Source organism: Gossypium arboreum, chromosome 6 (assembly GCF_025698485.1).
Source record: "Gossypium arboreum isolate Shixiya-1 chromosome 6, ASM2569848v2, whole genome shotgun sequence".
NCBI classification, from domain to species: Eukaryota; Viridiplantae; Streptophyta; class Magnoliopsida; order Malvales; family Malvaceae; genus Gossypium; species Gossypium arboreum.
In genome coordinates, this window is record NC_069075.1 from 135,747,773 (window position 1) to 135,819,861 (window position 72,089).

General features: G+C 31.9%; 4 protein-coding genes, 1 long non-coding RNA gene and 1 other non-coding gene across 13 annotated transcripts; 3 read left to right on the forward strand and 3 right to left on the reverse strand.

Annotated features, from left to right (window-relative positions):
- Positions 1–3,890: 3,890 nt before the first annotated feature.
- LOC128293725 (uncharacterized) lies at positions 3,891–6,025 on the reverse strand. The gene is made up of 2 exons (XR_008283908.1): positions 5,905–6,025; positions 3,891–4,058 (listed from the first exon to the last, which is right to left on the reverse strand). It is a non-coding gene; the product is annotated as an uncharacterized LOC128293725 (long non-coding RNA).
- An 11,255-nt stretch (positions 6,026–17,280) lies between these two features.
- Positions 17,281–30,716, forward strand: LOC108484933 (protein transport protein Sec24-like At4g32640). Its single transcript, XM_017788813.2, has 25 exons — positions 17,281–17,617; positions 17,760–18,695; positions 19,571–19,813; positions 20,037–20,111; positions 20,252–20,350; positions 20,460–20,571; positions 20,997–21,124; positions 21,744–21,863; positions 22,682–22,762; positions 23,721–23,798; positions 23,933–24,025; positions 24,605–24,659; positions 24,797–24,873; positions 25,645–25,716; positions 25,891–25,974; positions 26,650–26,769; positions 26,879–26,947; positions 27,771–27,848; positions 27,966–28,104; positions 28,389–28,553; positions 28,788–28,933; positions 29,005–29,184; positions 29,823–29,911; positions 30,037–30,068; positions 30,222–30,716. Exons 2-25 carry the CDS (start codon positions 17,829–17,831, stop codon positions 30,326–30,328), a joined length of 3,309 nt encoding a protein of 1,102 aa, XP_017644302.2. The 5' UTR covers positions 17,281–17,617; positions 17,760–17,828; the 3' UTR covers positions 30,329–30,716.
- Positions 30,717–31,512: 796 nt separating this feature from the next.
- Positions 31,513–32,172, forward strand: LOC108484934 (uncharacterized). Its single transcript, XM_017788814.1, has one exon. It carries the CDS (start codon positions 31,513–31,515, stop codon positions 32,170–32,172), a length of 660 nt encoding a protein of 219 aa, XP_017644303.1.
- Positions 32,173–39,288: 7,116 nt separating this feature from the next.
- LOC108484734 (uncharacterized) lies at positions 39,289–41,043 on the forward strand. 2 transcript variants are annotated; one of them, XM_053029976.1, is made up of 2 exons: positions 39,289–39,804; positions 40,773–41,043. In XM_053029976.1, the coding sequence occupies exons 1-2, from the start codon at positions 39,500–39,502 to the stop codon at positions 40,825–40,827; spliced, it is 360 nt and encodes a 119-aa protein (XP_052885936.1). In that variant the 5' UTR covers positions 39,289–39,499; the 3' UTR covers positions 40,828–41,043. The 2 variants fall into 2 exon arrangements, with proteins under 2 accessions (XP_052885936.1, XP_017644125.1); XM_017788636.2 differs by lacking the exon at positions 40,773–41,043 and adding an exon at positions 40,346–40,687.
- A 942-nt stretch (positions 41,044–41,985) lies between these two features.
- Positions 41,986–42,057, reverse strand: TRNAQ-UUG (transfer RNA glutamine (anticodon UUG)). Its single transcript has one exon. It is a non-coding gene; the product is annotated as a tRNA-Gln (tRNA).
- A 3,422-nt stretch (positions 42,058–45,479) lies between these two features.
- On the reverse strand, positions 45,480–50,750 carry LOC108486717 (filament-like plant protein). Of its 7 annotated transcripts, none has more exons than XM_053030193.1 (5): positions 50,508–50,750; positions 49,281–49,440; positions 48,067–48,262; positions 46,514–47,946; positions 45,480–46,380 (listed from the first exon to the last, which is right to left on the reverse strand). In XM_053030193.1, exons 2-5 carry the CDS (start codon positions 49,389–49,391, stop codon positions 45,979–45,981), a joined length of 2,142 nt encoding a protein of 713 aa, XP_052886153.1. In that variant the 5' UTR covers positions 49,392–49,440; positions 50,508–50,750; the 3' UTR covers positions 45,480–45,978. The 7 variants fall into 7 exon arrangements, with proteins under 7 accessions (XP_052886153.1, XP_052886151.1, XP_052886152.1 ...); XM_053030191.1 differs by having other exon boundaries at positions 49,801–50,750; XM_053030192.1 differs by lacking the exon at positions 50,508–50,750 and adding an exon at positions 50,215–50,494.
- Positions 50,751–72,089: the final 21,339 nt, after the last annotated feature.

Sequence of the window (72,089 nt, forward strand, 5' to 3'; positions counted from 1 at the left end):
CAGTGTCAAAAAGTTAAAGAAGACAAGGAGATCCTCGAAACATTCAGAAATGTCGAGATCAATTTACCACTATTGGATGCCATCAGACAAATTTCGTGGTATGCCAAGTTCCTTAAAGAACTCTGCACCAACAAACGAAAACTAACAAGTAATGAAAAGGTAAGTGTTGGTGAGAATGTATCTGCAGTACTACAGCAAAAAATGCCGGCAAAATGTAAAGATAGGGGTATGTTCCCTATACCATGCAAAATAGGCCATTTGGGGATCAAGAAGGCCATGTGTGATTTAGGGGCCTCCATAAATGTTATGCCTTATTCTATTTATGAATCACTTAACGTAGGTTTTTTTGACAAAGACATGTGTTATCATTCAGTTGGTAGACAGGTTCATTGTGCATTTTGAAGGAGTCCTTGAGGACGTATTAGTCAAAGTCAATGGGCTTATCTTCCCTGCAGATTTCTATGTGATAAAAATGGAGGAGGATAATGCTCCTGGGTCTTCAAACATCTTGTTGGGACGACCTTTCCTTAGTACTGCAAATACTAAAATTGACGTACGAAGCGGAACCCTCACGATGGAGTTTAACGGGAAGGTCATGAAGTTTAACGTCTATGGCACTATTAGTTACCCAAGTAAAGTCTTGAACGTAAACCGCGTCGATATAATTGACTCATCAGTAGAAAAAAATTTTGAGTCATCTTATGGAGATAAATTTAAAATGATGTTTGATGATTTTGAATCTGTTAATAAATTATTGGCTCTCATGAATACTAAATTTCTACCTTCTATTGTGCAGGCACAAGATCTGAAATTAAAACCACTTCCCGAGCATCTCAAATGCATATTTTTGGAGCATGATGAGACCATTGCTGACTTAAAAGGTATCAACCCCTTGGAGGAAAATATGAAACCAAAGAAAGGGGCGCAAGGACGATTAAACCCAAATATGGTGGATGTGATAAAAAAGGAGAATTTCCAAACCCATACAAATGAAAGAATTCAGCTGGAACAGCCCCAATACTAGTTGAGACGTCAATCTAGCGATGTTAAACAAGCGCTTGTTGGGAGGCAACCCAATTTTTATTTTTATTTATTTTATCTTATTATTTTATTATTTATTATTTTCAGATATTAATAAAATTCTCTTCTTCTAGGTAAACCGAAACGAAGATAGGAAGAAAGGAGGAATGACAAATCTGCAGCCAAACAGCCCTTACTCGACACTTGTGGCCAGCAACTAGCGGATCTCATTGCCATCATACTCGAATGACAGTAATTACACGGGGAGTTCCTCTACACCTTTTTCTCCTATTTTATTTATTCCACACCAAGGACTATGTGTTTTAAGTAGGGGGAGGCATTCCTCATTATTTCTATCGTTTTAGATACTGAATCTTTATTGTTACTGCTGATTCGGTTGTTGCTGCCCATATAATTTTTTTTTAAGAATATTTTGCCTCTTTTAATGCCCAAGAATTTTACCACGACTTGCCCACTGTTTGACTCACATGCATAATTCTTATCTACTGAGTTAATTATGATTTTGCTTGATAGATTTCATCTCCATTGTTTTATTTGTTTTAGTTTAAATAATTATGATTAATGGAGTTAACTCTATTTTTCTTTTAGTAAATTTGATTAAGTCTAAATACAAAGAGGACACTTAATATAATTGTATGCTTAAAATATGTTCATGACTATTAAGGTGGTTACTGAAACTTATTTTTGACACTTGATTGTTGCTCCTAAGTCCTCCAAAATTAAAATTTCGTTTAATCATAATGTTTCTGTGGTTATGAGTGCAGCTTAAGACGTGACTAGCTGACTAACCGGGGTAGGGTGCTTGGGTTGTCATCCTATTTCGCGTGAAAAGGTTGTGTGACGTGTTAGGTAAAACTCCACTAACCGGAATTAATTTTTAAGAATGTGTTGGGCTGAGTAACTGGGGTGAGGTGTTTGGCTGTCATCTCTCTTCGCGTCAAAAGGTTCGATATGTTCTTAAGAAAAATAAAAATTAGTAATGTGTTAGGCTAAGTAGCCGGGGTGGGGTGCTTGCTGTCATCTCTCTTCGCGTCAAAAGGTTCAATATATTTCTAAGTAAAAATAAATAAATAAAATTAAAAAAAAGGAAAAAGAAAAAAGAAGAAGGAGGTATTAACAAAATTTGGGGACTAAAGGAGAAATAAATAAGGTGTCTTGATAGGTTTGGTAAATTACTTAATTTTTATGAAATAATCCAAGTCGATCTTAATTTTTGTGTGTGTTAATTAGAATACTTTTTTTAAATTTTACTTAAAGCAAGCTAAGGGTTCTCTTTATTTTTCATTTGTATTTTGACTAATTTTTATAAAATTTTGGAGTAGTATTTCTTTCATGGCAGGATTTAATTTTCACAATGAACATGAACCATACTTGAGGGCAAGCATGGGCTAAGTAGGGGGAATTTGATAATACTCTAAAACGACATATTTTATGTGCTAATTGCATATTTATTTTGAGTATGATCCTACTAATTTGGGTTATTTTATCATATTTTATCTTTTAGGGACTAAATTGGAGGCAAAAGGAAATTTAAAGGTAAAAAGTGAGAATTTGAAGATATAATGGGCCAACATGCAAAGAAAGAGAGAAGGGGTGCCAAAAATGCAAACATGGAAGACCCAAGGACTAAAATACAAAAGAAGAGATTTTATAACGCACGACTCTATTTTAATTTCAATTATATTAGGATAATTATTGAGGATAATTATTTAGATTTAATTTTAGGATTTATTTTTATTTATCTTTAATTATCTTTATTTATTTGTATTTATCTTTTAAAATTTAATTAGGAATAGACTAGGTTTTCTAGTACTATAAATAGGGGATGTAGTGGCACATATTGGACATCTCTCTTTTTTCTGTAAACACTCCCTCTCCCAAAAACTCTGTCATTTATTCTCTCCATATTTTCTTCAATAAAAATCTCATTTCTATTATATTTATTTCTTCCCCAAAAATCATGAGCCACTAAACCAATCTAGCCGAAGGTTGTCAAAATTCCCCAAAAAGGTTTATGAGGCTTAGAACCCGTGCTTAGCCTTCTCAACAAGGTATTCATCACTTCTTTAACTTGTGCAAGGAACGACTGCTTTGTACGTTTTGGAAAGATTGCACAGTCGGTTCGTTGGCTTTCTGCGTCAGAGGTTGGCGAATCCAAGAGACAAAACGGCGTGGTATTCGTCGTTGGGAAGTGATGATCTAGCAAAAGATAGTCCCACAAAAACGATTATTGGCTAGAGTCAGGCTCTGCTAAATTTTAAATCTAAATCCTTGGAACTGGTGGTCGTAGGCATCCTCTTCCACTATAACTGGCTTATCCTGCTCGAGAAGGGTTACTTAAAAGCCAAGGATTGAACTCAAGGTGGAACGAGACAACCGGTGGCTGGAATCTTGTAGCACCCCAAACCCGGCCCAGAAGTTATGGTCGGATCCGGCATGCCACATCAAACACGTTAAAAAAAAATTTCCATTCTAAGTCCAGAAAATCGTACTTGATGTTCAAAAGATTAATTCATTAAAGGTTAAAGTGAATGGAAGCTGTGCACCAGGTAGGAAACCGGAAAAGAGGTGGTGAGTCCATCGGACTGCTTAAGTACCAAGCTCCCTTCGGATCCAATCCTAGACATGCATACCGCCATTGCCACACTTTAACGTCATGGATATTTCTAGGAAACCGATTTGATTAAGTCATTTTTAGGAAAAGTGATTAATCTTGGAAAATACTTTCATTGCGGAAGCTTTGCTTGTTGTCGTGTTATTTTGAAATCAACTGTTGTTTTTGAAAACGCGCCCTAAAGCTATCTAATTTCAACAGTTAAAATAAGTATTACTTATCTTAGTAATACATATAAAAAAAACCATCAAAAATAAATAAGCGGCCTTATTACATTTAAAAACCCAAAACTTCAAACGTAAATAAAAGGATGTCCAGTTCACCAGAAGAAAATCAAACTTTCAGAATAGGTGGCCACTCCGAATTCCCTCACAGCTCCAAGCCCACTATGGTTGGGGATTACCTGCGTGGATGAAAATAAAAGGGGTGAGTTTGGGGAAACTCAGTGTGTAAATTAACCCAACCATAGCCTATATCAGCTTAAACCACATAAATAGAATAAGTTGGCCTTAGCCCAGAACAGAATTCAAAATAAAGCCCATAGGCCCATAATGTAAGCGAGCAGATATTACATGTTTATCGAAACCCAACTATATCCAACCGTATACACCCCGTACCAACCTTACACCGTGTGGGAGACAACTCGACCCACCCAACCGCTACACACCACGAATTTGCAGCATGGCTGCGAGAGCGAATAATGTGACAGATTCACCAGATCTGAGATAATTGTGGCGAGCCACTAGAACGAATATATGTGGCGAGCCACCGGATCGAATATTTGTGGCGAGCCACCGGATCGAATATTTGTGGCATAGCCACCGAATGCTTCCTCCATAATATAACCCATGTCCCCATGCAATGATATATAATCATGGCATACATCATACGTAATCGATCGTCATGCTTTTCGGTCAAAATTAACCCTAGGGGTATAACGGTAATTTTACACCTAGGGGTATAACATAGAATTTTCATACATAGGGGTATTATAGTAATTTAGCTACTTTTAGCGTTTTCATGCATATCCTAACTATTTACGTACTATCGAACACTTATCAGCATACTTACGAATTGGGCCGTTGGCCCATGAACCCGATCTTTGGCCCATTAAGCCTAAATTATCAAAATGTACTAAAATCGCGTCTGCGGTTTATTACTTTAGATTACCAAATATACAAACCCAACTATCTTACGAGCATTCGACACTCGCAAATTCCCAAAATACCGACTTTTACGCATTTCGACTTTTCGGCTTTTGCCAATCTAGTTTATGAGAGGTGTCGATTACACACTGCTTTGCGACGATATCTTGTGAGATCCACACATGAACCGCCTACAATTGGATTACTAACACGTTAATCTAACTATTCAAATACAAACTATGTATTAACCCCTTACAATATTCGCCAACCACACCTACAGATCATAGTAAGCTTATAAGAAATCAATAAGCAACTCATTAACAAATTTTGTCAATGTTTACCACATAATCATAATTTCACTGCAAGCTGTCTTCCGAGCAACAGTCACTAAATTATTTATAACTGGAGCTACGAAACTCCAAATCAAGTGCCGTTAATTTTCCCTGAAAATAGACTCATATATATTTTATCCATAAAATTTCCAGAATTTTTGGTATGGCCAATCAATACCAGATTTTTCTTAAAGTTTCCCATGTTTCACTGTTTGACTAATCTAACCACTCTTCATTACGAATCAAATTTCTCATTTTACAGAATTCAAAATATATTCTTGTTTATTTCATTAGAAACTAGACTCAATAAGCTTTAATTACATAATTTATTCACCTTCTAACTCATCTCCTACAATTTATGGTGATTTTCCAAAGTCACGTTACTGCTGCTGTCCCAAGTAGATTTATTACCAAATCACTCTTTCACACATAACTTGCATGCATGTTATTTAAACATGTATATCACCAATCAATCATCACATATCTATGATTTTACTTAAGTATAATCTCCATTTCATCATTTTAAAGCACAACATATTAGCTGATTTTTCCCTTTAACATCTAAGGCACATGCATGCTCATTTGTTTGGCTCAACTTCACCTATCTTCCATTTTTCATCAAAAGAACATGAAACAACAGCCATTTCCTTCATTTTAATTCATGACTAAATGCTTACAACACAACTAAAAACCAAAATATGCTTCAAGAGTTAAGTTAGAATCAAGAAGAACTCATGAACATCAAGATAGAAGCCAACTACCATGAACTTACCTTCAATTTTCTTCCCCAAGTGACCGAACACTCAAGAGCTTTCTCTTCTCCTTTCTCTTCTCTAACTTTCAGCTATGATGAACAAAGATGGACAAAACTTTGTTCTTTTCACCCCTTTTTCTTTTAATAAAACTTCATATTTCATCCATATAATTCTTTAATACAAAAGACATGAAATTTTTATCATGAAACATTTACCTAACCCATTATCATGGAACATTTACCTAACCCATTATCATGGAACATTTACCTAACCTATTATCAATTTGTATCAATTTGTACCATAAATTATGGATATCAAGTGCACATTTTGTCTACAACAACATGATGGTTGGCCACTTCATGTAAAATGGGAGGTTTGTCATGCAAATCCTCCTATTTTGCACTCCTATTTATTTGGCCACTTCAATTTAGCCTATAGCATTTTCAAACATTTTCACATAGGTCCTATTTCATAATTTCACTCCCTTTTTCTTATGGAACAAAAATTAACTAAAATTACCGGGTTCTATCTTAAGCTTGGGCCATCTAGAGGCCCACTAACATAATTAAACCTATGCCAACATTCACAGGATTCTCGAAAATTGGGGCGTTACAAACCTTGCCACATAAGAAACTTTCTTTTCCCCAAACTCTGTTTATTTTTATATTCTTCATTTTAATTTCTGCAATTTATATAATTTCGCAATTTCAACTCACTTTAAATTCTGTTTTTATTTTATTTTTCCAAATCTAAATTCTTAATTCTATTTTTTTTTATTTTTTAGGAACGCAAGTTTTCTTGGCCAAGAAATTGTCTAAGATTTCAAGAAACGAGCATTTGTACAATCCGGTCCTTAAGGATTCGACCCTACTTCCCCTTTACTATTATTTTTACTATTTTACAAGGATATTTTTCGTGCTCTCAACGACGCATCAGTAACCCAGATTTATTGCCTTAATTAGGATTTGAGTCTTTAATGGAGCTCTTGGTAATAAAATGACATTACAAATATTTCTCTCATTATATTTTTCATCTCGGCTCACGTTTGAAGATTGACTTAACTCTTTATTCCTACTTAAGATAAGCAATAGGATTGTTTTTGCCTAGAAAGAATGGCATCTTCATCTTGATAGCATTGAGATTGCTATCTTTTTTCTTTTTTGGAACATAGCCAACACATAGTCTTCATCTTTAAAAGTATGCACAACCTCCCTTCTTTTTAGCATTCGACTTCTTGAAATAGACTGTAATGCCTCTTACTTATCTTAATGATCAGTACAGATAAAAGGTACTACCGAAGCATTTTCTTTACTTGTATAATTTTTTTTTCCAAATCATCCATTTGGAAAACTTTGAAAGAATTCAAACATAGTTGGAAACCAATTCAGATGATTAAAAACATATGGACACATATCCAAGTCATAAATCTAGAGTTTGGGTTTGAAAGTGGAAAAAAAACGTAATATCAAAATTTTTCGAGGTGTTACAATTCTTTCCTTAGAAATTTTCGTCTTAAAATTTTCACTCAAAATTTCCAAAAACCTTTAAAAATAAAAGTAAACATAAAAATAAAGTTTTCTTAAAATATTTAACAGTTCGTTTAATAGTATCATAAAATATTTAAGAGTTCAAAACGTTCTGAGAAACTTCAAGAAAATACTAAATTCTATAATAATTGATAACCATGTTCATAATTAGAATTAGAAGACATCTCGAATCATTTTAAAGGTAAAAAAAAACAACATTAAAGTCTCGCATAGTTTAGAAAATTACGATTCAAGTTTCCTAGGTGGCATGTACATTAGATGCTCTATCTATATGAACTTGATTTAGACCTAGAACTGGCTAAAACTATATCTTTGATACCAAAATTGCACTACCCCAAACCCGACCAGAAGTCTGATCGAATCTGAGGCGACATAATGGTCCTAGAGTAACTTGTTTGATCAATCATTCATTCAATATACATTAAAATATAAAATTTAAACAAACAAATAATAAATCATTTAACAAAATTATATTTATAAAGAAATTAAAATCATTTAGCAAATCTCAATCAAGCAACCAAATCGACCAAATACCAAAATCTTAGGTACCTGCCAAAGCTATACCGAGTAATGTCTTTAGAAAAGTAAGGATTTGCAAAGACTCTTCACAATGATGTTGCTTGACCACAAACTTATCTATAACTTGCGCATTTACTTGAAAACCTGAATGCTGAGCTTTTTAGAGCTCATTGATATTATACTAAATTCTAAAATAACATATAATTAAGGTTAATGCACAATCGTATCTATACTTGAATATACAAGACAGAAAACATATTTTAAAACAATACTTCAAAAAACAAGTCATATTCATATTACTCTATAAAATATTCTCATATCAATTTCATTGCCCTTTATCATTATTTACAATTCTTCATTCATTTGTTTTATATAAACAATTTATTAATATAACAATTAGCAACAATCTCACCACAAACAAAACATTTAATCAATTTATTATCTTTAACTATAGTAACCAATCAAAAGGGAAATAATCTATTGACATATATATAATTGTAAATCCCATTGTTATACGATAAACAATACTTAGGTGCATGCAAAGTATGACTTAGTCCACCAACACACAAAGTATGTGCCAAGCACAACAAGATGATACTCCCGAGCACTCACAAACAAACCTACATAAACAAATCTTTAAATAGCTCTATATCCTATGACATGACAATTGTACTAAAATAGCTATCCATTTATGTTCACAAAGATTGTTATTAATCTGTTTAATGACTTTCAACAATTTAACAATTAAACTAATTATTAAACTTACATAAAATCATGACACTAGTATTATGGCAGTATTGAATCATCTCAAAACACACTATCATAAGAAATCAAACCAAGTGCCAACAGTCACCAAATTAAGTTAATTTGTCAACAACTAACAATCTTAAGGAAATAAATTAGCACTAATTACAAGTTAAGTTAGAATTTTAAGAGCACAAACTAAAGTTCTAAATATTTTTTGCTTAGAAGCGATCAATTCTCGACAACTTTTGCTTTCGACGCTTAACCTATCTCTTTCACTTCAATGTAGAAAAGCACATAGACTCATTAAAACTAAATCTAAACTATGAAGTCCATGACAAAAGGTAAAAATAAAATACTTGGTATGAAAGGTACGGGAAGAAAAAGATAATTTACGTTGAATTTAGATAGAAGAATAAAAAACTCAATTAAAGAGAATAGGCTATAAAAAAATCGTTTTTGCCATTCTTATCTATGAACCAAGATTAAACCCAAATTGCAATACTTGTCTTAGTAAGGAAGGCAAAATTTAAGGTCATAAGGCGACAATGGGTTTTGAAAATGGAAAGTGATATTTAGCAATCTTTAGATTTCCAGACAAAATGAAAGAACTGAAAAAGGGAAATCAGTGTGATGGCATCAAGAGTGCTGTAAAAAGGCTAAAAATGTGAGGGGCAAAATGATAATGTGAAGTCAAAATTGTATTTAACCTGAGACTAGGGGCAAAGCCAGGAAATTTTTAGGGGGGTTGAAATTAAATTGTATAGTTTTCCGATAGTAAAAATATAATTTCACCATTTTCATATCTATATCTTTATATTTTTGAAAGGATTAAATCAAATTTTTATCATTTTTAGGGAGGTCAAAGTGTAATTTTACCTTTACTAATTTAAATTGTTATAAATTTTAAAGAGGCCTAATTGAAGTTTTTTTCCATTTTAGGAGGGTCCGAGGCCCTTACTAGCCCCCTAGCTACGCCTTTGTCTGAGGCTTGAGTAGCCTAAATAACATATTTAGTAGGGGGAGTCACTGAATGCCTATTACGATTTTTTCTTAAATAAAGCTCATTCAATATATGTTATAATAATTCATTACAACAAATTAAGCAATTGCTTCATAGTGGGCCCACTAAATAAAACTCTAATTAAATCTTTTCATGGGTTAGACTATCAACTCAATATCGAAAGTTTCTTCGAAAGTTGGAGGTTTTTGGTAAAAATATTAGGTTCGAAAAATGAGTTTCGATAAAAAATTAGGCTTGTTTAAAATATAGGTCTGACTCGAGCCTAGCCCATTTTCTATGTTTATAATAATATAAAAAATGTATTATATTATGTTATTTATATATTATATTATTTAAACATATAAAACTAAGACTATAGTAATATATAATATTATAATGTAAATATTTAAAAAGAGGTTAATATGTCTATATATATAATTTTAATAAATGAAAAATATATAAAACTATTAAATAAAAATAATGTAAATATTTTTAATAAAATTAAAAAATTTATATGACAAATATAAGTGAATTTGGATCAAATTTTAGACCATAGTTTAAACCGAGTTGGACTTGAATAGATATAAAATATATTAATATCTTGCGTAAACCTGAATAATAAATCCACCTGCCACGAATACCTATAGCTATAATGGATAATGGTATTTCACCCAATCCAACATAATGTAAATTATGCAACAAATTTATTTATTTATTATTATTTTGAAAGGTAAATTCATTAATTCAATGGAACCATACAATTCGAGGAAAAAAATAACAAACACTCGTTGTAGATGGGGAAGGACAAGCTCTACCAACAAAACAAAGGTTTTAGCCTCATCATTAATAGAACATTCTGACACATTGACAATTGGCTTTGTCACAATTCAAGCATGACATATCTGGAATGATTGCAAGCACTTAACACAGTAAGAAAATTAGCCCTGGATAGTTCAAAGTGGCGAGCAAAAATCGACAAAAAAATCGAGTATTCACCAAACTATAGAGGACGACAAAAAAACCATCCCTAAAATCACTTGTAAAACTAATATTATGTAACACCCCTTACCCATATTCGTCTCCGAAATAGGGTACGAGGCATTACCGAAGTTTACCGAATTAATTTTCTGATATTACGGATTAAATATTGTTCACTTACCAAAATATATCATAACGTTCTTTAGATGAGCCTCCAAAGCCCAAAACATACTTCGGGACCAAACCGGAATTACACCAAAACCATAGGATTTTTTTTTAAATAAGCTCAATATAACCTCTTTATAAATATTCAACCTTCCCTGCAATTTTTAAAATCGAAACCAATCCAAACCAGCCAATCCTTTTTAACCAATTTGATACCAAATATACTTCTATTATAATTATACCATTTAACATATTCATCACTCTTTACTTTAATTTATATTCATTAAACAAGTCTTAGCATTTATATAATCATCAAACCATGTACATGCCATATAAGTTAAAAAGGAAAATTTACAAAAGCTACCGGAGAGAAGCTGGATAGTGTGATCCTCAGTGTTGATCCGATCCTCCGTATATTTTCACATCAATCTACAAGAGACATTGAATACACTCAAGTAAGCTCATAGAAGCTTAGTAAGTTCATTGGCATAAAACATAAATCTTACCAAACATTCATTGGCATAAAACATAAATCTTACCAAACATTCATACACTTATACAATATACACAATTACTAAATTCACTTGTCAACCACAATTTCACATGATGAATTCATTTCATTAAGCTCAATTTTAAAATATCAAATATCCAATCGTATTCCAGCATTTAGCTTCAACTATCACTCACCAACACTTGTTAAATTAGAGAACATATTACGGATTTGAGTACGTTGTTCACTCGTTGTCACATTTCACTTTGCCATATTTGGCACACTTTATCACTTTGCCATGTTTGGCACACTTTATCACTTTGCCATAGTTCAACTATGGACTTGCACTTTCACAGTTTTTACTTGAACACTTTGTCATATTGCCATAGCTTAGCTATGGTCTTATACTTGAACACTTGCACTTTGCCATGATATAATCATGGTTTCATCCGTCAATTCGTCACTATTCACTGAACAACAGTACTCAATCCTGCGTTCTGCTAAATTTGAACTTTTGCTTTGATTTTCATATTATTACAATATTCATGATTCAATAACAAATATATATAAAATAATACATTTAACCATTCCTAGTTTAGCAAATAATTATGAAAGTTCAACCATATGAACTTACTTGGGTCGATTTGCAAAATTTGTGAAAATTCAGGGACTAATTAGCTACTTTCTCTTTTCCTCGATTTGATTCGGGTTCTCGATCTACCATTGTAAAATCATTCACTTATCAGTATTGACTTCACATTTATTCTATTTCACATCCTTAGTGTTTATAACCCGCTTATAAGTAACATTATCTGTAATTTCACTATTTACCTATGTATATTCAATGCTGTCCATCTGTGTCATAGTCACTAAATTTTTTTTATTTTGAGTTACAGAACTCCAAATTAGGATTTGCTAATTTTTCCTGAAACTAGACGCACATATCTTCTTACCATAAAATTTTCAAAATTTTTGGTTTAGCCAATAAGTACTGATTTATTCTTTAAAGTTACCCATTCTCATTGTCATCGTGATTCGACCCTTCTTCACTAAAAATTAATTATCTCGTACAGGATTCGGATGATGTTCCTGTTTGTTTCTCTTGATAATAGACTCATTCAGAATTTTAAACATATAAATTTAAGCTCCTAATTATTTTTATCCAATTTTTGATGATTTTCCAAAGTCAGAACAGGGAAACCCGAAATCATTCTGACCTTGTCTCATAAAATTTATTATATCTCTTGATTTACAATTCCATTGTTTTCACCGTTTCTTCTATAAGAAACTAGACTCAATAAGCTTTAATTTCATATTTTATTCATTCTCAATTTAAATTTATACAATTTTTGGTGATTTTTCAAAATTAGACTACTGTTGTTGTCCAAAACTGTTTTAGTGCAAATGTTGATTTCGATTGTACCCTAAATTTCACAGTTCATACAATTCAGTCCTTGCTTAATTAACCCCTCAATTAAGCTAATTTTTCCCAATTAATAATTTACCTAGAAATTAAAAGTTATCTCACAACTATTGAAATTCAGAATTTCCACATAGAAGCCTAACTTCAAACTCTTTTACAATTAGGTCTCAAACATTCACTTTCTATTCAATTCTTTCAATAAAATCAGCATATAAACAATGTAAAGCTCTAATTCCATGCTAAATAATCATATACTTCCAACACATATTCATAGAAACTTTCAATTTCTTTCATAGAATAAAAAACTAATGAATTCAACAAGTGGACCTAGTTGTAAAAGTCACAAAAACACAAAAATTTCAAGAAATAATCAAGAATTGAACTTACTTGTAGTAAAAATATGAAAAACCAGCTTAAGGAAACCCTTATATGGTGTTTTTTCTGATGAGAATGCAGAAAAATAAAGAGAAATCTAGATAATTCTACTTTAGTCCTAGCTTTATTAAGTAAATTTTGCAATATTCCAATTTTGCCCTTAATTCATCAATTTCCTGCTGATTTCATGCCCCTTGCCGTCCAGACCAAAACATTTTTGGTCTAATTACTTTTTAAAACTCTTCTTAATAATCACCTAAGCTTTTCAATAATCATTTAACTAGTTTTGCATTTTTTTTAATTGAGTTCTTTTTAACCAATTGACTATCCAAATGTTAAAGTTTTCTAACGAAATTTTAATACCAACTCAATGACACTCCATAAATATTTCTAAAAATATTTATGGCTCGATTTATGAACTTGAGGTCTCGATACCTCGGTTTAGACCCAATTTACTTATTAATTTCTTTTTAAATCACAAAATCCACTAATCCAAAAATTCCCTTTTCATCACACTTGACTCATATGTATTTATTTACTAAATTTTAAAACTTGTTTATCGAATTTAGTGATCTCGAACCACTGTTTCCGACACCACTAAAACTTAGGCTGTTACATATTACATGCATAAGCAAGACTAAAAACCGTGCTACAAGAGCAGACAAAAACTTTTAAAACTAAAAACTTATTAAATAATAGAAAAAAAATAAAAAAAATATAAAACTTAAGGCAACATGAGTCCAAATTGACTCGTGAAATCATTTATTATTCTGAAATATTCTCAAAACATAAACAAATTAAGAAATTGATGAAGAGCCACCCACTTTCCAAGAAAATACTGATGACCGGTGGAGTTTTAGCGAACAACAAGCATCGTCATCTATCCATCATAACTAGCGAAGACAACAAAGATACCAACAAAATAGATTTGCAAATTGAAAAAGAGAGAAGACATGTCGAATGAATGAGAAGAATAAAGAAAGAAAAAGTTTGTGGGAGGGGAAAAAAAAAGACGATAGCTAGCCCGGAGGCTGGCACCGCCGTTGAGCAAAACAAAAGATAACAAACAAACGTGTAACAACCCATTTTTTAGTGGTGATGAAACAATGGTTTCAGGATCATAAATTTCCATTGTGAGGGTAGTATTAAAATTTGGTTAAGAATTCTAACGTTTACATAGCTAATTAAAGAAAAAAGGACTAAATTGAAAAAGATGCAAAACTTAGTAATTATTACCTTTAGATGATCAAATAGCTTAATTACTATATGAGGAAGGACCTATGTAGTAATTAGCCCTAGTTAATAGTGTTAGACGACAATTGAAATGAAAATGATAAAATAATATATGTTTAATGGCAAAATTGTAAATAAATCAAAATTAAATAAAACAAATTGAAAGAAATAGACATTTCTTCTTCATTTTTCTTCATCTTTTGCCGAAAAACCATGAAAGCAAACCTTGGATAATCGGCCAAGTTCAATACATTGCATGTAAGTGAAATTGATACCCGTTTCTTATAATTTTTACGTTTTTGAGATCATTGTAACTAGGTCTAGCTAGCTCATACCTCTGTTTTTGAATCTGTTAAAAATTTTAGAAGTTTCTATTGATGAATCTTGAATTTTTTTTATGATAATTATGTGTTTGAAACTTTGATTGTGGTATTTGGTTGTTTTGTGAAGTGATTTTTATTAGATTTTGATTCAAGGATTAAATTGTTAAAATGTCAAAATTTCAAGGTTTATTGGTGAATAAGAGGTGTTTTGTGGACTTTTTAGAAGTCTCAAATATTCTTCTATAAATTTTGACTTGAGAAAATGGTTAATTTGATAATTTTTGGGTTAAAGGACTAAATTGCAAAACTTGTAAAAGTTAGGACAATTGTGTAATTTTGAAAAATAAAAGGGTATAAAATGTAGAATAAATTGGAATATGAAATGTAAGCTAATAATTGAGAATTTTATATTTTAGAGCAAGTTACTATTGATTTTCGTGGAAAAAAGAAAATAGCGGAATAATTCATGAACTTCTGCAACTATTACAACTCAGTCCAGGTAAGTTTGTACGAATTTTAATTTAATATCTATATGAAATTTACGATGACATGATATGAAATAGTGGATATAAATTATTCTATTGATGTTGTAAGTTGTTTGGGAAAATGTTATTGATATCAATAATTGGGCCGAATGAACGCGAGATAGAGTACAACTGAATGATGGCATGTTATGCGAGGTTGAAGTGGAGATTGATGTGGAGAGCTTTATATATTTTTCCTAAGTATACCGAAGTTCAACATTTGTTGCGAACTCTCGTGTTATACTATCCTGATTTGGCGTATTATGGGAGCGGATATATAACTTGGGGGCTAGGCACTTACTGCCGTGGCGTGTTATCGATTGGATTAGCTCTTATGAGCATTTGACGTGTTATTGGGTAGATTAGCTCTTATGAGCAGTTGGCGTGTTTCGGTTGGATTACTTGTGTAATCATATCTGTAAGTCGTTCATTAGGTCGTAAATCGTTGTATTGTAACTTATTTAATGATTTTGAATGGCATGACATGTATTTGACATCTTGAATTGACCCGTTGTAGACATATATATTTTCCCAGAAATTATTATTTGAGCTTTGAATTGAATTATGCAATTCACCGGTTTGACATTGTAGATGATAGTAAACACTTGTTATTGAATTATTTTTTTATTGAATTGTTATATTTACTTTGATAAGATTTATTGTTTCTATATGTCGAACTTACTAAACTTCAATAAGCTTACTTGTGTTAATTTATGTTTCTTGTAGACACTTTTGAAGGTTGGACGATCAAATCAGCACTCAAGTCACACTATCCATCCAATTTTGGTAGCTTTTGAACATTTGTTTTGGCATGCATATATATAAAGAATGAGCTTAAGTGTAAGTAGACAACTTATTGTGATATATGTGAATGAAGGAAGATGTCTTTGGTACAAATTTATTGCATATGTTTGATTAATAAGTTATTTTGCATTGTTATGAACTGAGATGCCTATGATAGACATAATGGTTAGAAGTTTAAGTTGTGTGAATTTGTATGTCTTGGTTGATGATTTGTATTGTGGTATAACTGTGTATACTTGTGGTACCAATGAGGGTACATTGGTTAAGCACTTTAGATGGTTGAATTAGTATGAATTGAGCTTGTTTAATGGCATTTTGAATGACCCTAATGGTTGGTATATGGATTACTTAGAGTCCAAGAAAACTTGAAATGGTAAATTTGATGTTTAAGGTTTATTTAGGTGAACACGGCTTGGGACACGAGCTACCACACGCCGTGTGCCACCACAGCCATGTGATTTAAGTCAGTGTGTTACATGGCCTCCGACATGACCATGTGTCCTAAGTCAGAGAGTTACACAAACTGGCACACATCTTGCGACACGACCGTGTGACCCAACTCAATGAGTTATACGGGCAGAGACACGGACTAAGACACGACTGTGTGTCCCAACTTTGAAAGTTACATGGCCTGGGGCATTCCACACGGTTGTGTGTCTCCTGTTTTTGAATTTTTTCATATTTTCCTGAAATTTTCTAATTTGTTTCAAATTAGTCCCTAAAGGTTTTAAGATTAATTCTTTAGTCCCTAAAGCTCGATTTAAGCCTCGTAGATGTAAGATATTTTTATAAATCAATTGGTTTATGGTATTTGAAAAATTATATTGAAATAATTATGATTTTACTTGTTTATTGTTGTTAACTTGCTGTAGCATTCTTGTAACCCTATTCTAGTGATAGATATAGGTTAAGGGTGTTACAAAGGAGAAAAAAGAAAAAAGAAAAAAGTTTTTATGGTTTAAAAATGTACGATAAATTAAATTTATTTATTATTATTTTTGAACATTAATCTTATTATAAGTTTTCTTATACAATACTTAAAATTATCTATAGCCTCTTCTCAACTTTTAATAGGAGGATAATGCGTTTTAACGCTTTCAAACTCACATCTTTTTACACGAATAATAATATCGATTACAATTGAACTAATGCTACGTCGTGACTTATTTATTTATTTATTTATTTTTAAAGGGAACAGAAGGAAAAACCGGTAAATAAATCCAAATGGCTATTAATTGTAAGTCTGTGAAAGTAATCAGTGTTTTTTCAACAGTCTCAGACAAATAAAATACTTTCCTTAATTATACCTTTTTTTTTATTTATAATTTTTTTACAATTAAGATTTATTACAAATTTGTCTCCCATTCCTTCGCCAACGTTAAAATACCGTCGCTCTCTCTCTCTCGCTCTCGTTATTAGCCTTTTTTGTCTCTCTCTCCTTCTCCGATCATTTCCCCAGATCCATACCTCCGGTCGCTCCGATACTTCCCTAAAAAACCCTAATTTCTCCGATCTCTCCTTCTAAAACCCTACTCTCAGATCTAAACTTAATTATCTTCTTACTTCCACAGATCCGACCTCTCCTTTTCTTTCCGATATCAGGTACTTAATTTCCTTTATTATTCTTCTCAATTTTATTACATTCGATCTTAGTTTCTTTTATATGTTAATTTGCGATTACTATTACTGTGTATCTTTTAGAATTTTTGAAGAATTGTTGTTTTTGTTGTTTTGGTTTGTGTAGATTTGATCGTGTTGCAAAATATATAGACGGTTATTGAAAGAGGGGATTAGAATTTGTTTCTGATTAATTATGGCAGCTCCTGTGCCTCCAGGGGCACCTAGACCCGGCGCCAATTCACAACAACCACCACCAGGAAATGTTAATCCTAATTATCAAACCAATCCCAATTCGTTAGCTGATAACATGCAGAATTTGAACCTAAATCGGCCAGTTTCAATGCCCAATTCTGGTCCTAGGCCCTCCCCTTTTGGTCAACAACCTCCCTTTCCTCAATCTGGAGGTTCAGCTGGATTCCCCGGTGCCTTGCCGCCAATGGCACGGCCTGGTCCGCCACCTGGTATGATGGGAAGACCTGCAGTGCCTCCTACTGGACCACCACAATCTGCTTTACCTGCAAATGTACCCCCAGGGAGACCCCTTGGTCAACCTCCTGGTCACTCTTCCCCTTTTGGGTCTAGACCTCCTCCTGGTTCTTTGTCTTCTTCAACAGGTGGTGCTGTTCTACCTTCTAGCGCTTTCCCATCTTCAGGTACACCTAGCGGTGGAGTTGCACCACCAATGCCAGGTGCTCGCCCGAATGTTTTTATGTCATCTCCACCTTTGACTGGTCCAGCTGCGCCCCTCTCTCGTGCACCTGCTGGTCCTTTGAGTAATGGGCCTCCAGCAATTGTTTCGGGAGCTTTGCCTGGTGCACCCCAGTTTCCTCTTGCTCCAAGTGCTTCACAACCTCCTGTTGGACCTCCACTAACTATGATGTCAGCTAGGGCTCCTGCTCAGGCTCCAACCATGCGTTCTGTTTTGGGAAGTCCAGCTGTTACTTCCCCACCAGTTCAACCAATGCCTTCAGCATCACCATTTTCAGCTGTGCCTCAAGCTAGACCACCACCTCCAGGTTCTCCTTATGGACCACAGACTTGGCCGATGCAGCCTCAGCAGGTTAGTACTACAATCTTTACAGTTTATGCTTTCAGAATTCTTCCCATAAAGAAATGTAAACAACTGGAGTATATCATTGATTTTATTGTTGTTGAGTTGGTCATTTAGCAATCTGTATAAGGTGTACAAGGTCTTTGATTTCCTTTCTTTTCATAATGCATTTAGTAACTAAAATTTTATCTGCACCTCTTTGATGTTTGGAATTTTTGGCATTATATTAGTAGCTGTTAATTTGAAGAAAATCTAAAGCAATATAGAAATGAAGAAAGATTTTAGTAAACTTATAATGGAAGAATGAAAATTGATGGATGTGGTTTACTTTTCTACAATTAAATTGTTTATGCCTTGTAAATTGCTTTACAGTATATAGCTATGTTGTTCAAACTTTTTCTTTCTAATTATTATTTTCAACATCTCATCCATTCAGTATTCATCCAAAAAGATATTGTTTTCATTGAACCATCATAAATATTGGATTGGCTTGAGAATTGACATGCAGATATAATATGAGGTTCTGTAGCCAATTGCTGAAAGTTAAATTGTGCAGAAACTTACAGAACTGTGCAAAAATTAGGCATTCTGTTACTGTATAACCAATGGCATTTGCATAATAACAAAACCAATTGGAAATTGGTTATTGAACTTCACTAATTACATTGAATTTTATCAATTGGCATACGAAATTTTGGTGTTGGTGGATATTTAAAACCTTTGAGCCAGGTTTATGAAGTTGCTTGGAAATGGAAACCATTTTAAGGCATTCTATATGAGGTGCAGGAAATTCTAAGTACAGGATGTTTTGGCTTGGTAAGTGGTGTTTGGAAGTTGTTCACTCCCATCACTAATTAGATTCTGAATTTTTTGAATTGTTTTAGGGAGCCCAGGCTCCTCCTATTCCTGGATCTACTCAAGCACAACCTCCAAGAATGTTTGGAATGCCACAACCACCTACAAATCAAGCTATGACTACCATTCCACCTGCTATCGGCCAGCCGGGAGCCCCTTTATCAGGGCCATCGAAGATTGATCCTAATCAAATTCCAAGGCCCATTCCCATTCCAAGTTCCTCACCAATCGTGTATGAAACTCGCCAAGGCAACTCGGCAAATCCTCCTCCGGTAAAAGCTTTGATCATTTTAGAAGAACGGAAAGAAAATTACTTAATTCACTCAGGAATTTGCTAATTTGCTATTCCTTTTGATCTTCATTTAACTTAGGCCCATTGTTCTGGCTCTCTTTACTGTGTTGTCATTGCATGTATGCATAATGCAATCACAGCTTTGACATATAACTGAATTTTGAATTTTGTTTCTTCTCCTGATCACTTGTAATCTTTTGAAGCCTGCTACTAGCGATTACGTTGTCAGAGACACTGGGAATTGCAGTCCTCGTTATATGAGATGCACCATCAATCAGGTCATAACAAGCTATATAAATTAATTGTGGCTTTTTTTGGTACTCTTTTATATACTTTGATTAAGTTTGCACTGCAGTTTCACCACCAGTAATCTTTGTGATGTTTTGAGTGCTTATCGATTGTTCTTTCCATTTAATAGATCCCTTGCACAGGCGACCTTTTGACAACATCGTCTATGCAGTTGGCTTTGTTAGTTCAGCCAATGGCTCTTCCTCATCCGTCAGAGGACCCTATTCAAGTAATGCCAGTTGTACTTGTTCTTCTAGCTTGTTATGCAATCTGTCGGGTTGTCAAATGGATTTTGTAATTTGATCTGCTTATCATATTTTGAACATTTCTTACTATAGGTTGTGGATTTTGGGGAAAGTGGTCCTGTTCGATGTTCCCGTTGCAAAGGTTACATAAATCCTTTCATGAAGTTCATTGATCAGGGAAGAAAGTTTATCTGCAATTTATGTGGTCAGTATTAATCATCTTTGTGTGCTCATCTCATATATTTTGCGGTATCTTGTGTATTTTAACTTATTCTTATATTCATACCAGTCTGTTTCATCGTGTCACTGTCAAAAAGTGACAAAATTTCATTGATTAGTTGTGCTTAGACTTTGGGAGCTAAATAGGAGACTGGTCATAATAATAATGATTTGAGAGCTCTTTTTTGGTAGTAGCTGTAGGGTTCCTTAGATTACAAACGGATGCATGCTTCTATTCTTAGTTTGTTGGACTTTATCAGTTTTAAGGTTTCCTCTTTTCAAGCATAAAATGCTTTTGATATATCAAGCAAATACCATGACCAAAGAAATCCTTCTCTATTGCTGCTCTCTGATTGTGTTGCTGTAATGTAGTAAGGTGGCAATGTAATTGCTTGTACTATTTTCTTTCAGGGTTTACTGATGAAACTCCTCGTGACTACCACTGCAACCTTGGTCCTGATGGCAGGCGTAGAGATGCTGATGAAAGGCCTGAGCTGTGTAGAGGAGCAGTTGAATTTGTTGCTTCAAAGGAGTACATGGTTCGTTAACATTTATAAATTTGTACTTTTTAATTGATTAACTTTTAAATTTCTATCTTCTTTAATTGTAGCCCTCTCTATCTCTTTTTCTTTATTAAATGCTCAAGTATCAATTATAAGATAGATGTATGTGTGCATCTTTGGATCATTTATGAATGGTGTGATTAGTAAACATTTGATTAAAGCATAATGAGGATGATATGCCTATACCCAACTCAAAGCAATGTCTCCCCAGCAGGAAGATGCATTTTTTGCCTCACTTTTGTATCTGATCAAGTGCCATACTGTGGTAAAGTAGTTGAGATACTGGATCTTTCCTGTACAACTTTGATTAATCAAGCATTCACGGTAATATCCAAAAGATCAAGATGGCCAAAAATGACAAAGGTTGAATAATAATGATGATGATGATGATGATGATGATGATGATAATAATAATAATAACAGTTAAAAAATTGTGCTAACATTTGCTAGAATTTAATTGTGTGAAATTATTGTGATCAGGGTTCACCTGGGGCTTTCTTAGTTTCTTTATTTCTTGCATCTGCGGTTTGTCTTGTTTCTTTTTTAACTTGTAAGAAGATAATTCATTTGTTTGTTCTGAATTTCTCATGTCCAGGTCCGTGATCCAATGCCAGCTGTGTACTTTTTCCTAATTGATGTATCCATGAATGCCATACAGACTGGTGCTACTGCTGCCGCTTGCAGTGCCATTAATCAAGTCATTTCTGATCTTCCAGTGAGTTTCTCTAGAATCACTGGTCTTTGGTTCTTTCTTCTTATGGTTTACTTTTTCCCTATTCTCTTTGCATTTTATTGGCAGATATGGCGATTATATTGAGAAGATTATATTGTGTGTTTTGATCAATTATTTTTTTGTTAATAGTTAATTGCAAAAGGTTTTAGATTATTGTATCAAAATTGTGCATTAATTGTTGCCTGTTTATTGCTAAAGATATGGGCTTCTACTGTTTGTTTCCATTATCAGAACCGATCATGACTGTGACCTATTTTCTTGTTATTATTGTGTGAGTTATGCGTGTAAGCATTTTCATAGAAATAATTGTATCTCAATGCTAAGTTCTTGATCACCACTCTGCCTTGGTAAATAAGAACTGAGCTGTATTTTTAAAATGCATTTCTCCCTCTGGTCCAATTTTTAGTTTTTCTTCAGTTTCTTGATTGTGTGTTTTGCATTTCTTTGTTTGCTTGAAAATTCAAACTAAATTGTTTATGCATTAAAGAAAAAAGTTGAAACATAAATTTTTGTTGTAATAACAAAATAGAGGTTGTGAACTGTAAATGGCTCCACTTGACCTTTGAGTCAGTTTGGATATTTGCAGCTGAGGATTTTAAGCTTTGTTGTAGGTGAGTATCTAATGGTTGAAAATCTAATATGGATTGTTGATTTGGGTTAGTAATAGCTATATTTCGAATGAGATCTGTTTTCCAGTTTTGGTTGAGTTGATACATGGCTTGCATCTGCTGTTTTTCATTCTGAACACTCATACAAGGCAAGGAAATTCAGTTGGTTGAGGTATTAATTGCTTATTGCAGGAAGGTCCTCGAACTCTGGTGGGAATAGCAACATTTGACTCAACAATCCATTTTTATAATTTAAAACGGGCCCTACAACAGGTCAGTATTAGTTACAATCATTCATTCTATTTGTATCAAACATTCCATCTTCCTGGCTATTATTGTACTGAGTAGAAGATTCTTTTTCTTGGTTTCATCATGTGCTATATATTTGTGAAAGAGAAGTCAATTTAGCAAAAATGACTTAAAGAATATCCTAACATATTTAAGAGGTTTTAAGTATTTCTTTTTGTTAGTATTGCCATTGATGAAACTACGGCAAACTAAACACATTCTGGGCTGGCTTGCATGTTGGAAGCTTGAATTTGGTGCTACCTACAGGAGGGCAGAAATATGATTTTGGTGCTTGCAGTTTGGATGGTTCTCTTATTATTTAAGTGGTTTTATTGAGTAAATTCTATGAGTGGTTTAAGTAGCACACGCATATAAGAAAGGTGGTTAAACTGTGGAAATTATGTTTACTCATCTCAATATCTAAGATCGTGATAGTAACAGTAGTTGCTTTGACCTATCCCAAAATCCCCTGCTTGGTTGGTGGGGATAGAAAGAAACACGTTGCTAATAATGTGTAAAATGTATTTTGTGAATCCATGTTACTTGGGATGGTAACAAACAGTAGTTGCTTTGACTTATCTCAAAATCCCCTGCTTGGTCGGTGGGGATAGAAAGAAACATGGTGCTAATAACCTGTCAAATGTGTTTGTGAGCCCACATTACATGAGGGGATTGGGGTTGCTGTGAGAAGGTTTTATTTAACCTTCATGGTTTTCTTGAGGAGACCATCTCGCTTGGTCCATCTTCCTCCATTAGCTGTTTCTGTATCTGGAAATCGAGATTTTATTTTGAATATAACAGGAATGCGTTGTGTCCATTTCCAAATTTTATTTATCACTAAAAGCTCTTTGCATTTAATTTTTATATGATCTTTTTCTCTGATTTTATCTACTGAAGAACCTCCTGAAAATGTTAGCTGATTTTGATGTCTTAAATTTTGCAGCCATTGATGCTTATTGTTCCTGACATACAAGACGTCTATACCCCTCTTGAAACAGATGTTATCGTTCAGCTTTCTGAGGCTAGTTCTTAATATATGAGAATTTTTTTCTTATACCAGTTGAAGTTACTTAATTATTAATTTACTATGATGTCATATTTAAGACCTCTCAAGTATTTTGTTCTGACTTGGTTTTTTTTGTTCCGAGGATTCAGTGCCGCCAGCATTTAGAACTATTGCTTGAAAACATCCCAACAATGTTTCAGAGTAGTACAACTGCTGAGTCATGTTTTGGTGCTGCAATCAAGGTAAGTCATTACAAGTTTATATTATAAATTAGTATAGCATTTCTTTTGCTTTGCAGATTTTAATCCTTAATGAGATAACTTATATCTTTATCTGATACCAGAAGAGATCACTGGGGTTCAAGCCTATGATCACACAGTTTCCCGAACCCCACTGATCCTACTACCCGAGCTAGCCCCAGGTGGCAATGGGATTTGCATATGCTTTCCAAATTGTATAGCAAGTCAAATAACTTACTGCTATTCTATAGCTAGAATCACATGGTTTTTGTCGTAGGTTAATCTGTTTCCTAGTTAACAAGTGCTTTAATTATTGCTAGAATCTAATGAAGAGTGATTGCTTCATGGTTTTTAAAAGCAAAAAACTTAACCTCTGCTTAAGCAAATTATGATTGTAACTTTGGCTTGCTTTGAAGTATTTGGCTTCTGGTTTTGTACTTGATGACGAAAGGTCGATGACTGATCAAAGTTAGACTTTTATGGTTATCCTGAATGTAAGGCCTGATGATGATTAGAATATATGGTAATTCCTGTATACAAACGTGTAAAATTTTATATCTCACTATTCTATTTATATTTCAGGCTTCATACTTGGCCATGAAAAGTACTGGGGGCAAGCTTCTAGTATTTCAGTCAGGTAAGCCTATATACGTACAAAACATTTTCATGTTTTGAGATGTATATCAACAGTTCTTACCTCTTATACCATAAAAGTTGACGTATCTTTTTCTACGGTTCTCTAATGGATGTGTATATATATAATTTTCCTGACAGTCATGCCGTCTGTTGGCATTGGTGCCCTTTCTTCTAGAGAGGCTGAAGGAAGAACTAACATATCTGCTGGAGAAAAGGTTTGCAGATCTTTTTAAAATTGTTCACTCTCTATCTCTGCATTTTATTGAATAATGGTGCATTATTTTTTTATTTCTTTTAAGCTTAGAATAGTTGTTCTTTTAGGGAAGCAGTTATCCCTGCACAGTTACATTCAAAAATGTGGAACCTTGTGTTTGTTTGTCTGATTTCTGAGTTATGACTGTTGCATCTCATCTCTGGAACCTGTTTTATCTTTTTAGCTTGCATATTGATTCTTTTGTGTGTTCAGAAGATTGGGATGGTTACTACATGAGAAGTTGATTTATTAATTGAAATGCTTCTCTATCTTTTGATGAATATATCGATAATCTTCTTTCAAGTTCCATGCTTAACCATATTCAAGTTTTCCTATCCGAAAGGTGATATTTTTGCAGGGCTACTGACTTGCTTTCTAATTCTTGTATTCTTTTTTAGGTTTTCAAAAGTTAGGCCTTTTGGGTGTGGTTATTGATTATATTTGCGTATAGTTATCTCATATAGTCACCTTTATGGTGGACTTGTGACTTTCACTTGACTGTGGGTGTGCGTGAGTCTCCATCTAGGAGAAAGAAGAAATAAGCAAAACGCTTTCATATTTCAAATATGATTATCTTGTTTTTATGCTCTTTCATATTGAACCTCCAATAATATATTTGTTTGTATGATGAGATTCCTAGTACTTGTTATTGAAGCTGGAACTACTTTTTTCCTGATGAAAGATAACATTGTGCTTCTGTTTTATAAACTTTTTTTCGTTTCTATTTGATTAGGAGGCTCATAAATTACTTCTTCCAGCGGACAAAATTCTCAAGACAATGGCAATTGAATTTGCTGAGTATCAGGTAAATCTCAAGTAATTTCTTTCTTCTAATATCATTGTAAAATGGTTAAAAAATTGTTTTCTGCATGATGAATGTTTGTTAAAATCATATTGGTTACATTACATTGATCTATGGCTATAACTGCTTTTTAGTTCTCTTTATTTTACCATGCTCTTATATTGCAATATGTGCCAGGTTTGTGTTGATGTATTTGTCACTACTCAAACATATGTCGACATTGCTTCCATCTCCGTTATACCAAGAACAACTGGAGGCCAGGTATTAATTGATATTTACCTTGATTTTTCCCGTTTCACTGCTTGATAATGTAATACAAATTGTTATCCCCCAAAACCCATACATGTGTAGAAATGCTGAATGTACAAGTTGGTTGTTACTCTTGCTGCTTCAAATTGAATTTCCACCTGCACTGTTCTCTCACTTTAATTTACTTTCTATAATTTTAAAGTCGTATTGAAAATTCTTATGTACATTATCCTTGACAAAATTCAAGCTTTTGGAATAAGTATTGCGATTTAAAATTATAACTTTTTAACAAAAACTGTTGAGACTAATTTGCTTGAAATTGTAAAACAGAGTACATTTTTTATTACAAATCAGCATTCACCTAAGTAGCTGTTAACCATTAATTCATTTAGGAGAGCATGCATGTTTGAAGGAACGTTTTAAAGTTTGCAAACTGCCTAGCTGCAAACCTTGCATGTTGGCTGGCTTTAAAATTCTATTCCAATTAGTGCCATCTCAGTAACTAACTTTTGGCCTGATGCATGTTTGGTGAAACTTGAGAGCCTGACTGTGTATTGATCTATTTATTATTCACTATCAAATCCGTAGTTGTTGAGCTTCTATGTATTAGGTCCTCAGTACCAGCAGAACATAGTTATTTTTTGAGTGGAAGACTCGCATTTCAACACTTTTCTCTCTAAATTACAGGTGTATTATTATTACCCCTTCTCTGCAGTATCTGATTCTGCAAAGCTCTACAATGACCTTAGATGGAACATCACCAGGCCCCAAGGTTTTGAGGCTGTAATGCGTGTGAGATGCAGCCAGGTATCATTTTCTGATGTTTTGTCTGTTTCATAAAGTGAAATATTGATAATTCTCATCACATTATGATGGTAATTTAACTTTGATCTTTTTCCCTTTTGAATACTTGTAGGGTATTCAAGTTCAAGATTACTCTGGAAACTTTTGCAAACGCATTCCGACCGACATTGACCTTCCTGGGGTTTGTGCTTTTTGAAAAATACTGTGTTATATTTGTCATTATTGTCTTTTAGCAATTTTTTCACTACAATTTTTGTCTGATTCTCAATTAGAGAATGATTGAGAAGTTGAGCTTAGGAAAGTATAAGCTTCATAGAGGTGATTGTTTGGGATAAAATGCTCCTACCTGGTGAATAGTCTTATTTCGTGAACTGATGTATTGAAGGATTTATTACTAAAATATTAGTTACATTCCCCCAGTGTTTGAAATTGAATCGATGGTTCTATAATCTTTTATCAAAAAGATTTTACATTTTTGTGGTGTTGTGATTTAAGTCAATATTGTATATGAATGCTTCTAGATGGTTGGTTTCGTTGTTTGTTATATGTTTGGTTTATAGATATTTTTCCGCATGGGCATGTTTAAATTTTACTTTGTTTTGTGTTCTGTTTGAAGAGTTATACCTTCATAATCTGTTTGAGGTGTTGAGTGTATGTAACTTGGTTACTTGAAGAAAACTGAGGTTAAGATACTGATACATCAATTCTTATATTAAACAATTTGTATGTAGTTTTCATATTTAGTATCATATAACCAATTATGAGATATTCCTTATTCAACATACTCCCAGGTCGCATATGTATTTATGTGCTCCTGTGGGCCATATTTTTAGAGCTCATGAATTTGGTTACTTTGCTTCTTATATGTATTAACTTTTTTCTTGAGAGAGGGGTTTTGCATGTTTTATTGCTAGGAGGGATTGTTGACATGATTAAGTTTCACCTAGCAATTTGACTTTTTTATCAATTTGTTTCATTCATGACCAATCCTTTCTGTTATGCAGATTGACTGTGACAAATGTATATTGGTAACCCTAAAGCATGATGACAAATTACAAGATGGTTCTGAATGTGCTTTTCAGGTTCTAACTTAATACTGCCTGGACTTTTAATGTCCATCATGCCTCCTTCCTTTTCTTTTAATTTCATGAAGTTGATAGGTCTAACTCTTCTATAATATTCTGGCTTTCACCTTCCAGTGTGCCCTTCTCTATACCACTGTTTATGGCCAAAGAAGAATTCGAGTTACAAACTTATCCTTGCCATGCACAAATATGCTAAGTAATTTGTTTCGCTCTGCTGACTTGGATACTCAGTTTGCATGTTTATTAAAACGAGGTATTTGAGTCTGCTTTGTACATCTTCCTTTACTTTCTTTTACCTATTTGGTGAGTTGCTTGTGCATGTTTATTGGTTCTGTCAATTGTTCTTTCCCCTCTTATGTTATGTTTTCTCTGCTTCAAACTATTATTTGAAGATTCTCCTTGTCTGCATGGTTTTTCAAATTATGAATCGAATCTTTTCTATACAGATGAGGTGTTGGTTTTTTATCTGAAAAAGTTTTTGAGGCATTTTTCTTTACTGACCATGTATTGCCTTTTTCTAATTTACCTTGAATGCAGCTGCCATTGAAATTCCTACAAGCCCACTTGTGCAAGTGAGGGAACAAGTGACAAATCTTTGCATCAACATTTTGTTTTCATATCGTAAATTTTGCGCCACTGTATCATCATCTGGACAGCTTATTCTTCCTGAGGCCCTGAAGCTACTTCCCCTATACACCCTTGGTATATATGTTTTTTTGCTAATTATATACCTGATTTCATTCTTAGATTATTGGTTATCTCATTCTCTTCCATTATTATTATTATCTTGAGTCAACCTGCATCTTCGAACTTCTTCTCTCTACCATTCTGGAATATACTATGGCAGTGGTTCAGTCATCTTAAGAAAAAAAAATTAAATGTTTTCCATTGGTTGATAATGTTGGTGCATTTTTTTTCCCCTTTTTCTTTTTTCAGCACTAATGAAGAGTACAGGATTGCGGAATGATGGCAGAATAGATGACCGGTCCTTCTGGTTCAATTATGTTTCCTCTCTTTCTACTCCTTTGGCAGTGCCATTGGTTTACCCTAGGATGTTTGCTATTCACAACCTTAGTACAAAGGTAAATATTTCTAGTTTTATAGTCCAGAGTATTTCAACCATGCTAACAGACAGTTTATGCTTGTTTGACAGGAAGGAGATGAGTCTGTTCTTCCTCCTATAATCCCTCTATCTAGTGAACATGTCAGCGATGATGGAATCTATTTTCTGGAGAATGGTGAGGATGCTTTAATATATTTTGGGAGCTCAGTGGATTCAAGCATCTTGCAACAACTTTTTGGCTTTACCTCAGTTGATGAAGCCCCTACTCAGGTTTTCTCTTCTTCTTCTTCTTTTCCTGAAGTGTGTATGTCCACATAAATCCTCATTAACAGGTTAATTTAAAAAGAAACAACTTGTGAGAATGCCCATAATCACACAAATTATTGAGCATCTCAATTTGTGTTTCCAGCCTGGTCAGATTTATGCATTGGCCTTGATAAGCAAATGTATTATTGTTACCCTAATTTGAATAATTTCGCTATTAAATGCTATAAGTCAGATTGCTCATTATATATTGAATCTGTCACATCCATGTTTTGATTTTAGTGGCTTTTAAACTCCTTTTATGATGGGACTTGGTCTTGCATTCTTTGTTTCCTTTTTGTTTTAATAGTGTGAACTTCTCTTTGTGATTTATGGGAGTATGTAATTTTTTTATTGGATGATAACTGTCTTGAAAGGTCTTCTGCTTGATAACTTAATTGTATGACACTCAAATAAGTGGCCTTGGATTCAATTGTTAGGATTATTGGGTTAGTGAATCTCCTGTAATAAGTTTGGAAGGAACTATGGAAAAGGATGGGAGTATTAATTTGTAATTAGTTGTTCATTGTTATTCTGTGTCTTGACCCTTTTGCATGCCTAATACGGACACTTACGCCCTTTTCTCAACATTTCTGTATGTTCAGTTTGTGATTCAGCAATATGACAATCCATTATCAAAGAAGTTCAATGATGTAGTAAATGTGGTTCGGCGCCAAAGATGTTCCTATCTCCGGTATGATTAATGGTTCTTTCTTTAGCTTTACTTTATTCCTAAACCAAATCTTTATTCCATTTATTTAATAAAAAAATTGAAGTATATCTCTGTTAATTGCATTTAATCTTTATATTGTTTCACAGCTTGACATTGTGCAAGAAAGGGGATCCATCAGGTCAGTGCATAAAACTTTCCCTCTCATGCAAACTATGATACTGCTTGAAAAATAATCTGTGTGGAATATTAGCCAAAATACATGTGGATAGGTTGACTAGGTGTATTATGCAATTATGACATTGTCATGACTTGAAATTGTTACATTTTCCAGGAATGCTGTTCTTCTCATGCATGGTAGAAGACAAGAATGCAAGCGGTCCCTCTTATGTCGAGTTTCTCGTACATATTCATCGGCAAATCCAAATGAAAATGTCATGATATTTCAAGTTTGATTGATTCAGCTCAGAGTACCAGATTTTTGTTCGGCATTGCATGGAGCACAGAGCAAGTAGTTGCATGTCAGATGACAAGCATCTAAATGGCTTCCAACTTGGAGTTTCTCATACATATTGAGTAGCAATTCTGAGTGAAAATGGGGCTTCTTTTTTTTCCTTTTTTTTTGGGGGGTTTATGCATTTATCAGTTTGTTTATGATCATCCAACTTTTGTGATGCATTTGGAGATAAGACGTATTTCTGATATTTAGGATCTCAATCAATTATTTTTTTTCCTAGAAACCCAATTTCAGCTAAGTTTTGCTAAATAGAGGATTTTGTAGTTTCACCCTACTTGATATTACAGTGGAAGTTACTTCAAGTAAAAATAATTGAATATATACATATATATATATATTCAGATTTTTGCTTCCCATTCGTGGGATTGTTTTTTTCTTGGTTTTCCCTTATTTTCCATTTAAAGGCTAAATAAACTTTACCTGGTGTATACTAGTGAGATTCCAACTTTAGTACTTGTTAGTAACTTGAGCCTTCAAAAAGTTTGAAATTTAAATTACAACATTTATGACCTACAGGGCTGCTATCTTCAGTCATAAAACATTTGTGTAATATACATTCATAGTAATTTATAGCTATAAGTGAAATCAAATAATATAATGTAGAAACAAAATCAAAATGAACAACTAGAGACTTGTATCAGAATAAAAGTCTGGACTAAAAACCAACATTAATGGTGAACGCCCCAAATCATTCACCTTCAATTTCTGTAAGGCCAAGGAAAAAGAGTTATAATGGTTGAATTGATTTGAGAATTATTAACTGTTCACAAAAAAATTTGTAGGAACATGCAATATAGCAAATTCCCATACCCTGTAAGAGATACTCCTGAGTTAAATTTGGCAAAACAAAAAACAATAGAGTGCAAAAGGAAAATAAATAATAAAGGATAAAACTGGATAAACAAAGGGTTAAATTTGGGAAAAGAAAAAGGAAGGGATAAACAAAAGCCAACTGACATGACAATAAAGCGTATATAAGAGTCGGTGATTTCTTGCTCCAAAAACCGTCATCAAGAAAAGCCCACTACTTCGACTAAAACACCTGTTTTTTCACTTACCAACAACCCCCTTCCCTCAAAAAACGCCCCATTCCCCAAATCCCCTTCCCATGGCTTCCAATTACTGTTTCAAGATTAGGCAAGAACAAGATAGTACATTAGAACAACTCTGTTCTTGGATCCCACACCATGTTTTCATCATAGGATTGGCGTTTCAATACGTTTCACCTCACGGAACAACCTTGGAATCCTTTCATCGATCACTCATATGTCGTCGAGACTGGTTCTTATCACAAGAGTACGGCCCAAAGGTGGTGTCTCTAATGTTGGCCAACACGGGTGCATCCCCAGACTTCCTTCGAACTGCCATTGATGATATATTGTCTTTTGCATGGGAGATTAACACCGACCCTTTTAACCTCCGACGCCAAACGATAACTTTGCTTGTCGAACTACTGGTTCAGGCCACCGATGATGATGGTTCATTAGCGGCGTTGAATTTCAAGCCGGCGAGTAGATCATTTATTCAGTCCTTGAAAAGGGTGAAATTGGGGGAGGATGAAGCTTTCTTGCCGTTGAAGAAAAGGGGGAGGATTGAGGGATTGAGTTCAAGGAAACAATGGGAATGTAGTATCTGTTTGGATGAGGTTCTGGAAGGTGAAGAAGTGGCGTCGATGCCTTGCGGACATGTATATCACAGCCACTGCATTTTTAGGTGGCTGGAGACGAGTCATTTGTGCCCATTGTGCCGCCACCAGATGCCATGTTAGATCGGATTTTCCAACCGCCATTTCACTTTCTTTTAGTAAGCTGTTGAATTTTCTTGACAGACTCGAATTTTTGGCTGTATTATATATAAGGCCTAATTGTAACTATTATTGACTATTTCTCTTCCAAAATTGGATTTTAGCAATCGTTTCGATCAAAAAAACAATTTAACAATTGAAATTCGATATGCAACATGTAAACCCAGAATTGTTTTTGTTCATAAGATTCCCAGAAACTTGAATCCAAGGATCCTTTTATTCTTCATCCATTATTTGCTTAAACTTTTACTTCCAAATTTAATAAATTAACAATTAATATTTTTAACAATTTAATCCTTTTTTAAATACTTAAGATAACTCATTGGGTATAATTTTTTCACAAAAAAGTGTAAAAATGATAAAGCAGGTAGAATATCTACCATTTTTATTTTATTTTATTTAAAATTATATTATCCTATCTAATCGAATTCGAAAAATTAAGTGTTGAATTTAAGTTATAAAATATATTTAATATTTTATTTAAAATAAAATATTAAATATAATTAAATTATAATATAATCTTAAATAAAATAAAATAAAATAAACCATTGAATTTATTCCCATTAAGTGATAAACTGGTATTTATCTACTTATCATTTTCTATAATTTTAATAATCTTCATTATGGTTTATCAAAGCGTTTAAAAATTCAGTTTAACACTTAATTTTTCAATTTATCAAACATAGAGTAAAAAAAATGTTAAAATTTAAATGATTCAATCCTGCTTTTTATCATTATTAAAATAATAAGAAAAGTAAAATTCCTTAATTGATTGTCTTTATTAATTAAATATTAACTAACTTTTCTATCAATTTTCTTATATATAACGTTTTTTATTTTCTCATTAAAATTTTTAAAACTAATTATTTAATCTTTGCTTTTTCATTGAAATAAAATATTAATTATTTTTATTATTGATAAAATTAATTTTTCTTATTAATGTATAATTTATTAATTGATTATTTTATTAAATTAAATATTTACTATTTTTACATTATTTTTTATTTACATAGATAAAATAAATTATTATTCATAAAACTTGAATAATTCATTCTCCATTATATTTTATTTATGACATGTATCTTTTCAAATATAAAAATCAATAAATCAACTATTATATCTTAATTTCTTATTAAAAATATTACTTATTTTCATTGCCGTTACCATCAATTTAGTTATACATTGTTGTTAATAAAATTTAAATTATTTGTGGAAAGAATCTACTTACACTAAAAATAGTTTTACACCTTTCATATATTTTTGTATGATTATTATGTTAACGATCTAACCATCATATTTCATATTTCATATTTTATTCATATAAATCATGCATATCAAATTTAACATAAATTAAAATTTTTAACTATTTATTTTATGTAAAAAATTTCAACTTTTCTTGATAAATATGACAAAATATCGGATCGATTCAAAATTTTACATATATGATAAGTACAATTATATTGATAAATTTAATAGTCGAATCATTAAAATATTAATCGTACAAAAAATATATGAAATGATTAAAATTATTTTAATAAATATATTATTCCTCATCTTTTATTTATTGTTATATATATATATATATATATATATATATATATATATATTAACTATTAAAACACTGTGATTTTGAAACCCCAACGGACATTAATACTGCTGCCTTTTAGAGGTAAGGTTAAGAAAACCTACAAGCAAGATTTGACACCATATGATATTGGTTGGAAACAATCCAAAATAGGATAATAGACATAACATAACTACAAAATCTACATTCATGGAATGTGATTGATATATTGAAGATAATTTATTTTTGGAGTCAACATGTCACGTTCGCATTTGATCTGATTGTTTAGTTTAAATATATGACATCATATTATATTATCGAAGCAACTCCAACCAATTCAATATCATTTAACAAATAACACAACATTCGAATAATTAAGTAGCATATAATTTTTAATTATTCGCACAAAAATAATTCAATAAATGATAATTGATCTCATGTATATATTTTTTAGGGTTTACACGGGGTCAAACATAGAGTTGGGATTCGAATTCCAACTCTTAATATCAAAACTTAATAACGTGTCTCGAGACAATGATACTATGTCTAGAGACAAACCTTCCTTAACTTACTATTTTGATTTGATACAGATATGTCTGAGGCATTAGGGATCATGTCTTGAGACATCCTGTCCCTATTTTCTTCATTTAGCCTATTTGTTTGAATGTCTCGAGACAAGTGATTATTGTGTCAAGACTTGAAGCATGACAAATCTATTTTAGTTTCAATGTGCCATTGTCTCAAGATATAGGACACTTAGTCTCAAGACTTGCATGGTTAATCTTGAGATCTAAACCAATAATATGTACTAATTGATAAAGGCAGGCCCTATGACATATCAAATATACCCATAACTTTATCCGACACTGTTAATAGAATATTTTCCTCTTTCTTTAATAATTAAATTACAATCACAAAAAAAATCATTAAATATCACATTTCAAACATATAACTTTATAAAATTTACTAATAATCATATCATTTAACTATACACTAAATTTATAAATTCATAGTAGCATTCAAAGTCTAATATCGTTATGGCACATATCGTTTATAATTTTCATTACATAATCACAAACAAAATTATATGCATATTCAATCAGTACACACTTTTGTGTTTAACTGAGTATATTCCACCTTATTTCAATTACCATCAAGTCCTCAAACATGAAAATATATATATATATATATATATATATATTACATATATATATATGTCATCAATTATATTTCTATTTTTAATTTAATTATTTAATAAATATAGCAAAAATAAATTATGCAAACACAAACCGATATTGCTATTCATGGCCTGCTATCACCTTAGATCCTCGACAATATAGTCTCATTTTCGCCCTACATTTGAGAATTCAATTACAAAAATAACAATAGTTGATATTCAACAAACATAAAGCCAACAATCAAGCATAATTGCTTACTTTACAAATAAATTATTTTTAAACCTTAATATCCGAAAATCCTTCATCTTTTAATTTTCTTGATCGGACCTTACCATTAATCATTATCAAACCTCAAAATTCCTATTCCTAGGTATTTAATGATACATAATTATCTATACAACTAAAACTTAATTCAACTTCAACAAACTCCACCCACTACAATTTTAACATGATTTTTAACATAAGTTAACTTAATCCTCTTCAACCATGACATCTAAACTTCCAATCCAACAATGGAGATATAATCAAAACTTAAAGTTAATTCATGAATTTAACACTTGTGCTATGTTTATCTATCATATATATCAAAATATCCAACAAAAATCAAAAGGAAATACTCATCAATTTTTAGTTATAACCTACGGCAGTAGTGAGAAATGAGAGACCAAACTTTCCTCAAGATATTTCGGTGGAGAAAGATCAATAACTAATTATGTTAATATTATAATTTTACATTTTAATTAAACATAATTAATGAAAATTCAATGGTCATGATTTTCTCAAAATTTCAATAGTGGCAATCAAGCAATCATTTCATTACAATCCACTAAACCAAATTTAATAATGGTTTTTTAGTCTTTTAATCCTTGGCTTAATTACACAATAAGGGCTTACATAAAGTTTTAACCAAATCTCCTCATTTAATTAACCTTACAATTTACTCCCTGTATTATTTGTATAATAACCTAATCAATATAATTACTAACTAATTTCATTTCTCACTCCCATATTCCACTCATGACGTCCTCGTTTCAACTTTTTAAATGACTCAAAATAATAAATTTAATCTTAAAATTGATTTTTTCGACATGGAAAGATACATTACAAAAACAATAGTTGGATGGTTTTGACTTTCTAATCATTGTAGTTAGGCTAATGTGTTCAAGTTCAATTCTCGTTCTTCATATTGAAAGATATGTCAAACAAGACATGCAACCAACACGAAAATTGTGATTCCAAAACCCCAAACAACAAGTAATACCACTGTTTCTGGAGGTGAGGTTGAGAAAACTTACAAGCAAGCTTTAACACAGTATGATACAACAAGAAACAATTTTAAGCAAGATAATAGAGATAACATGACTTGAAAATTTACATTTGTGGAATGTGATAGGTGTATTGAAAATATTTCCTTATTGGAATCTATCTAATTGATTGTTAATATAACACTTTTTACTTGAACCAATCTAATTGATTGCTAATATAACACTCTTTACTTGAACCAACAAAGAGTCCAAATAAACGATGCTATATTCGATTTTCAAAAATAATTTTTGATATTTTATTCACTTAATTTATTATTATTAAATTTAATTTCACACTTTAAACACTTCCAATTCATAATAACCAACCATCGAAGGAATTTAAATAGTTGAAATAACATAAAAAAAATAGCATATAATCATCCACATGTGAATCGAATTTCAACATTGAACTCAAATTTACTCAATTCAACCTGTAATAATTCATCAATATTTCTCCTCCCATATACAAGACTTGTTCCATTAACATAAACTTATGTACATGTGATACTATCAACAAAACAAAATGTTCTCAAAAGATTAATGTATACGATGTGAATTTCGAAACTACTCTTGAATTTTTAAGGTTGATTATGTGTTTTAGCGAAGTTGAAATTGTGTATTGATTGTGTGTTTGTAAACTAGGGTTGCCATAATTTCTAGAAAAAAGGTTATTTATAATTTTATTAATAATGATTTTTTATATTTTTAATAATTTTTATGATAATGTTGAATTGCATCTAAAATAACCTAAACATATTAGTGTCTAGATTCAAATGAACTTTGATGATTATGTCTCCAAATTCATTATGGGAATACAAGTTTAATAATTTTTTAGGATTTTTATTTTTTAAATATATATTGATGTGGGATGCCAAGTCAACATACTATCTATGTGGCATGTCACATGTCAACATTTATTAATGGTTACAACAATTTCCATTAACAAGAGGCTCTAGTTGTTTTTTTTATTATTATTACTAGATGTCCTATAGGATAAATTTTTTAAGGATTTATTTATTTTTTACTTTTTGTTCTAAGACTTTTTTTATAGATTTAATAATTTTTTTATTTTTAATTTCCAACATTTTTATATTTATTACATAATAATTTTCGATTAGGGTTATATTCATTGTAAATTTAATTATGAGCTTAATTAATCTTTTGATTATTTTATGATGTTTTGTTTCATTCAAAACCTTTTAAAAAACTATTTTTATCTTCTTTCTCATTTTAATAAAATAATAAAATTATTATGACATAATAATATGAAAAGTCATGATGTTCAAATCCAATTCGAGTTTGGGCTAAACAAAATATAATTACAATAAAATACAATTTGATTAACATTTTCTAAGTTCAAATATCATTTAGGTACCAAAAATAAATTAGGTATCAAGAGGCACAAGTTCTTAAGTTGAGAGATTAAAATATTAATGTTGTAAGAATCGGTTGTTAAACAAATTAGACCATCAATTTCCAAATAAAAATAAAAATCAGAAAAATAATAAATAATAATATAAACCCAAACATTCATTTTATAAATTATAATCACAAAATTAAATATTTAAATTAATAAAATCCTATTCAAATAGTTTTTAATCAATTCAATTATTTTTTATTAGTTCAATTAATTTTACAATGATTCAATCCTCTCATAATTTTATAATACGAAACCATCGATTTCTTATTTAACCGAATAGTTCAAACTCACAATCATATCAAATATATATATTAATACTTTCAAAATAAAAGGAGACTCACAACAAAATCTCCCCCTATTTTTCTCTCATTTGCAATTCCAAGGCAACTCCTTTTGCTCCTCCTTGCTGACGTTTAGCAACAAGCTCATAGGTCCTTTTGCTTATCCTTGCTCTACACTGCTTTTGCATCTCCGTCCAGTTGCCCAGCAGTTAAGCCCCTGTCGGCATCGTGCCTCATCCTAAACAGGCAAGGTGGTGCTTCCGCCCACTCATTACCTTGCTGCATCGTTGCTTTGCTTATGTCAGTCACACACTTCCCCCTATAATAGTTTGCAATGTCCTTTTTTCTTGAAGGAAGATATATAGTATAAAGAATTTAAATAGAATTTTTTTTTATAACTTGGTTAATTAAATTGGGTGATTACCTATTGAGTTTTATGTACATGGATATGGTAAAAGGACAAGACACTTTGAGCTTGAATTTGATGATGTAAATAGTTTTTATATATAATTATTACTTTTATATTTTGAGATAATTATAATTATTTTATTTTTATTTGTGTTTGAACAAATTTATTTGAAAAATATAATTTTCTGAAAAAGACTCGTAATGAACAAACATAGTTTTTGGATAATTATTATATTATGGAAAAACATAACTTAAGCCATAAATTATGTATTAAGTGACACTTTCTTTAATAAAAAACACATTATGCACATATAAAACTCAATAATGCTATTTTCATTATTCTATTTTTTTGTTGTTTTAAGACTTTTTATATTCTAGAGGCAAAATTAAAACCTAAAGAATAGTCACGCCTCAAGTCTGTATCTTATTTCCCTCAAATTTGTCTTCTTACACCACAAGTTTTTAACAATTCAACTGCTATCCAGCATCCCTCATTTCAAGCACACAAACGCCTCTCCATCTTGCTCCCTTTTTTTTTTTTTTTTTAATGTCTTTGGACCACTCGGATTTTGGTCTATTAGGTTCCACAAGAACTTAATTTTGTCTAAAATTCTATTACATCTATTGATTCAAGTTAGAGATATTTCTACAATCACGAGAATCTCTTTGCTCCCAATTTTGATAGGGAGTTTTGATTCAAGCAATGAGAGTGCTTTTCTGTGTCATTAGGTTTACTAGTATTTTGGGGCTTTAATGGGCATGGGATCAAACTTTCTCTATTCAATGTAGGTGAGTGAATCTATAACTTAATGGGCTTTTGGCTGGATAGGACTTGTGTTCCCGTTTTGCTTATACCTTTTCTTTGCTAAATGAAGTTTCCATAAAAAATAAAAATAAAATAAAAGGCCCACTCATTTCTAGAACTCATTTCTAGAACCTTACACTGCCCAATACCTTGATGCCGAAGAAAAACCCAGAACTCTCCACTTTGCTCCTTTTTTAGCTTAAACTTCATATTCCTACACTTCCGTTTTCATCAATAAAAGGCGAAACCCAGCCCCCGCAAGAGCTTCAATCAAACCCCAGAAGAACACAGGCAAACAATCCTACCTTTCAAAAACTAAAAGGAAGAGAAGATGTTCTTTTTCTTTGTGGGTGGATTAGAGCAACAAGCAAGACAAGTGCTGAAATCAGGTGTGGGAAGGTGCATAAACTGTGGTTCCAGAGCTGATCTTGTGGAGTATGAGAAAGTATTGAAGCTTTTCTTTGTGCCTGTTTGGAGATGGCCTGGGAAAGACCCACTCTTGCATTGTAACAATTGCAAACTTTTCTTCCCTCAGGATTTGTCTTTTCCACCTCCCAAGATCGATTCTTCATCTGCTGCCGTTTCAGCGTCTCTGCGTTGCCGTTTTTGTGACAGGCTTGTTGAGCCCGAGTTCAGGTTCTGCCCCTTTTGTGGCTCTGCTATCTAAAATTTTCCCTTTTGGTGAAGAACCTTGATGGGGTAATAAGGGGTTTAGATTGCTTCTGTATATACTGGATTTTTAGTTTCTTTCTTGTGTAATAAGGTGTTGATTAGTATATCAATAAATTTTATTGATAAAGTATCATACATGTCTGCCCATTCAAACACCAATGATAGGAAAGACAGGCTCATATAAATGCTTAATGCCACTGACATGGTCTCGTTGCTCAAGTCTTGAAAGACAATACAAAAGCAAAAACTGACCATATTCTTGAAGAATTTTCAAGTTTAGCTGCTTTCAAAAGGTTAGTCATAAGCACTATCACGAGAATGGTCTATCATAGCTACCAAATGTTGTCAGAAAGTCATTTGGTTATGTAGCCAAGGGGGGTTTCAATTTTCAACTAGGTTTTTAGCTACTCAAGCCCGCTAATCCACTACCCAAATAATGGAAAAATGAGACATGCCTCCGTGACAACATTCTATATGATAATCTTGTTGTCGTTGTTGATGAAAGGTAAAAGCATACATGAACCTGGTGAAGATGTGTTGTGCACTCTTTGGTACTTTCCCAGGCTTTGATATCCCGACGTCAACAGTACCAAACCCGGTGGTCGAAATTCCATATCAATAGGATAAGGGTCCCAGTATCCTTGGAGCCCTGATGACGGTGTATAGAACTTAACCAAACTGAGATGTTCGAATACCAATAAGGAAGATACTGTTTTAACACAATGACTTCATCTTCACATTGTGCAATCGCGTTGATGGCAGTTTTAAACATTTTCCATCTGATGTGTATTCCCACTCTGACACATGTAAAAAAATGTTTCAAGAACTAGAAAGTTTTATTCTACAACTGGTTAAACACATTGATGGACTGGATATCAGTGAAAGCATATCTTAGTGTGTAAACCATTCATCAATATGTCTTTCCTTTTCAGAAAAATACGATACCGAGTGGCTGTAAACTTCCTCAAATCTTACGAATGGTGGTAGGGACATTGGATATGACCTTTCACTGAACCAAGGTGCAGAGGACATGCTCTATGTGCACGGGTGTTCTGGAAAACTTCTTGATTTGCCATTGTTTCCACAAAAAAGAACCCATGGCTCGAAGCAATCAATTTGAATCCGAACGTATTGTGGTTGTTCTTTTTTTACTATTATCATTACTATGATGCTTATGGTAATTAATTCAAGTCTGACCCAGAATCATTGGATTTTTCTGTAATCCTTGTTGCATGCTTTTCCTAGTAGAAATTATAAGAATCACAGTTTATCTACCTCGCAGTTCCATTAACCTCTAATTTTGGCTACTTGTATGTGAGCTTCTGCAAGTTCTCCTTGCAATTCTGTGAGCTCCTCCTTCATGGTGCCCATAGACTTGAATTCACGAGCCAAAGTATTCAACACTTCCACTGCCTACAAGCACATCCAACAAGCTAACGCAAATAAAAGCTTCCCAAAAGATTAATAGGTAAAGAGATAAACATCGAGATTGAAAAAGACCTTTTAACCTTTTCATGAAGAAGCATGATTGTGAGCAAATCTTGTCCAGCCCACCAGTCACGGTACTGAATATCATATTTGGCCACTTCCAATGCCTGGCACCCCAAAGCCCCATCTAACGCCCTGAAACTGCACCAATCTCTTAATGAAGCCATAAAATCAAGTACCCATATCACTCAAGCAGACAAAGAAGAATATTTTCCAAGGTTGAAATGAAAGCTACCCAAAGACTAAATTATTAAGGTAAGAAAGTGTGCACACAAATTTAGCTGAAACAATATACATTTATTTGGTCTAAAGCTTAATTTTCAGCAGTGAATGCAAGTGCCAATATGCGCGATCTTCGATTGAGACACATATCTTTGTTCTTGTGGGGCTCCTTGCCACCTCGGATGTGTTGGTGTTCGTTATTTCCTTGGTCCAGGTTTTAGTTTAGTTTCCAGTTATTTTTCGTTCCTTAGCAAAAATACAACTTCTGGGGTTTTCTTTGGGTTCTTCCATTACAAAATGTAATCCTAGCAGATTCCTTTGATGTTGCAAGCTTCAACACTTCGATTGAACCTTGAACTCAAAATAAGATGGGAAGTACGTTATTCAAAAAATTATGTTTTTGAGATTCTCTTTTCTATGAAAGAGACCACAAAAGGGTCCTACCGGGAGTCGAACCCAGGTCGCTGGATTCAAAGTCCAGAGTGCTAACCACTACACCATAGAACCTCACTGGTAACAATGATCCCTATAAATATTAATAACTAAAAGAAATTTTAAATCTTGTGCATTTGATACATGTTAATTGGTGAAACCACCGTCTAAATATAACCAAAATAATTTAGTTCCTATACTATTTAAAGGAATTAAATAAGATTAAATTATAATATAATTAACATTTTATATTTAAAAATGATATGAATTTTTTATTTGCAATCCAATTTTGAATAAAACATTTTATTTATAAAATCATAAAAACTTTGAAAATATTAACTTCGTTAAACAATAAATGTTAATGTTGTTGACATTTGATATTATTTGATTCTTTTTATTAGTACAAAAATTAATTTAATTCGATCTCTATAATAAAACAAGAAAAATCCATCATCTGTGGAAGGAACTAATAGAGTAAGCTTCACTTGCAAAAAACAAATTTGAACGTAACACTAACATTCTTTTTGCCTATAATTTTTTATATTGAGAGGAGTTTAGTTTACAAAATATAAGATTATTCAATACATTATCATATTTGGTTTATTTAGTTAGAATATAAAATTTTATTATTTGATTAACAAAACATTAAAAGCACATTCCATTAAGTTGGAAAGAAGTCAAACAATTTGACATTTTATTATGTAAATTATTTCTTTTAACGTCGATGAAATTTTATAATTGCAATAAAATTAGTAAAATAACATTTATCTCTCAAAATATTAATTTAAATAATAATAAATAATAATTTTTCTTATAAAATTAAAAAATATAATAAGTATATGTATTTTTAATTGGCATTGAAACAAATTTAGCCTTTGATATTTACCTATTTTATCACTTTGGTCCTCTTTTTTTTTTTTATCACTTTGACCCACAACTTTTAATTTTTAGTCAAATTATTTTCTTTTAGACGAAAAAGTTAATTGAACTGTTATAATTTTAATAGCACAAATGTGGCAGCCTATGTGGCTATCTACATGATCTAACATGAATAATTGTTCTAAAACTTTTTTGAACACTTTTGTAACTTGTTGAATTTTATTATTTTTATGAAGTATACATATTAAATTTTTAATTGTCCGATTAACTTTTCTATTTAAAAGAAAACAGTTTGATTAAAATTTAAAGTTGAGGATAAAAGTGATCCTAGAAAAGAGTTAAACCAAAGTGACAAAAATAATAAATATTAAGGGTAAATTTATTATTATAACTATTTAATTCAAATGTAAAACTATAAAGTGTTAAGTAAAGTTTGGTACAAATTGAAGGTAATATCCAGATATTTAGATACGTTAAAAAGGACAAATAAGGGTTACTCAATTAAATTAAATTTATAAAAGAAGGGTAAACTTTTCATAAAATCAACATTCCATCCTAAATCTTACACAACCTAAAGAAGATGTGGTAACGAGATTATCCCTATATTACCACATTTTAATATGATATTCTTAACTCAAAATAATCTTCAAAATCCAAACAAAAGATTGTTATTCTATAATCTTAAATTGCCACTTCAATTTTTGAGGGCCAATTTTATGTTCTTACATAATATTTTCACGTTTAGTGCTCAAAGATCATTGTTGGTAGAAATATAATATTGCATAATGTGATTTTCATGTTCCAATTTCAAACATTAGCATGAGGTGGTAATCTCGTATTCACATTAGTGTTAAAATTTAAAAATATAGAGGTAATTTTAAGTAATTTTATCTTTTGCTTTTACTATTTAAATCAATTTAAAAGAATTAAACTTGTTAAAAAGTAAATTTTATAACAATAACAATTTAATAAAATATACTCTTTAATAATCTTATATTTTGACAACCAAACATTAGAATCTTTCGTACTAGACAAATAAGCCAAACTAATCTATCTAGTAATAATATCAAGATTTCAAAATATAGGGGTAATCTCTATACCGGCTCTTTCTTAAATAATGTACGATTCCAAAGGTATTCTTCATGTTATGATATTTTTATCGAGGGGCGAAGTCAGAAAAATTTTTTAGGGGGGCCGGATGAAATTTTAATTTTTTATAGTTTACATCTTTATAATTTGTAAAGGATTAAATCAAATTTTTATAATTTTAAGGAGGCCAAAGTGTAATTTTACTTTTACTAATTTGAAACTTTTTAAAAAAAATTAAGAACCTAAAAAATAATTTTACATTTTAGGGGGCCGGGGCCCATGCCAGCCTCCTGCCTTCCCCCTGTTTTTACCCTTCCTTTTTATAATTTTGGTTAATTTTATCTCTTCATTGTATGACTTTTTTTTATATATATTAAGTAAACATATTATGTATATATTTTTCTAAATTTATTATAATATTTCAACTTAATATATTAACAAAAATAGATAAAACTATTGGTTATCATATTTAATATAAATAGTATATTAAGCAAGTTAGTTGTAAGATGTCTAATAAAATTATAGTTGGAATTGAGATCTCATCCAAGAGAAAGATATCAAATATCTGGAATTTTTTTTTGTGAATTATATAAAATGATTGGGAATTATTTGATCTTCTTTTTCCAAGTAAGAGGCGAAACATAATCAATTTAAACTTAGATAAAGGTGAATTGTAAGGCATGAGACAACCCATGAAACTAATGAAGGATTACTCAAAAAGTTAAAAGATTAGTAATCTGTTTTAAAAATCAAACAAATTCGATATTATACATACTTGAGGAAGGTAACCAAAAAAAGAAGAAGAAAGAAAATAAGCTCTTTACTTTTATCACTTAGGAGCCATGCGGGATGAAAGTCTCATGAGAGAAAAAAGTAAAGGATCCTCTTTTCGACTTTGACTCTACCACTCCAGTCGCATTTTATGCTATTTTTCCATTTCTATAGTAGTATATATAGGAATAGATACATAATGAGATTTAAGTTTCTATAATAAAATGAGAATATAAGGAATCCAAAGGAAGAGCTCTATTAGTTTCGTACCAATATCTTTTGGCTAAGGTTAAAGAACTAAACTTGTAGGGACGAAATTATAATAAGGATAGTTTAATAAAATATATTTTAGATAATATTATATTCTGTAAATTAAACAATAAAATTTTAAGTTTCAACCAAATAAACCAAACAAAAAATATAAATTACCTAAATAATATAATATATAATCTTATTATTAAAAATAATCTTACATTCTATCTTCTCCAAATATACATAAATATAACCTAAAATCATAATTTTGAATACTCACTTCAAGCAGCAGTCTTTGTTCAAATATGTAACTTAGGACCTAACGTCTAAATCGGGTTGTTTTAGCAAATTTATGGGTTCAATTGGACCTACCAGCTCCATCAATTGGTCAACTGGTCAATTGCTTCATCCAATGTCACCTAGAAACTAGAGTCTTCATATTTGAATTCATAAGAATGATTAAAGAAACATGTGCTCTTTAATTACATACTTTTTTTGAAGGATCATTTATTACTTATTCCAAGAACAATGAACATTTTATATTCCTGCTTTGGGAAATTTAGAATCCAATGAAAAAACAGAATCCAATGGTACAACAGAATCCATATCAAATTACATGTAACCATGCAGGCCAGACATAAACTTCATTTGCAAGCCTTCATAAACAAAGCACTGCAGCAAAACCAACAATATTAATTTCTTCCTTTTTTCCCAAGAAACTAACCACAGTGATTAAAATGGATTAGATGATCAACCACAACTAAATAACTTCTTAATAACTTGAAGGAACTTGCTGTATTTTTCTTCAAAAGATGGAGAAACTATAGCCCCAGGTACTGGCAATTAAGGTTCTCAACTTCAAACTTTGTATCCAGAATCCAGACAACCATTCATTTATATATGAGACAACCTAAAGGTGAACTAGTTAATGGTGATTAACAGTATTTAACCACTACCTTTTCAAATGACAAATGATTTCTTTGGTTTTACACTAATCTAAATCTCTTAAATTTCTAGTTGGATCCCATTCTTACTCCGAGTGAAAAATTTTGCGAAACCATTTCGGTTCTTCTCTAAACTGGCATGAGTTGATGACACAATTGAAGACGAGGATGAAGATGGCGGTGTGTTGCCATTTCCATCATTCTTATTTACTTGAGGGCTAGAATGGTCAGCACCAACTCTTGTTGACTCTGGATCTGCTTTAGGTGAATATGTTTCATTAGAATGTAACTTCCAAGGTTCACTGGATTTCGGAATCAACGACACTCCTCTAGAGAACTCCGGTATGCTCGTGGTGTCAATTAAAAAGTCTTCAAGTGTCGCAAGAGATTTCAGTTGCTGCCCTAAAGATGCTATTGTTTTCTGACACTCAGCAAGTTTTCCAGCAGCAACAGCCAAATCCTCCTGCCATTGGGTCTCATGACCATCAGAAAGATGCAACATACCATAACTTTTAACACTCTAATAAATTCGATAATTGCATAGAGATGTCTTATGCTAGTGTAATTTCATCAATGCATGAAGCCTGAAGAGTTACCTGTTTTATCTTCACTTCAACGTTCGAGTTTGCAGTTTGCTGGAGCTCAGCTTCCTGTCTCGTTCTTGAAAGCTCTTCTTCCAATTCTTGACACTTCACTGTAATCTCTGCTGACAATGCCTTTTCCTTTTCAACTTCTGTTTCCAATGAACCAACCTTTGCAGACATCATCCGAGCCTCTGCTTCAATGCTAACAAGTTGAGACTCGAGAAGCTGCTTTGACTCATTTGCATCAGCTGAAATTTGCACTGACAGTGCCCTTTCCTTTTCAATTTCTGCTCCTAATGCATCAATCTTCGCTGACATTGTCTCTGCATCTGTTTCCATGATACTGAGTTGAGACTCGAGATGTTGCTTTGCTTCACTTGCCTTGCTGAGCTCTCTTTGCAACTCCTCCAATTTTAATTCATTGTCCCTCAACTCTAGTTCCGATGCTTCTAGACTTTCTTGACTTTCGGCAAGAGCAATTTCTAGTTCAGCTTTCTCGGCTTCTATCTTCTCCAACTTCTCTTCAAGTTCTGTTGTTTGATGAATCATGGCTTCAAGCTCAGCCTTCAAAGAGCTGTCACCATCATTGGATTGTTTGACTGTAGCTTTTGATTCAAGACATTGATTTTCATTCTTGGTATCAGGTAATGCAGCAAGTTGCTCCATCTCAAGAAAATCGTCCATGAGATCAATCTCAATAGAAGAACTAGGGACATTTCTGTTGATGACCTTTTCGTTTTTGAATTGATCAAGTTCAGCAATTAAGGCTGACGCCCATGAGTCGGAACAACTAGGTTCTCCTTTGTTTGCCTCCAGGCCACTCATCTTTTGGGTATCAGTGTCCACCACATGCAGCCGTTCTCCGCTGTCGGATTGACTACCCATGAAGGATTCAACATTAATTGAGGAGGCAGGGGATTTACAGTCATTTGTGAAGGACAATTTAGAGCCTATGGCTTTGAGTCTTCGGCATTCTGCTTCAAGCTTTGCGGCCCTCTTTATGCTCTCTAAGTGTTGTTTACTAGCTGTTTCAGCTGCTTGGGTGCTTAACTCCCTTTCAATTGTTCTGATTTGCAACTCTTCTAACTGAGATGAGAGCTCAAGCTTGAGGGCTGAATTTTCCTGCTTCAAAGCTTCAAACTTATGCAAAAGATTGGGACTGAAGGGAGGAGGGGGCTCAGACTTAACAGATTCGGCTTTATTTTGGAGCTCAAGCAACTGGCTTTCGAGTTCAAATTGGGTAGTTTCCCAGTCCCGGGTAGTCTTTGCGACAGCTTCATTGATCTTCTGCTCCTGCTCCTCTCTTGCTTGTCTTAACTGCCTAACACATTCCTTAAGAGCTCCATCAAGATGAGTCACCCGGTCTTCCAATGCTGAGTTTTGCTGAACTGCAGTCTCTAGTTTTTGCTTTAATACCACTACTTCATTTTCAGCTTTTTCCCAACCTGAAGTTCAATAAAAAATATAACTAGATTATAGTAAGTAGACTATAACCAAGAAAACAAAGATGGACGGAAAAGAAAAAGAACCATTTAGAACAAGTTCCCAAACTTGCAAAGTAATACCTGCAATAGCTTCTTCGGCAACTTTGGCATGTTGCTTCACCAAATCCTCTTTGGCACTAACATTTACTAGAGCAGCTGATAATTTCTCTGTCAAACTCCTAATGCTATCATTAACTTCTTCAGGAATGGCTGAAGCTTTTGACGACACTTCCGGTGATTTTGTGCAATCATTAGGTGATGATGCCTTGAAAGCCTCCTGATTCAACAAATTAGAGAGATGAAAATCAATCTGAATTGGAGACAACCAACTGGATCTGGTTCAAATTAGAAAATTATCTCCTTAATAGAAAACTCGGGCACAATTTCAACTCATCGAAATATAACTGCTTTAAGCTTTATTCTATTTTCTATTTACATCTGATTGAAATAAGCATATCTTTGGTGAAGACATCGGGTTATAATTTTTCCAAGAATACAATTTGAGAGCAAAGCAGCTCAGACCATCTCAAAATGGAAACATGGAAACTTTAGCCGGAGATGAGACTGTAACTACATTGTCTCTACCTGTCTTGTTATCATGCTTCACACGATGCTTTCAACCGACAGGCAACATGTACCTTTAGAAAATGCCTACTGAATAATCATGCAGGTTGCTTTATATCAACTTTCACCTTGTTCAACTAAAACTAGTAACTTTTCATTTTGGACAATATGCTTAAGGTATCAGATTAAAAGATGCATTACCCAAAAAGATCATTTAATTTGTGCCCTCTAATCCTAATGGCAGCATCACTCATTGCACCAAAAGCACCTTAAAACACAGTTTTAACCTCCCAATATGCTTTCCTCTACTTGATATTACTTCTTTTGCCTAAGTAACGGCAGAAGAACTTCAAGCAATTGATAGGTAACTAACATGATTATCAGATGAAATAACCCCATTACCCCCATTAATGTCTTACTATAGATATATCAACTTGACAAGAGAAATAGAAGACAACTATGTTGAAAAATATGAACTGTAATTCAGTGCTATAAGGAAAAGGAGCATAAGTCGAAACTGTCATCAAGGAATTTCTGGCAGTTGAAAAAGAGAGATGGATTCATACGAATGATATAAACAAAGTTAAGCATGAATGATACAAACAGAAACTCTCCAGAATTCACATTAATGGGAGCATAGCTAAAGAATCTAGTAACTAAACCATGAGAAGAAGAAAGAAAAGTATATAAGCTAAAATTGATGATGATTAAGGATGAGATTATCCAACTACCTGATCATCTGAAAATCTCTCGGACTGCGACGATATTGATCCGGAACTTTCAGTTTCACCAGGACTTCTCTCAGAAGACTTCCTCTTCCACAACCAACTCTTTTTTTCCATATCAAACTCCAATAGTCCAACAGCAATCAGCTCATCAAGGACTGTTCATCTGCAAACACAAAGACACAAAAAAGGAAAAGAAGCAAATCATTGTTCGAATGTCACCACATAGTTACCAGAAAATCAATCTTCTCAAATAAAGATAAGAAGGAACAGCCTAGGACAAAATCTATTTCCCTAAAAGAATATGAGCAAACCTTTAAAAAGCAAAACATTTCAACAATCTAAAACATTAAAAAAAAAAATCAACAACATTTCTGGGTTTAATATTCTCTCTCAGCTTTGCTTCAAATCTAACCCTCTTGTCTCTAACTGTCTCCACTCTCCAGCCTAAACAGCAATTGATTGAACTTTTAAAGAACCCCCAAAAAGCTCTTTAAATTTTATAGACTGCGGCAGTTTTAATTACCATCAATAGTACTTTGAAATGTACCGTAAAGAAAGCTCACTTACTTGAATCACAAAACTGGAACTACCCATCTAATTCTATCAAATCTTTTAAAAACCACACTACCAAGAAAAATAAAATATAATTAATGTAACAGTAGCTGGAAAAAACAAACAATAAAAAAAAGGTCCCCAAACTTGAGGTACAAATCAAAGCTAAAAAAAGCTCAAAAAGCTGTTCTTTAAAGTTCAGCAAAAACTAAATAAAACCCAGATATGCAACCAACTGAAAATACCAAATAAAATAAAACAAAAGGAAAATTTTGAAGGAATGAGAGCAGCTGAACTGACCCAAATCAAATACCTTTTGAATAGGATTCAGAAAAGAAATTAAAACCCAAAGTTGGATTCAGATTTAAAATCTCAGTGTTAAAACCTTAAAACAAACTCTGGGAGGAAAAATCTCTGGAATGTCAGTAGCTAATCAGCTAAAAGAAAACAATACTCTAACAAGGAACAAGCTTTTAGATAATGCAGGCTTCTATATTTCTATTCTATTTCTTGGCCTTTTCAATGCTTTTAAATTTTTTTTTTCTTTGGGTTTTGTTTTTTATTCAAATTAATATAGTATAAAGGTAGATGGAAAGATTAATAAAATCTTAAATTCAAGTTTTAAAGTTGGAAAAGTGCTTTGTCTGTTATTTAAAACTTTGATTACGGGAACATTACCATCCTTTTAAAAGGAGTATTAAAGTATTAAACAAAAGATAAACAGCATGTGATTTCTGAATGTGATGATGAGTTTAGCCTCAAACACAAGGACCAACTTTTTTCAGCTTTTCCTGTTTCTTGCTTTTTGGTCCTTAAATCAAATTACTTTATTCATTTAGTTTTTGAAATGAAACTGGGCTTCATCTTCCCTTAGAACATTAATGGAGGCTTTAATTGAATTTGTCTGTTAAATGAATCTTTGTGTGTGTCTGTCTACTGAGTGTCTCAGTCTTAGCCTTTGCTATTTTTAACTGTTGTCTTCTGTGTGGGTTTGATTCATTTCATCACACGGTTCAAATTTGGAGAAGAAAATGTTGCACTTATACTTTCTTTCCGATTGATTTATTAATTAAATGGAAAAATATTTAAATATTATGTTAGTGAGTCGATTGAGTATAACTCGATTGATATGTGTATTACTATTAATATAAAAATACGTGAGTTCGAATGTATTGAAGTGTATAACTAAACTTAGAGATCGACAACTTAATTACTACCAAAACAGGTACACTTATCCCTTATGATTTGAAAAATATCTGTTTAATCCCCTCAAGTTATAAAAAATATCATAAATCCATTTGAGATTTATTTACTAAACAAAATTTAAATAAAAGACAATTATGTCATTGTTATAATTTATCTATGTATTATTTATTTATTTTTAACACAAAATAATAAAATTTAATTAGATATTGATGTACCATAAAATAAATATATTTTATTTCTTTTATAATTTTTTTATATTTCAATTAAACTGAAGTATTTTAATTTTATATTTAATTCTATTATGTATTCACCTTGAGATAAATTAATGAAGTTATATTTATGTAAAATTAATTAGTTCTCATTATTTAGAAGATTTTGATGGAAAAGAAATAAAATATAAAAGAAAAAAATGATTTTTATCTCAAAGTGTCCTCATTTGAATGGAGAGGTTAAGACCTTAAGAATTTTAAGTCTTAAGTAAATTATTTGTAGATTTTAAGTCCATATTTATTTTTGTGTATGTCCTACGGGTTCTATATTTGTATGGAAAATAGTCACTCAATTATGTCTATTATTTTTTTTATCACCCAACTATTATTATTTTTATTTAGTCACTTAATTTTTTGAAATTAAATATTTTAATCACTCTCCCATTAATTGTCTTTTGGTGAGTGGCAAGAAGTTTATGTGGGCTTTTTTTGGGCCTAATAACGAATTTAGCCCTCCAATATTACATACTCTATCAATATCATCCTAGATCTAAAAAATTCGACAAATTTAACCCTCAATGTTTACAAATAATTTTCTTTTATTTTTAAAAATTAGAACTAAATTGATAATTTTTCTAAATGGTGAGGATAATTTGATTGATCTTTTAAAATTCAAACTAAAATAATAAATTTAGCAAACATTGAGAGTTAAATTTGTTGAATTTGTTATATTTATGATTAAATTGATAAAATTTGTAAATACTGGAGGGCTAAATTTGTTATAAGGCCAATAAAAAAAGTCTATGTCAACTTTTCGTCACTCATCTAACGATAACTAATGGAAGAGTGATTAAAATATTTAGTCTAAAAAAGTTGAGTGACTAAACTGACAAAATTAATAGTTAGGTGACCAAAATAAAACCAAAGGCATAATTGGATGACTATTATTTTAATTTACCCTATATTTATTTTAATTTAGGTCTAGAGATATTCTAGTTAAAAATCCAATCATGATTAATTTTGGTTGTAATTATTAAAATGCATTTTTTGTAATTGCAATTTTTTTGGGTGTACTTCTAACTTAAAATAAACTTACATATATAATTGAAAATATATATTATATTTAACATATTATTAAAATATAATGAAATTTAAAATTTAATTTCACAATAATTAAATTATCTTTATAACTAATTAATTTTAATTTTTTAATTATAAAATAATGATAAAATATAAAATAAATAAAATAATAATTAAGTAATTATAGGTAAAATTCTCTTTTTATTTTAAAATCATTTAATACATAAACTCATCAAACCATAATGAGATAAGTACAGAGTAAGTGAATCTTTTATCAAACTGATTACAATTCCCATGGCAAAAGTACTTTATAGATTCGTTCATTATAGTGAGGAATGTATTTTGGTTTTTATATTTTAAGAAAACAAGTAAATTATGATTTTTTGTAATAATTGAAAAATTAATAATTTTATGGCGTTGAGTGAATTAAATGATGTGATGTTAATTTAAAATATGATATAATACATTTAAATGTTATGATATGTGTTGATCTGATGGATAGGGTGTTTACTGTTTGAGGTGTAACCTGAATTCGAGTCGCATTAATTATATTGCTATTATGCCACAGACTTGTTTTTACCAGTTACAAAAGTAATCATTTTGCCATTCAGATAATATTAGTATTATTGTCAATGTAGAAAGACGTGAGTTCGAACTAGATCTGATTATGGGTCGAGCCATTCGCTTAGGCTTAGGCTTGTCCAAAAAATAGGAGGGTTTAGGCAAAAATATAGGCCCGGAAAATAGGCTTGGGAAAAAAAAGTCTTATTTTCTAAACAAGTCAGGCCTCGAGTAAGTTTCTTGGCACAGGCCCAACTCTACCCGAATTTGTCTAATTTTTTTCTCTACTGCTATTTTGCTATCATTTTGTTATTATATTGCTAATATTTTGTTGTTATTGTTTAGATATTGTATAACTCTTATTTTATTGTTAATTTTGCTATAGCTATCTTAGAGTTATTTAAGTATAAAGATTTTTTAAATGTTCAATTTGTTGGGAAACATTTATTTTAATATTTTTAGTGTATTTGATATATTATATTTTTTAAATTTATTTTTATATAAAAAATTGATATGGGTGGGCTCAGTTTAGCATTTTTTATCTAGGTTGGACTTGAGTAAAATTTTAGATCCATTTTTTTCGGCCTAAAAAATAGACCTAAAATTTGACATCAGCTTGACTAGACCCATAATCAAGTCTAAATTCAAATACGCTGAAGCGCGGTTAAATTTGGGTTACAAGAGATTATTTGATAAAGAAATTTGATTGAGATCTTTACCGTAGCTGAGGACAAGTGAAACACCATCAAGGCTAAGAGTTAGTTAATTATCAAGACATGAACAAAGCTTTGGAGGAGCTTAACAAACCTATAAGAAGTAGAAATTTTTACTCTTACTACATGGGTGAACAGTTCCTACTTCGGCTACAGTAAAAAGCTAAAAATTGAAAAGGGTAAACTCTTTAATTAGTCGCTGAACTTTTCTTGTATTTTTATTTTAGTCATTGAAATATTAAAACTTTCAATTTGATCACCAAACTATTTGAATTCGTATTTTTTACTCTTGTGTCATTGAGATTGAAACAGCTGGATGGAGTAGCCGTTATAAATTACATGAATGGTCACTCAACTATAAGAGTGTTTTTATTTGTCATCTAACTATAATTTTTTTTCAATTTAGTTATTAGAGTTTTTTAAATTAGATTTTTTAGTCGCTAGATAAAAAAGTTTGACGCAACATTTATTTTATTGGTCTAACAAGAAATTTAGTCCTTCAATATTTATAACTATTATCAATTTAGTTTTAATTCTTAAAAGCTTAATAAATTTGGCCCTCAACATTTATAAAATGTATCAATTTAATCCTAATTCTTGGCCTTTTTGTCTCTCTCTACCTATTATTTTATACTCTTAGCTGTTGTTATTCAACGTAGGAAAACTCTAAGATTTCTTGTTTCCTTTGCCAAAAAGATTAGAAGTTGTTAGTAAAATTTTTTAACACTTTAGATTAAACAATACTTATTCGACGTTGAAAAATTCAAAAAAAAAATTTAACTTTCGGCGTTAGAAAAAAACATAAGTTATTAGAATTATGATCATGGTTCATTTATATTCCAAAATCATCACAAAATGCTTTTGATATTATCAAGGAAAATTGCCTTGTAATCTTCTTATTATAGGTGGAAAAATACCTTTTATCGTCAATATATTCAACAAATATCCCTTACATTATCTTCAATAACAATTCTTAATAAATGCCAAATAAAGCTTCAAAAATATTCTTCCTTCTTGATACTGTGCATCAAAGGGAGTGAAAAAAGAGAAGATAGGATGGTTTTGAAGAAGGTTTTTGAGTAAGGAGACATAAAACATTCAAGAGAAGAAGAGTATAAGCCATGTACCATTTCGTGTGTCTTCCCCTTTTTAAATGGAGTATCTGGGATTACTTATACCACGAGTTTTTTGGGTCAGATTCTGGGTCGAATCTCGAGTCAAATTATTTTTACTATAATTATATAACAATCCTCTTAACCGAGATCATCTTATCATTATATTATCAACTTGGATATATATTAAGATTATATCCATTATAGAATTAATCACATGCTGAAAAAAGTTATCACAGAATTTGGTACTGAAATATTTGCAAAAAATAGAAAGTATAGTAGTAGTTAACACTGCCAACATATGAAGCACAGGTTGCCTGCAAAGGTGACAAGAGATATTCCAACTATAATTTCCACACATTGTAGTACACCAACAAACATTACCATTTTTTAGTACCCTAATTGAATTCACTATCAAGCACCTATATATTTATCCTAATGCAAATGTAATTTCTATCCCTAGCATATAAAAAAAAAATATTTAAAAAAAAAATCATGTCTTCTTTAATCCGATTCATGATATCACATGTAATTTTAAGGTTCAAGGTTTAGAGTTTAAGTTTAAGTTTCAAGGTTCAAAGTAAAAAAAATTGCCAAAATTATATGTTAATGACATAGAAAAAAAATGTTATGTTAATGACATAGAAAAAAAATGTTATGTCATTAAATCATTGGAAAGAGATCATAAATACTGTGGTGAGAAGGGTACATAAAATAATTTATCATTTCTTTCCAAATGAAAAGATTTTTAATAATTAAAAAATAAAAAATTCGAATATATTTTTTTTTGCAATTAATTTACACATTTCAAGTAAAAGTAAATCTATTACAAATAAAACTATTTCTCATTAAATGAATTTAAAAATAAAACAGTGGGTACCGCTGAACCTGGAGTCCAAAAACCCTATTTCTGTAACTCTGTTCATAGGAGTGAGTCACAAAGTGAAGCTGATTAGTCTATTTTATGGCTTCGAATTCACGTGGAGGACAATATACAGTGGTGAAGGCCCAGATGCATAACGATATACTTCGTTTTTGCATGTTGTACTTGTACCCATTTCTTATGGTATATAATTTAAATGTAATTAAAAATAATATAAATACAAGTTTTATTAAATATATAATGTGATTATGAAATGCAAAATAGGTTATCAAATTATTGGACTTTTGTGGTATATTATTATCTGGTCTAGCTGCCTATAAAATATCTACTCCTCTTTTTCAGGGTAATAATTTTTTCTTTTTACGGCTAAAACAGTATATTTTTTTGTATTTTAATTAGTGTTTCCATGGAAAATGGAACCAAACTTTGATTCTAGATTTAAAAGTTGTGATTTTTTGGATGCACGTCTTATTAAAAGCTTGGATTCATCAATATAAACAATTCAATGAATAAAAATCAGTAGAGAATTAATATTTAAAAGATTACCCTATATACACAAATTGAAAAATTATTAAAAGGTAAATATTTATCTTTCTTTAATCTTTAAATAGAATGATAAATACGTTTTAATGTATTTAAGGTCACGTTCTCTTACATTAGTAATAATGCAGATATCAATCAACATAAATCATTCAATTGAATCATAGTTGAAATGATGAAAATATTGTATTATATTATATTAAAGAGCAACTTGAAATAAACATAGATTAAAGAACAAATCTTCTATTTTATTATATTATAAGTGAATATTAAAATTTTTATTACATTTTATTTTAATTGATGTTTGTAGTCATATTTTGGAAAGTTTGGTAAATCTTGTTACTCAACTTTTATGTGATTAAATCATATATACCATAGCAATCCGAAATAGCAATTATGGAATATAATATTATGTGGCATACTTAAATTCTTGCCGTTTGTCACTATAAATTATATAAAGTTGATTTTAGATTAATTATTTCTTAAAAAGTTTTACTTATTTGTTTAAAATTTAATGTTATAATATAAAATTTTAATTGTTTAAAAAGTTTAAGAAGTTTTTTTTGAAAATTTTATTTTCTAGTTTTAGATTTTTATTCTTTTAATATTATTAATTATATAATTTTTCAAAATTTTAAATTCAACTAATCATAATTAGACATGTTTCATTTATTAATGAAAGTACTTAATGTTAACATTCATTGGTCTTCTTTGCATGATGGTCGGTTTTGCATCGGTTTTAGCCGTTTCGGTCAGTATGCATTGTTCCAGTGTTAAAACGGAACATCAAATGATCGTTTTTGCATCAATAAAAATTCAAATTCGAACCGGTCGTTCCGTCTTATTCCGACCAATTTCAATCATATTGATGAAACATGATGCACCGGTCGGTGCATCATAATAATATATTACTTTTTATAGTTTACTTTGTTTGAAAATTTGAAAAGTCAACGCTTGCATTAACCAATTAAAAGGAAGACTACACTTAATGGGATAAACTTTAAAATTGAACATATAAAGCTAAAGTATAATAAAATTCGCCTCACAGGTAAAAAAAAGTTGCATATATATATACATTCAAAAATATTTTACATGTCAGTGTTCACTTGTCGTCACTCGCTAACAAATTAATGACAATTAAAATAAATTTGAGAAAAACTTTATGATGCTCTCTAATTCGCAACTTTCTAGTATCAATAGAGACGGTGATTCTCATTCCGAAAGTGATCAGAATCCTAAAAAAGTGAGTTTTAAAGACAATTTAGTTGTAGAAGACATCACTATGGGTGGAGATCCAGATCCAATACAGTCTTTATCATGAAAAGACAAATTTTTGGAGGGATTCACTTGTGAATCTGGCCTAGATCGTACTGTTCCTACTGTGAGGAGCGATAATGATCTTGAGTTGCTTGAAGAAGATGTAAACACGACCACTATTGATGGTGTTCTGGCTATCACCTTCTTAGAGCGGTTAAAGAATATATTATTCAGAGAAATGGAATTAACAGTCATTGTTAAACTACTAGGGCACAACATTGGATACAACGCCCTGCACAATCGCATTCTTTCTCTGTGGAAACCAGTGAACTCTATTCGTTTAATAGACACTACTAATGGATATTTCTTTGTTAAATTTCAGGCTGTTGAGGATTACAACAGAGTTTTGTCGCAAGGTCCCTGGATTGTCTATGGCCAGTGTTTGACGGTTCAGTTGTAGACTAAATTTTTCAGCCCTTCACAACCTTACCCTAGTGTGGTGCTGGCCTGGATCCGTCTGTCGAATCTCTCGGACACCTATACAAAAGTAAAATAATAGAAGCCATTGGAAGGCTTATCGGGAAGGTGGTCAAGCTCGACGTACAGACTGACAATCAGACAAGGGGGAGATTTGCTCGCCTGGTCGTTTATATTAACCTTGAAAAGCCTTTAATTTCTTATGTTAACGGAGCCGTCCAATGCATAGAATATGAAGCCCTCTCGACCATTTGCTTCGCCTGTGGTAAGTATGGGCACGTTAAAGATATGTGCCCAACAGTTGAAACAGAGCAAAATCCGACGGTGACTAATGGAAAATCGTCGATCGAAGTTGATAAGTCAAACGAGGGCAAATCAGACGGTAATTCAACTGAATCCAGAAGCAAGGAGAAAGAGCCAGAGTTTGGGCCATGGATGCTGGTGGAAAGGCAACATTCACGGCGGGGGAAAAAAGATTACATGGCAGAAGGTATGGACAAACAAAAGCAACACCGTTAAGGTCACGTTTCACGGCGTTGATGGGGGAAGAAGATCTTAATAGGATAGAAGATTAAATGCTGGAGGACTTGAAGGGGAAAATGGAAATAAGAAAGTTGCTGCTAGGTTAAACGGTTTTAAGGCTAGGGTTAACAAAAATGTTGGGGTTTTTTTGGACAAGGCCGGCGATGAGAGTGGTGAGGATTTGGGCTTACCTAGTGGATCCAATATGAAGGAGGGCATGGGTAGTGAAAAACTAGAAGAAATGGGTCGTATGCCTCAAGTGAACTTGGATAAAGCTTTGGGGAAAAGGCCAATGGGTCAGGACGTTTTGGACAATCAAACTAAGGATCATTCGGCTAAATTTCCCATTACAAATTTATCTATCTCTGCTGTAGTAGATTCGAAATGTGCAAATTCACAAAATAATAATTTTTTTAATGCTGCAGGTAGTCAAGGCATTGCGAATTCCGAAAATCAAATTATTATGATGTTGAAGACTTGGAAAAAATTAAAGCACATTATAATCCCGTATTTGATGAATCTGAAGGCTTTATTGCCCCTATATTAGACAATACTCTTGATCCTGATAAGCATTCGACAATTATTTTTTAAATAATAATAATAATATTTCTTCTAATCAGTAGGTTAAATCGATTTCGCGGTCTACGGAGTTCCTGAATCTGAATTCGGGTCCTATATTAAATGGCTCTAAAGATAAAAGAAGCAGAGATAGTAGGAGTAATTGCAAGACTTCCTTTGCTTTACGGGGTAAAGGGAGTCGATTTAAAACTTCTGAAAACACACGCATTCCTTTAGCTGAATCTATAAAGACGATGGCAGAGCTATTGTCCCCTCAAATTCTCAGTAAAAATTCAAATGCTGAGATTGATGCAGTTGGTTCTAATTTAAAGTGCAGCAATGGTCTCGAAAATTAGATTTGAGTTCCTTTCTTTTATTTTATTTATTAATTTAATGAATATTACTGTCTTTTCATGGAATTGTTAGGGTTGTGCTAATATTAAATTTTCTAGAATTTTTCGAGAATATAATATGGATTATAAGCCTGATATTGTTAGTCTCCTGGAACCAAGAGTAAGTAGGGCCAAGGCTGACAAAACTATTGCTAAGCTTGGATTCCAGTTCTCTCATCGTGTGGAGGCAATTGGTTTTTCTAGGGGTATTTGGCTAGGATGGAAAGACTCTATTCGTCTTGAGGTGGTTTGTAGTCATCTGCAATTTATCTTGACTCCGGTTTGGTAGATACCCTCACCACATCCTATTATTATTTCATTTGTCTATGGTAGTCCCAACAGGCAAATGCATCAACTCATTTGGAATGATTTAAAGAATACTAATATATTTGGTCATATTCCATGGATGGCTATTTATGACTTCAATACGATCCTTGATTCCTCTAAGAAATCTAGAAGCCTCACTAAGGGTAAAAGATGCCCACATTTTGGTAATTTTGTTGACTCTGTTGAGCTACATGATTTAGGGTTCAGAGGGCCATCATTCACTTAGCATAGGGGACCTTTGTTTGAGAGACTTGATCGTACCCTGGGTAATGAGGCTTGGATTCATAATTTTCCTAATTGTTCAATTACCCACCTCCCAAAAAGTAAGTTGGATCATCGGCCTCTTTTGTTGGTTTCGAATCCGAGTATTTCTCTCTCTTGGGGAAGACCTTTTAAGTTCTTAGCTGGGTGGATTGAACATTCGAATTTTGATAATTTTTCTAAGGAAAATTGGGAATGCTCCAGTAATTTTTCTAATTCTCTTGGTAAGCTCACGCATAAGCTCAAAGAATGGAATAAGCAAGTTTATGGTAATATCACCACTCGTAAAAGGGATCTTATTAAAAAAATTGCTAGCATTCAGAAGCTTAGTGATCATTCTAGTTCTCATCACTTAAATCATGTGGATTTGTCTCTTCATCGAGAATTTGAAAACGTGCTCCACCATGAAGAACTTCTTTGGAGGCAAAAAGCGATGCGCGACTGGTTGAAGTTGGGGGATAAGAACACAAAATTTTTTCATAGTAGAACTTTGTAAAGGAGGAAAAGTAATTGCATTTATGCTATTCGAAAATCTAACGGTAATTGGATTTATGATCCTGAGGTTATAGAATAGAAGCGAATGAGTTTTTTCAAATATTGTATAGTGAAGCTCAAGTGCCTTTAGGTGCTTTACCTCCCAACAGATTTCCTCAACTTGATCCCGGGGATATTATCTTTTTGGGAAAACCAGTTTCAAATGAAGAGGTTAAAGTCGTACTCTTTGACATGGCACCACTTAAAGCTCTGGGTAGTGATGGTTTCCATGCCCTTTCTTTTCAAAAGCAATAGGGCATCATTTGAGGTGCGGTTTGTGATTAGGTTAGGAAGATATTCGATGGAAGTCCTATTGAATCCGATATGAATAATACTTTAATTGTTCTTATCCCGTAGGATCAGAATCTGGAAATGTTTGGTCAGTTCTAGCCAATAAGCCTTTGTTCGGTCCTCTACAAGTTGACGATGAAGGTAATCGCTAACCACTTTAAATATATTTTTCCTAAAATTATTGTGCAGGAACAAGTGTGATTTATTGCAAGAAAGAATATCAATAAGAACATCATTTTATCTCAAGAGGTAATTCATTTCATGAGATGCTAGAAAAAGAGGAAATGGATGGTGATTAAAATAGATTTGAGAAAGCCTATGATATAGTAAGTTGGGAATTCATTGAAGCTTCTCTCCGAGTGGCAGGTATTTCCGAGTTTCTCATAAATGTTATTATGGCCTCTATTTCTAATTCTACTGTGCAGGTTATGTGGAATGGAGTTCCATTATCTATATTTAGTCCTGCTAGAGGTATCTATCAAGGGTGTCCCCTTTCTCCTTACCTTTTTGTGCTTTGTATGGAGTGGCTTGGTCATCTGATTCAACATGATACTTTAAAAGGAAAATGGAATCCCATTAAGCTTTCTAGAGGTGGGCTAGATATCTTGCACTTGTTTTTTGCCGATGATTTGGTTATTTTCAGTAAGGCTAATTCGAAGCATTGCAGAATTTTGAAAGATATTTTGGATAAATTTTGTGTGCTTTCTGGGCATAAAATTAATGCCAGGAAAACCAACATTTTCTTTTCTAAAGACGTGGATAAGGTTTCAGTAGATATGACTAGCACTATGCTCGGGTTTTAGCGAGTTCATAACCTTGGACATTATTTGGGTGTTCCCCTCCTCCACCAAAGGGTTACTAGTGGCACTCTTCAATTCATGGTGGAAAAAGTGCGAGCTAAGCTTCAAAGCTAGGAAGGCGAAAAACTTTCTTTTACAAGGAGGATCACTTTAGCTCAATCAGTTCTCTTATTTATTCCTAGTTGTTTCATGCAGTCCATGATGAAACTTAGGAAAACTTGTAATGAAATCGAAAGGTTAGTTAAACAGTTTATCTGGGGTTCATCCGAAAAGAATAAGAAGATGGCTTTGGTCGGATGTGATTCTATGTACCAACCAAAAGTGTGTGGTGGCCTTGGTTTGAGAAACCTTTGAGAATAAGATATTTCTTTTTTGATGAAATTAGGGTTTAAATTAGTATTTGATAAGAAAGCTTTTTGGGTTCATGTGCTTAGATCAAAGTATCGATTAAAGGAAGAGTTACCAGCTTCTATTGATAGAGATAGAAGCTCATTTCTTTGGAAGTCTATATCTAAAATTTAGCCTCTGTTCCATGAGAATTTACATTAGTCTGTTGGTGATGGCCACAAAATACAGTGTTAGTAGGATAATTGGATTCCAGATATTGGACCTCTTTTTAGACGCATTTCTCCTAAAGTTAGTTTAAACCGTGATTGCCTTCTGCACAAGATGGTTACTGAGGATGGCTCGTGGAACTATTACCTTCTGCACAAGATGGCTACTGAGGATGGCTCGTGGAACTTAGATCTTTTTTGAGTTTGGCTATCAGAAGATGTGATTCAGGTTATTAAAGGTATTCCCCCTCCACTTCCTTTAGAAGGTCCTGACAAAATTTCTTGGAATCACACTTCGTTTGGAGTTTTTACTGTTAAATCTACTTATAAAGCTATCAAGAGAGGAGAATAGAAACCAGATGATAAAAAAAGAAAGATGGCTTGGAAATTTCCTGGTCCTCAAAGGATCCGTACCTTCATTTGGAAATTCTACAAGGGAGAATTCCCAGTAATATTGAAAGAGTTAGGAGGGTTATCTCGGATGACCCTTCGTGCCACATCTGTGGTTTTCACGCAGAAGATATTTTACACATCTTAAGTGATTTTCGGCAGCCAAAGATGTTTGGAATCAGGTTAATCCAGGTAAGTATACCCCGAATTTTTATTCTCTTCCTTTTCAAGATTGGTTTCTTCTTAATTTGCAGGGAAATAAACTGATTCATGAAGGGGGAGCTAGCTGGGCTTGTTTTTTTCGATTTCTCATTTGGCGAATATGAAAAATCCAGAATTTGTACATTTTTCAAGGCAAACATTGGAGCTCAAAAAAAATTGTTCAAGGATCTTATAGTTGGGCATCACAGTTCTTCTCTTCCTCTTAAGAGGTCGCTTCTAGATGTCTAGACTAATATATTGAAGTTCACAAATCCGAAGAACAGGTTCATCTCTTTACTGATGGAGCAGTGCAATTGGATTCTGGACTTGCTGCAGCTGAGGGAGTTGTTCGTGATAAGGAGGGACATTGGATCATTGGATTCCATCGTTTCCTTGGAAAATGTTCAGTTTTTAATGCAGAACTGTGGGGTATTCTTGAGGGCCTTAAATTACTTCAAAGTTTGAGCTATGATCATGTTACTATTCATTATGATAACTTGGAAGTTGTTAAAGGCATCCCGAAAGTTTTTCAACAGTCTCTAATTCCGTATTAATTAGGCGAATACACAATATTATGGCTTAGGAAAATCAATGGCTTCTGCAATATATATCGAGGGAACAAAATCAGGTTGCAGACTGTTTAGCTAAACAAACTTTAATTGAGAAAGGAAACCTGCAAGTTCTTAACGTCCCACCCGAGATAGCTCACAATTTAGTGCATAGGAATAAGCTTTCAAGCATTTTCTTTTGCTAAATGATATTTTTGTAGTTTTCTGGATTTTTTCTCACCAGGAAAAAAAAATATTTTACATGTCTATTCTCCAATATTCTATGTATATATTTTTTCAAATATATATTTTTAAATATGTTTTATTCCAATTATGTATGCCTTTATTCAATCATATTTTATGTACGTATATTTCAATAAGGAAAAGTTAGGAGTAAAAATAAATATTGCATAAAAAAAAGCTTTTAATTAATTGATTTTGAAGGTTAACATACTATGATTTGCACCAGACATCTTAAAGATGAGATAGCAAAATAATTATGAGATTGTTACGAGTTTGGACGAAGAAATATTATACTAAGCACAACATAAATATTAAATCCATTATATCACTACCTTAAACCCCTTTACTATAACAATTGACCACCACAAGAATTTGGTGATGAATAGTTCTAACACAAATTCTTAGTATGCTTGGACATCTTCCTTAAAGGACCCACACAATCCATTAAAGATATATTGGGAAGAATTCGTGACAACATTTATCAAGTCATCACATTTGACAAACACTTTGTCACATTTGACAAGAACTTCATCTAGTTTCATCCAAGTCGACTCTAATAATGCCTTACGTTGACATATGTTACCCTATCATCGTATCCAATGGAGGGTAACTTAGTGGCTAGAACCTATGCCCAGCCCTCATTCCTTATAAATACCCCTCACTAGTGTGGAGGAAGGCAAGCAACCTTACTTTATAAAAACTCATCCCCATAATCTCCAAAGTATAGTTGCTCTATATACTATTCACAATGTGAACCTCTCTTATCTTAGTGGCTCTTCGCACCTCACATTGTAAACCACCAACATAAGTCACTCTTATATTTTCAGTTGTAATAATTGGAGCCGTCTATAGAAACAAGCGAAAAGTTATGTGTGACACTGCACATCCAACTCGATCGCCAGATCAAAATATAAGACATCACATTCGTTGTCAAAGCAACTCAAATTGTTTTCAGTCATACATTACAGTTAATTAGCGTACATGGTATAAGTATAAAACTTTATCTTGTGTAAACATGTTACATGTATAATAACTCAAATAGGCTCAATTGTAATACCCCAGGGTCATACGTGGTCAAACACAAAGTTAGGATATGAATCCTAGTTAAAATGGACAAAATAGGCTATTGAGTCTCGAGACAGTGAAGCCATGTCTCGAGACATGCTTCCTCTATCTTCTTATTTTTTCTTCAAAGTTGGATGTCTCAGGACATTAAGGTACATGCCTTGAGAAAATTACCCTCATGCCTCAAGAAAGGCCTCGAGAATTGTCTCCCCTATTTTGGACCTTTAACTTCGATATTTGCTATCTCGAGACATAAAACACTAATGTCAAACATATCTATTATGTTTAATATTAATAGGTGATCATATACACATATAATTAAACATATCTATTATGTTCAATATTAATAACATGTATATTTCTTATAATGGTTCACCCTCATAGTTATCAACTTATCTTATGTCAAACATCCAATTGCAATTTCCATATCGGTGGCCTTTATTAATTGATTTCAAACTCATTGATAGATATACAAATTAATATATCAATTTAAACTCACAACCCTTAAGAAATTGGAACTGATGGTATGTACTCAACCCTTAGGGTATTAAAGTATTGTTCTCGACCCTTAGGGTATTAGAGAACTCTACCACCCTTACAGTATTACAAAAGTTGAATTTGATACGTTAATATACACTCACGACCGTTAGGGAATTGGAACTATGATATGTACTCAACCATCAATGTATTACAGTTTTGTTCTCAACCCTTAGGGTATTAAAGAACTTTTCCAAATAATATGTGCCCAGTGCTATATCTTCTTGTATTAAATCATCATTATAACATTAATTAAATCACTTGTTCATACTTAACATCTTACACATACTTATCATCATACCATTTTTTTTACCATAGATTCACAATTCAAAAATGTACCAAAGCATAATTTTCATCATAGTATCAAGATTACAAACACATTTATATATACATCCAACATTATGCCAGTCATTGTCAATTCCTTAGACATTTATTTATATTCATACTATCAAATTCTTTTCCAATTTAGTGCAACATCATACCTCATATTGTTCATATTTCTCATTTCATCACCTCATTCAAAACCATACTATTTCATAATATCACATGGATCATTACAGCTTCATCATAATATCACCGCAACTCACAATTAACATCCCACCAACCATTCTCAAGGCATCGACATATATTAGCACATTTTATACTTTTTATCAATACTAATATTACCTTAAACTTACTATTTAACAATTTTATGTAAGAAAAAAAATTATATTAGCACAAACCGAATTAGTTACGCATTGTTCGTTCTCATCTTTCCTTTGTCCCTCGACATTCCGACATTTTTTTTAGCCTCGTTCAATAATTCAATTGTTAAAATGAGTTAGTTGTACATGTTCAAGTATTGAATTCATTGAAAAAAACATGAATTAACTTTTCCCAAATAAATTCTATTTTTTGTAAGAACTCGATTTTATGTTTCTTACCCATAGGGAGACTTAACTTTCCCCATCGAAAAGTTAAAATTTTCATCGTGTGATCAGTTGAAGATTTAGGGCCAGTTTTGTATTGCTTTTCAAAAGCACTTCTGGAAGAAAAGCTGTGCAGAACAAGCTGCTTTTGGCTGAAATTTTTAGCTTTTCAGAAGTGTTTTTGAAAAGCACTTCTGAAAAGGAGAAGCTAAAATTTTTAGTTTTTCCTCTCCCAAAAGTACTTTTAGTGCTTAATTACTTTTTCACCCCTACAATAACATAGTACTTTCCCTTTTTTTTCTTGGTACTTAATTAAAAATGTGTTAAAATCATTAATTAAAAATAAAAATATTTTTAAAATACTAATTACAAATATTTAATAGTTATATTTAAATATTTAAAATATAGTTTATATATTCTAATTAAATTTTATAAATAATTAATATTTTTGCTTAAAATATTTAAAATTTATATTTTATATATTAAAATATTAACAAGAAGTCATAATAATTTTTTATATTCTTACTAAAATATAATAATATTAACTAATTTAAATATTATTTAAATGTATATTTGTTATTTGATAATAACATGTCTAAAATGAACATTTTAATTCTCAAAAGTACTTTTTGACAGCAATGCTAAACACTCAAATTTTAAACCAAAATTTTCAAAAGTACTTCTCAAAATCACTTCTCAAAAGCACTTTTCCACAACACTTTTCAAAAGCATTGCCAAATTAGCCCTTAGAGTCCACTCCTTAATCAAATAGAGGGTTTGAGAATAGCAAAGAAGATCGTGTTGGTTGAAAGCCAGGAATCAGCAATTCTTTCTAAGTGAAAAATACAGGTACTAACACAAAAGGGTTTAGGTTTTAGAAAAAACTTAAAATTCCGTTGTACAAACAAAACATGTTTTCTAAACTAATTTTTCTAACACATGGTAAATTTGAAAAACCCTCACAAACTAGGGTGAAGGTATAGGTGAAAGTTTGCCTCAAACAAATGAAAGGGTGAGAAGAAACCATTTTGTAACAACCCGTTTTAGTATCAGAAACAGTGATTTCGGGATTACAAATCCGATGAGTAAGTCCGTAAATATTATTATGTAATATTTACGATTCAAATATTGTATTATATTTGATTTTGATATGGTAATTAATGTTATTTTGATCGAATAATTAGGTTGAAGTGGTAAATCTTTAAGTCAAGTGGCTTTAAAAAATTAAGGTATAAGGACCTCGTTTCTATAAACCAAAGCAGTAAATATTTTTATTAAATATTTACAGAGTTATTATATTGGTATGTGAAGTTGTAGTTGGGAAATTTTATTGTTGGCTAAATAATTAAAGAAAAAGGACTAAATCGTAAAAAAGTGTAAAAGACAATTATTATTAGTGTTTGAGTGCCAATTGAGTATTTAATTAAAATGGGATGACTTGATATGGAAATTAGCCATAATTGAAGATAGTGCATGGTTTATATTTATAATGGTTCAATAATATTATATGTTTATTATATTAAAGGTTATTATAGTAAGGTTAAAAGTAAAAAAAAAAAAAGAAAAAGAAAATATAATGGTTTTAAAGTAAAAAAAAAGAAGAAAACGAAAATATAATGGTTTTCTTCTCCATTTTGTTTTGTTCATCACTGAACCACCATGGGAAGCTTTGGAGTTTCGGCTAATAATGTTTTTTTGCATGTAAGCACCTAAATTATTTGTTTCTTGTAATTTTTATATTTTTGAGAACGTTGTAATTAGGTCCGATTAATTTGTATCTCCGTTTTGAAACTATTAAAGATTTTGGATTTTATCATTGATGAATCTTAGTTATTTTTATGTTAAATGATTTTGTAGTTTTGATTTTGTTTAGGACTATTTTGTAAAAAGATTTTATTTAATTTTTAGTTAAATGACTAATTTGATAAAATATTAAAATTTACATGGAATTTTTGTGAATTGTGAATAATTCTGGATTGTATCAAAATAGAAATAAGTTTGGCTATAATTGGGCATTTCAAAATTTTGATAAATTTAGAAATTTGAGTTTAAGGATTAAATTGTACAAAAGTTAAAATATTAGGATTAATTTTGTAATTTCACAATAAAGTGGGTTATAAGCTAGAATTAATGGTATTAAGTTAATTGAACTATTAATTGAATGAAAATTTTTATTAAATCAAGAAACAAATCAAAAAGATCTAAATCGTGGAAAAGCTAAAGTGTCAGACTAGTTGTGGGCTTCGTTTTTACGACTGTTTTTGTCGAGGTAAGTTCGTATATGGATAGAAATTATTATTTTCCATTTTGGATGAATGTAAATAGTTATTTGTGTTATGGTTAAATTAATTGATAAAGATGTGATAAATTATTATTATGGATCAATTAGAGGAATTAATCAAATGAAATGGTATGTGAACTATTGTTAATGTATTTGGTAATTATGAATTATAGATTGTCTATTTAAATGTTACTTGGATTAAGGTAAGTTCATAATGTTTGATGCGTAAATTGTAAGTTTCTTGAAAATAAATTACTGTTGCTGGTAAATTGTATAAATACATGTGAAATTTTATATGTTATTATAGTATTTTTAAATATTGAAATTAAGTTCATATGAAAGTAATTAATGGACGGTAACAATCCTTGTGATGGTACATTGACAATATGAATATGTATTGATATCATATTATGTGTATGGAAACAATGAAGTGCCCTTGATTGATAAATATGTATAAAGGTAATAAATTTCATAAAATGCCCGGTTGAACGTAGTAATCACTAGAATACAATTGGCATGCCAATAGGGTTAGTATGAGCGTTTGTATGGGATTCGCACTTCGGTGCCTCTGTTTGCACTTCGGTGTCCCTGTTCACACTACGATGCCCCTGTTTGCACATTTGTGCCCTGTCAGCACTTTGGTGCTCTTGTTATGCATCTATGATGCCTCTGGTGTGGTGTAATTGCCCAAGTATCTGAGTCAAGTTACTAGTTCATCGGGCCAAATGTTAATGGATTTTACAAAAATACTTATGTGCTTAAAGGGTAATGTATAGTTAAGATATTAGTAAATGTTAAATGTTCAATGAACTACTTGATCATATGTGAGTATAATTATATTGATGACTATACGGTTAAAGATAGATATTTATATACATATATGAATGAGTTTGGCTTGGATTATTATAATATAGGAAGTGTATGATGAACCATTTTCAGTACTAATCCTATAAGTGCTTCGTAAATGATTAACAGGTATGATTAATCTATTTATCCAGTTTCCACATTTTTTAGTGAAAGTAAGTGATTATGAAAGTTTGAAACGAAAGATGAATTACAGAAGAATTATATGTTAAGTGTGTAAATGATATGGTAAGAAGAAATGTTTAAGGGAAATAGTTATATGAAATGTGTAAGGCCCAAAATTTGCCTGGCCCGTTATAACACAAAAACAAAAAAACCAAAAAATAATAAAAACCCAACTAAATGTCCACAAGAGTCCAAATAGTACAAAAGCCCAACAATTTACATAAACCTAGACCCAACATTTAAAACCCAAAACCCAACTAACCCAAGTAGCCCAAAGCACCCGTGGCCCAAACAGCCCAAAACTATTACAACTCCAGAAACCCTAGGGCTCTCCCTCGCTTTGAACCGCAACCGAGCCCCCTCCAATGCCTCCGTACGCTCCACTCTCCAGCAACCACGCCAGCACAGCCTCCGTACGCCAGCTCGGCTCCCATACACATGCCAGCGCGCACCTGTACCTGCGAAGAAAGGGACAAACCACACAGCAGCAACAAAACAATAAAAAGAAAAATTGTATTTTTCTTTATTTTTTTTGATTATTCGGCTATAAAGCCTATGATTTCTGATTGTAAAGGGGCCCTTTTTTTTACACACGCATAATATACAAAAAAAAAAGAGGAATCGAATTGAAAAAGAAAAGGTGTTTCTTTCTATTCTGTTTTTCTCATTTCCTTTGCAAGTCCTATTTCGAGTATAATACACACACACACACACACACACACACACACACACACACACACACATATATATATATAGATTCAAAAAAGGAGAAGAAGAGGGGAAAGGATTTTCTTACGGATTCGGTGTCGATTCATTCCACCGTTGCCTCTCCGGTCAAAGACTCATTAGATCCTTGGGGGTCTGATTAAAATCACGTCGGTGGTGGAGGCGTTTTAATCGCCAGTGAAGCCCAAGAGTCAGCCTAAGGGGAGAGGTTAAGGTCAGTCAAGATGATGGGGTTAAAAAAGGGATTAGGGATTTGAAAATCGTCAGAATGGGTGCATGTTGATTTCGGCTGACTTTAGCCATTTAAAAGGATGAGGAACGGCGCCGTTTTGACCAAGTTTGATGGTTCAAAAATGACGTCGTACAACAGTCGCGACCCGATGACCCGGCCCATGTTCGGATGAGATCCACGCATTCGGCTTTGGAGGGTTAATTGCGCGTTAAGTCCTCTTCGTTTGCATAGGCATTCAATCGTGTATTGCTGATGTTGCTTCATTTTAGGATTTAGCCCTATAATTTGTGCTCATTTGCAATCGAGTCCGCACTTAAACGCTGCGTTTTGGGAGCCTGTATATTTCCAGTTTAGGTCCCTACGCATTTGTGCGTTTCGCACTTTTGTCCTTTTTTTGATTATTTTATTTATAAATTAGCTCATTTATTTTAATTGTATTTTAATTAGATCCTTTTTATTTTAATAGTTTATCCCTTTATAATTTGCCTTTTTTTAATTCTAGTTTAATTAAGCCCTTTTATTTTTATTTTTCATTTTATGATTCACTTTTTATTTTAAAGGCATACTAGATATTTTTATCCTTGTCTTATGTTTTATATTTTAGGTTATTTTAATGCTTTTATTTTGTTTCTCTTTTCTTAAATCACTATTGTATCGATTGCCTTTTATGCCATATTATTACAACATTTTGTATAATGTTTCGTAAATAACCTTGTATATATTACTATTATGTATATATATATGCTTTTTAATAAAGTTCATTTTATTTTATGCACATTATTAACCTTATGTCATTTTATGCACATAATTCCTTGTATTTTATTATTTCACCCTATGTTATATTTTTAGCTATTATCATTATATGCATGTACATTTGTGGACACCGTATTTAATTTATGCATTACTAAACTCATGTATTTTATAACAAAGTTATTCTTATGTCATGCATATTATTAATATTATATTATTTTATATAATTTTCTTTAAACATATTCTTATATTATATTACGTAATTCTTACAATATATCTCTTAAATCATCGTTATGCAAGTGTATATATATTTACCGATACCTACTTTGGATCTATATATTATTAAATCCATGTATTTTAATATATATATTTGCCATTCAAATATGCTTTGTATAGACGTTTTAAATAAGATTCAGGTTATTTTATATTCATTTACATTAGTACATGTTTTCGATTTATTATATACATAGCCTTCTTTATATATAAGTATGCTTTTAAGTCCATCATGGTTTATAATGAATAATTCAATCTTGAGTACGTTTCTATGTTTTTTACAAGCAATGATTTCTAGTTTATTTATATACATATATATATATATAATTTATGATAAAGTCAATCCATTTTTTTATAATTCATATTTTTAATTCCATGTTATTTTGTATATAATTGCTTCAAAATTCACTCATATGTATATAAATATTCTTAATTTTTTCTTTTATAAGTTATTTCAAACTCTAGCATATATTACTTGATTGTTAGTCCATCATTTTTAGCCCATTATTTTTGTGTCGTGCTGATTCTATATTGTTTGGTATCTCATGTGTTAATTATCTTCACGATACTTCTTGTATATTTACTACATCGTGCTTGCTCATTTTTATATGTCATCACGTCGATTATTCTCCATGCATTATTGTAATCGGGTTACACTTTTTAGGTTAGCTATATTTAATTATTAGTTTGTTAGTTGATTGTATCTCATGTGTGTTTATCATCCCATATCATCGTTTTCCACTTAACTTTTGAAATGTGGTTTTATAAAATCCAAAATTTCTAATTAATTATTCCATCAT

Coding starts and splice junctions, on each gene's coding strand:
- LOC108484933 (XM_017788813.2), top strand. CDS start 17,829: ATGGCAGCTCCTGTGCCTCCAGGGGCACCTAGACCCGGCGCCAATTCA. Junction 23,799..23,932: donor TTATCGTTCAGCTTTCTGAG/GCTAGTTCTTAA, acceptor CCGAGGATTCAG/TGCCGCCAGCATTTAGAACT. Junction 30,069..30,221: donor CAAGAAAGGGGATCCATCAG/GTCAGTGCATAA, acceptor TACATTTTCCAG/GAATGCTGTTCTTCTCATGC.
- LOC108484934 (XM_017788814.1), top strand. CDS start 31,513: ATGGCTTCCAATTACTGTTTCAAGATTAGGCAAGAACAAGATAGTACA.
- LOC108484734 (XM_053029976.1), top strand. CDS start 39,500: ATGTTCTTTTTCTTTGTGGGTGGATTAGAGCAACAAGCAAGACAAGTG. Junction 39,805..40,772: donor CTTGTTGAGCCCGAGTTCAG/GTTCTGCCCCTT, acceptor TTTCCTTTTCAG/AAAAATACGATACCGAGTGG.
- LOC108486717 (XM_053030193.1), bottom strand. CDS start 49,391: ATGGAAAAAAAGAGTTGGTTGTGGAAGAGGAAGTCTTCTGAGAGAAGT. Junction 47,947..48,066: donor TGCCGAAGAAGCTATTGCAG/GTATTACTTTGC, acceptor ATTGAACTTCAG/GTTGGGAAAAAGCTGAAAAT. Junction 46,381..46,513: donor TTGAAGTGAAGATAAAACAG/GTAACTCTTCAG, acceptor ACCCAATGGCAG/GAGGATTTGGCTGTTGCTGC.